This window comes from Propithecus coquereli, unplaced genomic scaffold, assembly GCF_000956105.1.
Source record: "Propithecus coquereli isolate 6110/MARCELLA unplaced genomic scaffold, Pcoq_1.0 Scaffold215, whole genome shotgun sequence".
Lineage (NCBI taxonomy): Eukaryota > Metazoa > Chordata > Mammalia > Primates > Indriidae > Propithecus > Propithecus coquereli.
The window spans coordinates 2,092,019-2,162,859 of NW_012146634.1; the positions used below are offsets into that span (position 1 = coordinate 2,092,019).

Consider the following 70,841-nt stretch of genomic DNA (forward strand, 5'->3'; position numbering starts at 1 on the left):
AAAAAAGAGAGAACATCCAAATGCAGGATTGCCTGACTAGGAAGGCCTGTCAATCACAAGAGGTTTGGGGAAGAAAGTGATCTTTATACATAAGTCCCTAGCCTGAGGCTCAGTATAGGGTGGAATTTAGGTTTACCCACATTTACTTTTCTAAGCTGAAAACTTCTTTTTCTACAATATCCTGTTAGCTCATGCCCAATCTGGTCATTTTTAGTGTTAAAAAACATCACTCCAAGTTATATCAGCAAAGAAACCTGATAACTTGGCTTAAAATGAGGGTTACTTTATTGTTGCTGCTTCTACAGCATGTGACAAATATAAAGAATAAGACACAGGTGTGTGAATAGTTTTTATGTTCTTGACCTTCTGTTGTTGAAAGATGGGGTTCTCTAGCAGACTTGCCTCTTGCAAGTCATACACACAGCTCCGGAAACCAGCATTGTAGTCACAAGCTGAAGTAGAAACTCCTCTCCATGTGCCTACCAGGGCCGTACAGACCAAGACTGAGCAAATCACCCTGTCTGAGGGGTTGGTGGGAAGGCCACTATTAACAGAAATGTGCTATTACAATACAGAATAGTTCAAATGTTTTCTTTCCCTAACTGAACTTGGCCTAAGGTAGAGATTTAAAGGAAACAAAAAACCCTCACGACCACTGAAACAAACAACACTGAAATACTTAGTAATTTATAGAACTGAAGTTTAAGATAAATATTGTCCCAGAGTCAATGGGGCTCAAATAGGCTTAAGCTGACTTGGTTTCAATCAAGAAGATACTCTTCATAGAAAGATGGACTCACACTGTTACTTGGATTTCAAAATTTCCCATTCAGAAAAGAACATTTTTATCTAGTTTTTTCTTTGATCTGTTTAGGAATTTTAAGAAGCTACTTGATATTTCATGGAATTACAAAGCTATGTATAACACAGAAATCATTCCAGAACATATGTGCCTCTCTTTCCTTACAATGAAGGTTATTTTTGAGAACAAACATTCTGTTTTCAAACAAATGTGATCATTAACTGTGGCACGTCAGAAAACATATGGCATGTTTAGTCTCAGCGGAACCATTCCTAAAGAAAGTGACTAAGTTCTCATGAGGAATCAGGACGTTTTCAATTCACGAAGAAAGCCAAGGGGAACCCTGCACACCAGCTGAAGGTTCACGAACACCTCAGAAGTCTTGTGATTTCAACACGGGACCAGAAGTCCCATCTTAGTTTATGTCCCACCAGCGAAGAGCTTCAAAGAATAACAATCAGCCTTGTAAAGGCTCGTGGATTGCTTTGTGTCGCTCTCTAGGGCACTGGAAACGCAGCCACAGCTCTACCCCACCTCCTCCTTCTCCAGGGTTGCAAAGCTTGGTGGAGACACAAAATTTCAGAAACTCAATCCACCTCTCCCGAAAATACTGCTATTTTACATCATATTTTATAGAACCAACTTTTGGGCTCTCGTCCTTTGTTTTTTCCTACTCTTTTTTTCCTTTCTTTTCTTGACAGCAGACCCAAAACAGTGAAAACCACAAAAACATCACCTTAGGAGACAGAAAAGACTAAGACAGATCTGACCACACGACAAGCGTCTCAGCCTTGACCTACACAGGAGCAGGTAAGATTCCGGAGTGACAGACGGCTACAGCTGCCGCTGCAACTGCACAACACTGTGTTTAGACGGTTGAACAAGTGTAAAAAGAACATTGCTGAGTCCCGTTTGTGTTGCTTGGCTGTGCAGCTCATGGTGTCGGAGGTGGTTTCGGAGACGGACAGGAGCTCTCACTGTCAAAGCTGGCAGCTCGGCCCTGCCACTGCGAGGAGGAGAAAAATCCGGTTATTGGTGGCCAAGGGAATTTACATTTCAACTTGCAAAACTTAACTGGCCCATGCACTGAATTCACTTTTCCCAGCTTCTCATAAGCTTTCTTGAATTTTGCTGTCAGCCATGCAAAACCAAAGAAAACAGCTTAGAGCCTCTAGTTTGGAATACCTGATTTTCAAAAAGACCTACTGCAGAGATAATTAAAGCTTTCTTTGTTGTGTGTATGTGTATGTGTGTGTGTGTGTGTGTGTGTGTGTGTGTTTTAATGAAGAGCTATGACTGGACCACTTCTGAGTGCTTTAGCCATTTTTCACACTGGAAATTGTATTATGTTAGCAGCAAAAGAGGCAGTCTGCAGAGTATGTCCTTACTGCCAAGAGCCCAAGATCATGAATTATTAGCAATTTGTCTGGGAGCTGTTAGTCCAGCTAAAACCCTGATATTGCTTTAGCTTCAGGCTTTCTTCTTTGGTCTTAATTCTTTCTATGGGCATTTGCACCCAACTTGTGAAGAGGTAGGAGGTGTGAGGAGACCCTTTGGGCTTCTCCAACCCCTTCTCCTCCCCAGCTCTCCACACAGATTGCCTCCTCTCAGCCTGACTCCAACCCTTCTGTGAAAGTGGGTGATGCAATGAGGAGCGATGGAGTGAAGGAGAGGGCCGAAGATGGACGCACTCGAGCCACTCAACTCTTATTTAAATGGAAAATCGGTCTTAGGTACAGCAATGTTTCCTGGGCAAGGATCTGAGCCCGTGAATGTTCTTGACCTGTCTGGAGCCTGCATAACTTCAAAGTGAGTCAGCGTCCACTGCTCACTCTAGCCTCGTGTGGCCTGAGGAGACCCAGTACTCTCCTAGGCGCCTGCAGGACAGGGCTCCAGAGAGAGAGGTTAGGCAGGTGGTCAAGATGACCTTCCTGAACCTGAATGCAGCCTATTCTGCTTCTCATGAGCACGGAGCGTCCCCACTGTGGAGAGATGGCGCTGAGTAGAAGCTGCAACTGTAGACTTGTGCATGTAAGGGGTGGGGCAGGGGAGTATGTGGTTCCCTTCTCAACACAGCTGTTTCTAGACAGGGCTGAGCCACCTAAGGAATAGACCATTTGTCATCCCTCATCACCTATGGATAGATGGAAAACCCATAATGCTGAGGAGCAACCCAGACCTACTGAACGACCTTAATGCTCCCAATTTTAAGGAAAGCTTCTCTTACGCTTCTCTGGGCCCAATTCTTCATGGGCTCTTTATAACCCCTGTGTAGGCCAACTAACCAAGGCCTGGACAATTGGGTATCGATGACCACCACTATGTGACCTAGACCCGAGCAATCTTAGCATGGCAGGCTTGGGAGACCATCCAGTCTAGCCTCCTGTTCTTACAAATAAGAAAACAGAGACACAGACAAGTCAATAGACGGCTAGTCAGGAGCAGAGCCAGGACCCGAAACCAGGTCTTCTAACTCCCAACGCGGCGATCTTTCCACTTCATCCTGCTGCTATCTTAGCATTTGGCCGCACTAGGAGAAGGAGACACAAAATGTAATAAGAAAACTATCCTCTTGGGGACCACACCAGGTACTTACTCCTAACTCCGGGTGGCAGTCTCTCTGCTTGCAGCATCCACGTGAATGAAATCACAACCGAGGGTTTCCCTGGTGAAATATTTTAGATAAATAAATGCCTGGTTGTTGAGCCCATTGTGGCTTCCGACTCCAGTGTTTCTTACCCAGAAGGTGACATGAGATGATTACTAATGCTTTCATTTAACAGACCTTCATTTTAGGAGTTCTACTTTTTCCATTACAACTTTTAATGTTGGTGGAAGGTACATTGTAATTACTGGCTTCCTCCCTGGGTAAGCATGCCACTTAAACAACCTGATTGATAGGCCAGGTCAGAGGAGAAAACATGAAATGGCTACACAGAGTACCTTTTTTCCTTTACACAACAGCCCAAAGAGCAGTCACAGGGAGCATAATTGTTTATCTGGAACAAATGAAGAAGGAACACTGGCTCCCCTGCTAGTTCTTGATTTTTCCTACGAAGATGAACAAAGGGACGAGATGGGGTTCATGAACAATGGGAAGGTAAATGATTCCGGGAGGGTTATGGTAGCTCTAAAATAGCAGAGAACCTGTCCCCAGCCTGCAGGAAGATTATTGTTCCAGGATGGCTGTGTTCCAGTAAGGTCTTTTATTGTTCTGAAATGGGTCATGTTCCAGCAGAGATCTAAAATCTCTGGCAGATGATCTGAACTTGGCCCTCTGTAATCGAATGCCTTAGAGAAGAGCGCTGGTCAACCTGGGCCCTGTGTGTGGTGCCAACAATGACACGCGGCCCTGGCAGGAGTGCTGAGAGCAAAGGGGGCTGGCACCGCAGCTGGGCAAGGGTGCTTGTGATGGCTCAATACATTTTTCTTCATGAAAAAAATCCCAGAAAGATACATTTTCAGTTAATTTGTTCTCCTGAACTTTATTTTAAACCCCAAGCAAGCAAGCAAGCAAGCATGATGCCCTCTGTTCTTATTAATAAAAAAGAAATGATCACAGCACTCGAAACTCCTGTAAGAAGGGTGCAAGATAAATACCGAGTCCTTTACAGAAGTGATGCCACGTATTTTCCTGGGAGCTGGAGAAGATTTCTTTGTGTATTATACAGATGGGAGATACAAGTTTCAGGAGCAAGGCTCTTATTCAATGTCCAGAACAGGAATGAAAAGAAGGCAGGAGGTGAGCTCCAAGTATGATTGGGAGGATGCATATTCAAGTACAATACATCGCACAACGTGTTTACTTAACATTAGCCTAGTGGGTCTTTAGATGCATTTTTATAAAGATATCTAAACCGTGGGTGCTAAAAGTGTCAGGAAAAATGTTAAGCAAATGGTTGAAATCCTAAGTTGCCAAGACGAATGGCATTTTCGGCTTCTTCATAGGGAGAAATGATCAGCTGAGCAGAAAAGGGGGGATAGTGAGTTGGGGAGGGGTGGTCTCAGGAGCTCAGTGTGCAAGGTCAAGAAAAAAGAAAACCTCAAGGACATCAATTTATTCTCTTTTCGTTTTCCATATACTGTTACTTTTCCTTTACTGTCTCATCAAATATTCATTTTCAAGGGCTCAATTCTACTTTATCTTTCTTTTGTAGTCTGGACTAGTGAGCCAGAATTCTCAAAGAAACAGGGACTTGGAATCAATTATTTGGCTTAATTAGGTTGTATTCACCATGAAGGAGAGGGATTCTGGGCCACGTCCTGGCCCCTCCATGGTACCTGCACCCCGCCCCCAGCTGCGGCCGCTGCTCTCTTGGTTACTTCCCATTTTCCACGGGCAGGCCCAGCCTGCCAACAGCGATGGGTTGCTGCAGGTTCAAGAGTAGAAAGGCAGTCACTGTGCAAGATGTGGGCTCGTGGGCCATCATGTAGGGTCAGAGTTTCCTAGAGAAGCAGAGGTGGGAGGGGCCGACCCCCTCATTCTTCCAACGAGAAAACCAAAGTCCAGAGTGGGGCAGTGAGTTGCCTGAGGCCCCACTGCCCTCTAGGGGCCCCTTAGCTCTCATTTCATGCCCTGCCCCTAAACCCTCCTAAACAGGTTAGCACACTTATTCTATTCTTAAATATCTCTAACGATTAAAAAAAAAAGGGGGGTGCTGTCATGATCCCTCCTTGGGGTCAACATAGCATTCAGTGCTGCCTTCAGGTTGTCCAGCGTTCTGCCCAATAGCAGCCTCCTGAATAGGTGGGGGGCGGTGCTGGTGGTGGGTGCCTCACCCACACTCTGCAGAAGGGGGGTCAGGGGCTCCCTGGGGGGAGCCGGAGAGCTGAGGGACTGGTCTCCCTCATTAAGGCTACACAACTGTGGTAAAATCAAGGCAACCACAGGACAAAAACATAAGGCCTCAACTGACAGGAACTTTGCATCTTTTTACTCCTTGATGCTGCTTCAGATGCCACAGGGAAGGAGCTTCACAAAGCACATGCCTCCCTGGGGTGGTAAATCAATCAGCCTGGCTCTAGGAGGTCTCTGTCCCCTCAGCCCTCCCTCTCCCTGGAGGCTCCTCACACTGCTGGAGACACGTGCAAATGGGCTTGTCCACCCTGAGAAGGAAAAGGACCTGGCGGGTGCTCCGGGTTTGCCGCCCTGACGTTGTTGCATCACGGAGTGGGGGAGGGGATTACTCTGTTTTCAAGGGGACTCTGATTTTAAGCTGGGGGGCCATGTGGTAGAAGGGATAAAGGCTTATTTTTGTATTAGTAGATATTCCAACTTTCTAGACTTGCTGGGTTTGAAGCCTATTAAGATGAGGGAATGATCACCTAGCTTTCTAGATTATGGACTGGGGTGTGAGATACTGAAAATGAGGTTTAAGTCCTTCCTGGTCACCCCACATCCCAACCCGTTGGAGCAAAAGCAGGGCTTGGGACCACGGAGGTGATAGATCACAGAATCTTAAATTGGTGGGGTTCAATGGAGGGTGGGCAGACTGTGAATATCCGTCTAAGAAGCACGTCTTTGCAGCTGAGAGAGAAGTGGCAGGGTCAAGATTACACAGCGAGTCAGGAGGGGCCAAGATTGTAGCCCAAGTCTCAGGACTCACAGCCCAGTGCTCTCTCCATCACGTTTCTGGTAGAACCCGGCCCCAATCCAGCCCCACACTGTTAGCCAGAAAGCATGGCACCCTGAGTCCACTCCCAACAATGGTGAGAACCAACATTCATAAGAGGAAGAATTTGCTCTTTGGCAATCTCTATCCAAGTGGTGAAAACTGCCAAGTGACGGCCCGGCTTGAGCCTCAGGGAACTTACTGTTCCAACAGGGGTAGAATTTCTTGCCAAGCTCTGATCTCACACCCCTTGGGGCTTTCTCCTAAAGGACTGACTTGGCCAGGACCTTTGTAAAAGCATTTCAGGCCTGGCACAGTGGTCTGCTGGGAAGGCTTCTTCAAAGTTCTTATTTTCCATTAAGAACTCAGTGTTGCTTTCAAAATGCCCAACTCAGGGGCTTTTTGTCAAGCAGCCTCCGCCTCCCTCCTCCATTTCCTTCTGGCCTGTTACACACCGGGTGAGAAGCATGTGGCCCATGCCCACCTTCCCACAAGGGGCCAAGGGTCTTTAGCAGCCGACTGCCATTCTCCAGCCCACACTGCCATGCAGCAAACATGCCAAGGGCCAGGCGACCTCACCCACCTCTTTGAAGGATTTCTTTACCTCCACCAGGGAGTGCCAGTGTGCAATGGGCTTCCGTGGGTATGCCAGCATCTCGTTCCAGTGGTCCCTGCCCAGGCCTTCGGCATTGATCCCCACACGACAGACTCCTATGATCTCATTGTGGCCCACTCTGAGGGAGAAAGAAAGGTCCCAGTGTTGACTACCAGACATGCTCTCAGAAAGGGAGGTCTCAGGGGCAAGACTCTGCCCAGTGGGTCTAACTCAGAACTCTGAGCTCGGAAAACAGTTGCTGGGCAGGGCCTTGATGTCAGTGGCAGGGAAGCTTTTCCCAGCCTCTTTGGTGGATACTGGACACAGACAGATGAGCAAAAGGTTATGAACTTCTTTGGAACCTCAGGAAATGGTGGGCAAATGGCCTAAGTTTGGGGACTGTGAGAGTTTAAGTCTCTTCACTTGTTTGACTCGGCCAGCGCATTACAACCTCACTTGAGACGTCAGCATTTGCAAATAAATCAACCTGCTCTGAGCACCATCTCTCCATACCCCTAGAGGCTGGCATGTGATTTATTCACTCAGCAAGACCATCAATCATCGCTCAATATGTTCTTCAAGCACCTACTATGCCCGAGAACTTGTGCTAAAAATCCTGCACTGAGGCTTTTTTGCATGGTTTCTTTTTCCTTTAGCTAAAGTGACAACTGGAGGATGGAGTCATGGGGGCTGGAGTAGTCGAAAAATGTTTCTGGGCCAGCCTTGATGGAAGAGCAGGATAAGTGGAAGAGCAAAAATATATCTGAGGAAGTAGCTTGGATGGATGTGCTGGGGCCGGATTACGGAATGCCTTGAGAGTCCAGGGGAAAACCCTGGACAACAGGAGCCATTGATGGTTCTTGAGAAAAGCAGGCCCAGGAAAAAAGGAGTCATTTAGGAAGGTGTGTCCTCAGGAAGTGATGGAGGCAGGGGTCAGCTAAGCGGCTGCACAGCCATCCCAGAGTAAGAGTGGGAGCAGCAGCAGCAATGGAGAGGACAGAGAGGCATTTCAAGGACAGATGACAGGACTCAGTGCCAGATGGAAGAATGGGAATACTTGGGGGTGAGTTCAGGAAAAGTGGTGGGGGGAGCTGCACCTGATGGATATAGGCCAGCTGGGAGGAGAAGCTTGAGCCCTTCGTGAAGGCGGGATCCATGCTCTTCCTCAAACACCTGTGCCCTCCTTGGGTGGAGCCAGACTGGAGGCCAGTGGGTGCCTGAGCCCTGAAGCACAAGGTCTGAGGCCACGGAGCCCTGCGCTGCACTGGAGTGGGGGTGAGGGGTGGGATCAGGACCCTCTGGGATGCGCACCTACCGATCATAATCCATAACCGAGATGAGCAGGCTGACTTGATCCATGTTTTCAGGGGGAATGTCGAAGATGATGGCCTCGTTGTAGACAGGATTGAGAGTGTTCTTCTTTATGGTTGTCTTCTTCTTCTTCAGCCTCCGCCCGTCACAGAGCAGGGACACTTTGACATACGGATCTGGGCCAATGGAGGCATGGGAGGGGAAGGAAATGTGTCAAGCAGATGTTCTCAAACAGCATTTTCATCAAGGGACCGAAGCCCTAGGCTGCCTGCTGCTCATCAGATGGTATCAGTGGTTGTTAAAATAATTAAACTACCTTGTATCTGTGTAGCACACCTGTCTCTGAGGACATTCTGTGCTTAGTAAACACAGTCTTTAGCTACCTCAGTATTCTTAGGAGAGCACTTAACAGACTTTCACTAATGGGGAAGCTGGCCCCAAATCTGACATGGCACCTGCCCATGGGTATGCCGTTCACAGCCCTAAATCTCAGCCTCACCATGGCCGGCTGGCTCCAAAGTGTGGTGAAGCTGAACAAAGACACTCTATTTCTTTCACCTACACAAAGTCCTTTTCTCTGGGTTTTTCGTTTTTTGTTTTTTTGCCAACATTATTAACCAAAGGATAAGGGGGGTAAAAATAGAACTCAATGATGCCCGGGGAGTGAGCAACGAACGTGTCAGAGTGAAATGAACAGTGACAATCACTGAACAATGCTGTTCATGTCCTCTCCACCTGACAACATGATTTTGGGTCCCATTGCCCCAATAATCTCATTTTCACTTGGCATCAAGGAGGGGTAAGTGGGTCTGCCCTCTGCTTCCCTGGAAGCCGTTTCTTGCCACTTGTGAGCAGTGGAGGAGGAGGGGCTGTGGCCAGGGGAGCGAGGGAGGCAATCTACGGAGACTCAGGGCAGCTGGCTGACATTTCCCTTCTCAGTGGGATCTTGGATTCTCTCCATCCTGCAAAGAGATGTCTTTGTATTGAACTTCCATCCTTGTCTCTTCTTTTGTTTTCTGAATGGGTATTTCGTGGCCATTTTTCTACCCTGAAATTTTCTACTCATCCAAGCGAAGTGACGCCTATTGTATCTTGTAGCACAGGTGTCTCGGTCACATCATAATTGTTATCTATGCTGCACGGCTCAAGAAACGGGAGGGCAACTCACAGGTAATAATAGCTTTTGAGACGCTGATGTGCTGCGACACCCTTTTGCCAAGAAGCCAGGAATCCTGTGAATCTGTCGGGAAGTGTGGGCCGAAGCGGCCGCTCCCCTGGCTCTGTGATTCACAGGCGTCTGGCTCTATCTCCTGGGCATCGAGCACACGCCAGGCCCTCGTACTCCCTGGCATCGTTCAGGTGGCAGATGAGGCACACACCTACGGTGGAAACTACAGAGAACTGCAACATCTGACCAGAAACTCCAAGCCTTAAAAGCCTTTCCGTAGACATCTAAATGAGCCGCTGACTAATCAATGTGACAGTGACAGCTATGCCTTAACCGCAGGGACACTTGGGTTTATAGGGAGACCATGAGGTGTTTAATCAACCTGCTACCTCAGACTACCCACTTGAAGGAGCTCTCCCTCGGGGGAAGTGCAGTGTAAAGGACAAGTTTCGAGAAGGCACGAGGCAGCTTTCCTCAGGCTCCATTTTCTAGCCCCAGACCCTTCACGGCGGCTTTGCACCACGTTAGGGTACACACGGCCTTGGGACTTGAGGTTGAGGTTGCTCAAATGCCAACTCATTCCCCTGCTCTACCTATTTCCATGTGCTCCCACTCAGAGCAAATTTCCACATCGCAAGGCTTGGAAAAATACAGGCAGAGCCACTTGTCCCATGTGCCACTGAGCAAATGCCTTAGCACCGTTCCCCAGCTCTGTTCACCCCTACGAGGCATATCCAATTTGTACAATTCGGTGGACATATTTCCCTCGCAGGAACCAACACTCTCACCAGCATTCCCGAGGGCGAGCAGATAGACTGTTCGCTAGGGTTCTCTGGGGCAAAAGAGAACTCTGTCTAGTGGTATGTTGGCCCCAGATGATCCTGGAAGTCCTTTCCTCTCAGCCTGTGATGCTCTGCGCAGCTGAGGGTGGGGACACAAAGACCAGCTGTGTATTTCAGCCTCATTGTCATGGGAGCCATCAAAATTCACCATTTAGGATGTGCCAGGCACTGTGTTAAGAGATTTGTATACATCATGTGATTTAAACTCCCTATCAGCCCTATAAAATATTTATCATCATCATCTCCATTTCATAGACAAAGGAATTGAGGGTTAGAGAGATTACGGAATGTGCCTAAGATTTGAACCCATGTTTGACTCCAAAGCTCACATTTTTGACCACTAGAGTCAGAGCAGGACAGAACAGACGTGGTAGAAATGAGTGGGTTTACTCAGCACCCCTTTGTAGCATACTGGTCCTTATTATTATTTCGTACTATTTTTATCATCATGGTTTCAGCAGATAGGCTTAGAGAGTTGATCCAGAGCTAGTTTAGATCAAGGAGACTAGGCAGATCCTTGGATTTAGCGGTCAATGCCATGTAAGTCAAGAACTGGCAATTAACGAGCTCTAGTCACTCCCCAGTTTACTACAACATCAAACCAGTCTGGGCTGAAGGCAACCTCAAACTTATCCTCAAGAACAGGAGATCTAGTTTGAGGGGCCCCTGGCATCTACGCCTGTACTGCACCACCCTCAGGTCAGGCTCCTCATGCTATAAGTAAATAATAAGTAAATAAATTCATTCATTCAATACATATTTTTTGAATGCTTATCATGTTCCATGCCCTGTTCCAGACACTTGCAGTGAACAAAATAGACAGAAACTCTGACAAACAGAGGACCCCTGACTTCAGAATCGAGCTGAGATTTACTACCAGCTTCCGGACCCAGGTAGAAAAGGGGGGACGTTGTGAGAGGGAGGTTGGAACTCAGCATGACAAAAACTCTCACCCCAAACCCTCTCATTTGGAACAGCCTTTGCGACGACCTCAGTGGCTTCACCATACACTCCGTCTCCAGCACATCAATTTAATTACACCAGAGAAGATAGTGTGGGGACTTAGGCAGCAAAATCCTATTTCCCTCAGCAGCCTCGAGAGTCCTCAGTGAATTTCTGTCCCCGGCACGCACTTATTTTGGTATTAAAATGAAATCTGCGTTGGCCGTATTTGTGGGGAGGCTGACTTGCTGCTGCCTAAGAGCTTTTCCCAGGTCAGCAGAGGTCTGTTAATCTCTCCCCAGCATCTTGACGTGTGCTGGAGGCTTCGGTGGGCTGTCTGGGGGTGCGGGCTTGGCTTGGAAGGCAGGAGCACTGCAGGGAGCTGGCTGGAGGCTGGAGCACAGGCTCTGAGGGGTTCAAAGCTTCCATGAATATATATGACTTCAGGTTTCCTGATAGCCTTTCCCTGAAACCTCCGTTTGCAAAGCTTGATGCCTCTTCTTCTTCCAACTGCACCAGGTCGCATCTGGGCCCAGATGTGTGTAGCTGAACCGTCACTTCTTTACAGCAACTGCGATCTACTAAGGAGTTTTCTAGGACATAAATAATTAATGAATAGAAAGGAAATATGAGGAAAAGTCTTCAATATGTTCCCAGCCAAGTTCAGAGGCACCTCCTGAGTGGTTCCGCATTGATAATCTGAGTCATCCGCACAGCCTTTTGGGCGGGGTGGGGAGGTGTCTGGGGAAACAAACCCAGCCTTTTCCTACATTTGCTATTCGACTGCATCCCAGACTTTTCTATGTGGGCTTTCTTTGGGCAACTTCAGCCCGTCTCATTCCTCAGAGACGTTTGAGCTGAAGGGGGAAGGAGGCTCCCAGGACTCAAGCTCCTTTTCTGTTATTTCCAAACTCAAACACTTTCTCCTACAACGACTTGCAGAATTATGGGAGAGGCTCAAAGCTCTGATACCATGTCCCTCCTGCAGGTCTCTGCAGCTGCCCCCAAGTAAGCATTTATCTCCTCGTTGCTGGAGAGCACCGTGTTTCTGTGCTCCTGCTATTCCCAGCGGCTCTCTTGGTGCTGAGGCTGAGGCTGAGGCTGAGGGTCCTGCAGGAGAAACTCAAACACAAATGCTCTTTGCTTTTCAGCGGATTGTCTTCTTCGACTCCGTACTCAGGGCTGCTGCCACAGGCCTGTGTGGACCTACAAACATTTACGCACTCGAACTTGACATAACCCTGCCGGAAGTCCTGAGGCCTCATATGAGCTAGAGAGGTTGTCCTTAATTTTTTTCTCCTATATTTTTACTTCTTATTCTCTCTCTCCCTCCTCTAAGACAAAGAATGATAGTAATAGATAATATCTACTGAGTGCTTATCATGTGTCAGCCACAATTCTAAACATTTACATGAATTAACTTGTTTATCCTGAAAGCACCCCATGTAAGGTGTTATTATTCCCATTTTGCAGATTAGAAAACCGAGGCACGTACACAGCAAGGGAGTGGCAGGACTGGAATCGAATCCAGTTTGCTTCCAGAGCTGGTGCTTCTAAGAATACCGACAATTCTTTTCCCTTCTCCTCGAACACCCTTCCAAATCCTACCGTCTGGGCTGCTGGCGGCCCCCTGGGTAAGAGAGGTACCTGAATAGCCTGTGATGTCCATCGCCTTGAGGTTCCGACATTTAATCACTGTGAGGGTGAGCCTGCCTGCTGTGGGCAGGTAGCAGAGGGAGAACATGATCTCTCCCAAGTCCACACTTTCCTGCAAACAAGCAGACAAGAGAGCGGGTGAGGGGCACACAGGCCGTGGGCCTCACTCCCTGTGCCGCATCTGTGGGCACACTCTGGGGCCCAGGGGAAGGCTCTTAGAGCCACAGTGCTGTGTCTTTCAGACCCAAGGGACAGGCCACTGGGAGTAACTGAGTACAAAAGGCAATGATAACAATATTGCCTCCTCCGAAGACTCTGTCCCCTTCAACATTCCCTCTCAGTTTTGACCAGATTCTGGTCCTAGTCCTTGCCCTTCCGCTTTGGCCTGCCCTGCCCTGTGTGCACCCCTCGGCTGCAGCCTCCGACCACCAGCCCCTTGTGGCCCATTCCTGTTCTCCTCCAGCTCACATGTCTCAGTCGCTGACCCCCTGACTTCCCACCCCGTCCAGGCATGCGGTCATGACAGTGTCCCAGACAAGATGTATGCTCTAGGGCCCCTATCCTGGCAGAGCTGCAATTCTTTTCTTCTTCTGCCCCTCAGCTCAGTCATTCTTTGTCAATCCCTCTGCCTTACTAGCTTCCTTGCCTCTCCCAAAACGTACCCAGCTCTCTAACTTCCGGTCTCAGACTGGAAGCACAAGGAACTGAAACCCAACTCAGGACATGCTGCCAACCAAGGAGACATACACTCGCCATCCCATGTTTGACGCCAGGCCTTGGATCACTTTGTCCTTTTTCCTTAAATAGAGTCATCTTTCAAAAATAAACCCAACACGGTGCACACTCTCTGCTGCCTCTCCTGTCCCCAGAATTGTCGTGGCCAGGATCCCGAGAAGTTTTTTGAGAAACTAGGAAAACTTCGAGATGATGAGCACGTCCTTCTGCTGCAGTAAGTAGTGCCTTGCCAGAGTGCTTCCTCCACTTGGTGAACGGGGGTGCTGTGATGGCGAAGCCTCCTCCTGCAGGTGTGAGGCTGGCTTGGGCTCCAAGACATGGAGATATTCCCTCCCTTAGGGGTCCCGGAGCCAGGTTTGAGGAGGTTTGAGTTTGAGGAGGTCAGGCTTTGGGCTGGCTCTGATTTCTGTTAGTTAGTCAGTCAACAAATATTTATTGAGCACCTGCTATGTGCTAGGCATGGATCTGAGTGCCCGGGATATAGAAGAGAACAAAATAGACAAAAATCCCTGCCTTACGGAGCGTACATTTTATTAGGGCAAAGGACAATAAAAAAGGTAAATAAATAAACTAGATAGTCAAAAGTATCAAGGAGAAAAAAGTAAGGCAGAAAAGGAGGATATAAAATATGACCATGGGGGAGACTATAATTGTTACAATTTTAGCCAGGGAAGGCCTCCCTGAAGAGGTGAGGACTTCTAGGAAAGAGAGGAGTCAAGGGTGACACCAAGGTTTTTGTCTATTCTCCTCACAAAGAACAACCGTCTACTGGAGACTGCTAGAGTCTTGGCCCCACCTGGAGAATAATCCAAGACTCCCTCCTCCCCCCAAGCCCCCACCTCCCATGGCATCCCAACATTCTCCTCTAGGTGGCCCCGACACCCACCCTTTCCCTGCCCCAGATTTGTCTTTTTGTCGACCCCTAACACCCCCAAATCAAATCCCAGGAGTAGCAGAAGGTGAATACCCTCCTCTTCCCAGGAGGGGTCTGGCTGAGGCCAGAGCTGGGCCCCCGGCAGAGACAGCCACCCCCTCCAGCACACAGAGCCTGTGGCCTCCACAGAGCCGGCCATCCGAGCCCAGCACCCATGGAGCACTTGCAGGGACAGCATGTCCACCTCTGAGGCCCACAGCGACTCTGTGAGGCCGGGATTGCTATCATCATCCCTCCAACTCACAGACGAGGAACTTGAGACTCAGTGTAAAAGCCTGAGGCAGCTGGGAGCATGCGTGCTGAGCCTGCAGTGTGGTGTGTGCCCCGCACACAGCAGCGAACTCCACTCTCCATCCCACCAGCCAGCCGGATGCCCGACTCTTGGGAGTGCGCCCCCTGCAGTCCATCTTGGAGCAGTGTCCCTTCCAGCTCACCTAGGAAGCAACTCATGGTGACCGGCACTCCTCTGGACCTTGGACCACACTTCAGCCAGTTCATTTGCTTGTCCGTTCATGTTTACCAGTGCCTGCCAGGGGCACTGTGCTTTGTGGAGAGTGTTCAGTCCCCACCCCCAACACGCAGATGGTCTAGTGGGCGTAGCTGGTTAAAAGAAGGATACCCATACCCAGCTAGGATACCCATCTCCCTCAGGTGCATCTCCTGTCCCCTAGTCCCTGGGTCAAGAGAGGGACACACAGCAACTGCCCTGGCATTGAGCCTGCGGCAGGGATCAGATCAGTGTGCATCTGGCTAAATGTTCCATCTCTGACAGAGGCACCGAGAGAAGTATAAGGAGAAGACCCAACTCCCTTTATTTCCCTTAATAACTCTCCAAGGTCCGATCCTGCTCAGAGTTACAGAGACCCTTTCAGATTCCGCAAGCACAGAAATAGGAACCAACTCCTACCACACGCTGACCGTGTGCCAGGCACTCTGCTAAGTACTGCGCTCAGTTACCCTGGTGAGTCCCGCACCAGCGCTACGAGGTAGGTGCTCTTACTGTTCCCATTGCACACAGGACAAAGACGGATGTTTTGTGAAGTTAAGTAACCTGCTCGAGGTTGCATGACTGGTGTGTGCTTTTGTGCCAGACTTTCACATGTCAATGCCAAGGCTCAAACCCTCAGCGGTTGCCCTTGTTTGGTTTCTGGAATCAAGGCTGATCTTCTCAGCTTGCATTTGGGGCTCTCAACAATTGGGTCCTGTCTTACTTCCTCAACTGATTCTCTCCCTTCTACTCCTCTACACCAACCCTCTGCTCCACGTGGCTTTGGTCCCTTTTGCCAGAATGCCTCCCCTCCTCCTCTTCGCATGGATGCTCCCGTGCCTGCATCGCATCCCGCCAGGGACCCTCGCCCAAGGCCCAGCCCACAGTGAGCGTCTCTCCCCCGCATCCCTGCAGTGCTTCCTGCCCCTGAGCTGCTCACAGGAGTCCCTGAGGCCCCTTTGGCCCTGCAGCTGTGCCCCCCTCGCGCCTGCCGAGAGGCCTTTTGGGGCATGTTGCCTTACACCTACGGGTGCCTCAGATGTCCGGCAGCACACGAGGGAGCTACGCAACTGCCTGCAGAGAGGGACAGTTACCTTTTAGCAAAAAAGGGGCCTGGGAAGAATTCTGGAAACTCCTAGGGCCCCTGAGAGGGGGTGAACAAAGGCTGCTGCCACCATTTCCCACCTGCTGTCCCAGAGATGCGGAGCTGTGCTTTCACGGCTGTCTCTTTCGGGGAGCCTGAGTTGATTCGTTTGTGGACTTGGGAGACTTGCCTGGGGACGTGAGGATCGCGCAGGGCTCTATGAACTGCTCTTAAGGATGGCTCCCTCCAGGGGAGCACCGAGCCGCAGGACCCCCTCCTTTCTGCAGGACCCCTGCCCTGTTCGCAGCCCTGTGGCAGCCGGGAGCATGCGTGCTGAGCCTGCAGTGCGGTGTGGCCCCCGCACACAGCAGTGAATCCACTCTCCATGCACGGGCCCCGACAGGCTGGCCCAAGATCCCACCATGAACTGGAGGCAGAGAGGAAACAGGGGCCGGGGGTGCGAAGCCCAGTTCCGGGGCTTCTGCTGTGGGTGATCGGGTCTGACGGTAAGTTGGCAGCTCTTGGCTCAGTGGATTGAGGGGGATACTGTTTCCCTGCACATGCGAGCAGCAGAGGACTGGCTTATTTGATAAAGAAAAATAAATAGGTTAATTTTGAGTAAATAGAGAGATGGAAGCTAAGCAAACACAGAGAGTCAGCTTCTCTTGGTAGCCGCTCTTCCTCTCTGGAAAGCCGGGCCCCAGCTTGGCCCTGTGGCCGCCTTTACCACGTCCTCTCTCTGCACTGCCCTTTTTCAGGAGGTTTCAGCCTCAGATTCCACACATCTTACCCGCCTTTTATCCTCATTAGGGATGTTGGAGACTTTGGACTTTAATAAAACCAGGGGCGAGCAGGGGCTGCAGAGCAGCCAGCATGTTATTGCTTTCATCTTCACCTGCTGCCAGGAGAGGCTGCCTTAGGGCCCCTGACTGGTAATGAGCTCCCCGGTGCAGGAGAGGTCACTGCTGTCCAGAAAGCAGCAGAAACCAGCATGGCCCTCTCGACTTGTAACCTAGGGGCTGAGAGGGTGGATCCGAGCTCAGTAGCATTGGCTAAAAGACTTAGCTAGTGCTTGGAGCAGGGGTACCTGCTGCCAGGGGAGGGGAAGTCAGGATGTTGACTCCTGGAGAAATCTGTCCTTAAGTGCCACCTGTCCACTTGCCTCGCTGCCCATAATAGCAGCATTCCCCCTAGCTGCGGTGCCCAGGGCACCTGGGCAGGAAGATTCCTAAGGGCCACCCACTGCGCGGCATTGCTCTCGCTGGCTCTCCGGTGGCCCATCAGCAGCAACTTGTTAAAGAACTTCTCTCTTCTTGATGCACTCGCATAGCCCCAGGCATAGAAAAAAAAAATCCTGTCTGTGGGCTGCCCCAGAAAGAGGAGTGAATCACAAGTCAGGAGATAGGGGGCTTAATCCCTCTGCCCCCAACTAGCTGTGAGACCTTGAGCAAGTCATTTTACATCTCTGGGCCTCAGGCTGTAAAATGAAGGGCTGTACTAGATGAGATGATCTATCTGTAATGTCCCTGGCCAGTCATGAGAAATGAGGATTCAAACTGGAAAATCAGCCATCGCCCAGAGAGACGGCCCTGGGATGCTTAGTTTGTGTCTACCGCCTGCCTCAAGGAATCTAGCAATCTGGTTTGAAATCCAAATGCTCGCATTTCTTCAGTCCTCACTGCCCCCAGATATTTTGTTCTTCTCCAGAGCCAGTCACGCTTCCCCCTAAAGAGGCAATGAGTGGCATCGATGCCTCTGAGTCTGTCTTGGGAATCCAGGCTGAGCAAAGCAAGAAAATGCTTCCCCATTTCTTAGAGAACACTTCTGGTCTCTTAATCATTAAGTGGCTTCTCTGACTCTCTCATCATCAGCAGAGAAGCATCCGCTACACTTTCAGGAAAGCCACAGGAGACCTCAAAAGGATCTCAGCAACACTGGGCAGGAAGTACTGTTAAGTTACCCTGGGGCAGGGGGCCTGCAAGAGAGATGGGATGGAAGCCAATTTGGCTCCGATGGTTAAAGAAACATCCAGTGAGCAACCCCTCGGTGTAGGCCTGGGGCTCCACATTGGAGGTACAGAGAAGCATTAGACGTGGAAGGCAGACACTTGGAGCTGGGCTGACTCCCCTGGTATCTGCCCCCATAGCAACACAGACCTCCTCTTCACAGCACAGGTTACAACTGTAACTTTCACGTTGATTTGGGAATTATATGGTGGATGTCTGTGTCTCTCATCAGATGGTAGGCTCTTTGAGGGCATTTATTTATCATTATACCTCCTACATTTAGCCCAGTGCCTGATATATAGTAAGTGCTCAGTAAATCCTGGCTGATGAATGAATAGTTGAGAATATGGATTTGGGGTCAGGCAGCCCTGGATCCAAGTTCCAGCTCTGACTCTTAGGAGTAGTATGACTTTCTTAACCTTTCATAGTCTCGATTTCCTAACCTGTAAAATGGGGCAAATATAGGACCTACCTCTTAGGGTTGTCACAAAGATCAAAGGAGATAATTTGTGTGAAGTGCTCAGCATAGTACCTGGCACAGAGTAGGAGCTCAGGATTAGCTGCTGTTACGATTATTGCTACTATTATAAAGAGCTCACGGTCCTAGGGCAGGTGCGGGGGCGAGAAAGGCATGTAAGTGAGTTACACTGTTTGTTTTGACTGGTGCAATAACGGAGGTGTGGATAAGAGGACGGAACAGTTGAGGAGGGAACAATGAACTCTGTCATGGACTTAAGGTGAGTAAAAGGAGTTAGCTGGCAGAGAGAAACAAGCAAGCGCATTCTAGGGAGAGGGATCTACCATTCATCTAGACATGAAGGGGGCCAGGAGTGACAGGGAGCATGGGAGCTTCCATGTGGCTGGAGGGCGCGGTGGGGAATGCGGGGGCAGAGAGCAGCCCGGATGAGGCTGGAAACAGGCCCAGGGCCCAGCCTTGCCTGCCTCGTGGCCCATACTTGGGAATTTGCCCTTGATTCTGCAGGTGATCGCAGACTGTCTCCACACCCGCTCTTTGTTCTCTATTTCCTACCCAGCCCGCCGTGTCACCTTCCACCCAGACACCCACGCCAGAGACCATTTTCATGTGTGCCATTCATTTGTCACGCACCTACTCAGTGTTCGAGAATCTGGAGAGACAGTAACGATAAGACAAAGTCCCAGCTCTCCAGGAGCTTGTATTTTAGGGGAGGGAGACAAAAATAAACTAAGCAAGATAGTATCTGAGGGCGGTGAGGGAGCCAGTGACATGACAGAGGGCAATGGCGGGGTGAGGGGCGGCTGTAGACAGAATGGGCCTGAGAGGTGGGGAGGAGCCAGCCAGCTGGGCAGGGGCCAACTCTGGGGACGTGGACGTGGTGGCGGCTGGGGCCCCGGAGTGAGCAGGAGTGAGGATGGGGGTGCGGCGCAAGAGGAGTCAGGGAAGGCCTCGAAGGTGCTTCGATTTTGCTGCCTGGGAAGAGCAGAGCCCTCAGGGGACCTGCCCCCGGCAGCTTGCAGAGGAGGGCGGTGAGAGGGAGCGCGGATGCCTCGCCCTCCTGCAGCCTCTGTCCATCGGCCCCCTTCCCAGTGTCCTCAGACTCGGAGGCCCCTTCTCGCCTCCCCCTCGCCTTGCTCAGCTCTGGCCGGCACCGTCTCTGCCCGACCTCTGCAGCTGTCTAATTCTCCCCGCCACCCGCCACCCACCCTCCTTGCTGTAACCAGGAGGTTGCTCTCCTGCTCAAAATTCTTCAATGGCTCCCCATTTCACACTGGTTTTGTAGTTGGAAAATCTCTTCTTCAAGTGAAATATTGTCCAAAAGCCCAGATAGATACAACAGATAAAAACAATGGCTCAGAGATAGCTCCTTCCTTCAACCCCTCAGGCTACCTCCTTAGAGCTTCTAGGAGACAGCATGAAAAATCACTTATCCGCAGAATCAAACGGCATTCAAGCTTCTTCAGGACTCGGCCCTTGCTTTCTAGCTGGCTTCATCTGCCACGGTTCTGCCCCAGGTAACCTACGCTGCAGCCGTAATAACTAGTGACTTTTACTGATGGTTAACCATGTGCCATCCTGTCCTAAGTGCTTATAAGTATTAAGCCATATAATCAAACGAAAGCCTTAGGAGATGGGTACTATTATTATCATCCCCACTTTTTACCTGGAGACACTGAAGTGCAGAGAGGTTATGAAACTGGCCCAAGGACACACAGCTACCAAATGGCACAGCCAGGATGTGAACCGAGGCTTGAGAGCCCACGCGTTTAGCCACTACACCTGCGACTCCTCCTCCCCAAACTGCCCGAGATCTTCCCACCTCCATGCCTTTGTCCTCTGCCTTCCACCACCCGAAGTAACCTCTCGGTACCTCTGACTATCCTGGACAACTTTCGGCTTTCCAGGCCAGCTGTCCTGTCACCTCCTCTTGGTCACCTCCCCTGACTCCCTTGGTCAGACTTGGGGGTGTGCTCCCACTGCCCCTGGGTGCTGAAGGCCGAGGGACAAATGTTACAAATGCCCTAAAGCAAAGGCAGGACATATCTGAGACAGAACGGCCGGGTGTGGTGTCCTGCTGCGGGAGAGGAGGGTGCATCCCCGGCTGGCTCTGCTCCCTGCTGGGAGAGAGGAGCTCCCTGCGGGGCGGGTGTTCCCTCCTGGGGTGCCGAGAGGGACACCTGCTGTGAGCACCTGCCGGGTGACATGAGTTGGCCCTCTGCTCCTCCACAGGCTTGGGCTCCCAGGGCTCTGGCAAGAATGCCGGGGAGGCCGAGGTGGAAGGGTGGGATGTGTCTGCTGTGCCACTCCGGGCTTCCTGCTGGGTGCCGGGGCAGGTTCTTTCTGTTCTGTGTTCCATGCTGCTTTTTCTCGCAAGTGCTCCTCTGCCCCAAGGGCCATGCAGTGATATGAATAAATGAGGCTCCTTGAACGAACTCAATAGAGTCCAGCCTCAGCCTGTGATGCGGACACAGAGCTCGGACCGGCCCGCGGAGGAGGACGAGCCCCTGCAGCTGGCGTGGAGCGCCGTGTGTGGAGGGAGCGGCTGAGACCCTCTGGCTGGGCTGGCTTAGGGACCCGCTGAGACTGAAGCCCATCAGCGGGAGGCCAATGCTGCTGTATCTGAGCATCTTTAGGGAAGCGGAGGGTTTTATTTAGCAAACTTTTTCTCAGCCTCTCCTTCGCGAACCTGCCCTTGAGCAGAGGTTTAGTGTTTCACACGCACCGTTACTTTTGGGCAGATATCCATGAGTCAGAATCACCCTGGGAGGTGCAGATCTCTTCCTAATGACTTTTAGAAAGGTGGGCGGAGAAGGAGAGGGGCACGAGAGGGCGGAAAGGAGCTGGAGGGGAGCAGAGTTTGGGGAAGTTCTAGAGGAGACGGAGGCAATGCCTGGTCAAGCCAGAAAGTCTGCACCATGGGGTGCTTGTCCATGAGAGCCAGCGCCCAGGACCTCACCTCAGAGCTGGGCTCTCCGCTGTCATCTTCATTAACGACAGGGGCAGGGGGTGGGGGTGGGGTGGTAAATGGCACATTAATGAAGTTAGTGATGAGACTCCATCTTCATTTCTTGCCGCAAGCTGTCCTGCTGTGTGGCTGTCCAACAGCTGTCGGTTTCCCCTGGGGAGAGGGCAGGCATTGTAGCTCGTAGCTCGCTGCCCGCTGCCCCTCATGGGTCTGTGGTGGCAGGGGCTCTCCACGGGAGGGAGGACGCCCTGGTCCCAGTGGGGTGGTCTCCCGGGGCAGCTGAGGAATGTTTCTTGCAAACAGGTGCTGGAGGGGGGGCGTTGCAAAACAGGCAGGGCTTCGGCCTCAGCCTAAGGTACACACCCGAATTGACAATGACACTGGCTTTAGTTCCATCATCTCTTTGGGGCAGGCACCCTAATGGTTGAGGTCTCAACCCACCTCCTGCTGCCCACACTCCAGAATCTCTCGGTCTTGCCATGGCAGGCTGCTCTGTGAAGGGGCTCTTTCCAGCCCTGCATGGAGTTGACCACCCTGCTCCTGAGATGTCCACTTCCTTTGGATTCTCTTCCCGCCTCTCCAGCTGCCCCTTCCCGGCCTTCTCTGCTGGTCCCTCCTCATGTCCCTGTCTCTAAACAGCAGAGTTCGTCAGGACTCAGGTTTGGGCCCTCTTCTCTCCTTGTTTAACCACCTGTCCATGCTCACAACTGCTGGATGTATGGCCCCTCCACAGACCTCCCATCTAGGTGCCAGACTCACATATCCACCGTGTGACTTTTTCATCTTCCATTTTCATTCTCCTCTCATTTTCCCCAATTCGATAAGGAGCGCTTCCATCCACCCAGTCGCTCAAGCCAGAAACGAGACGTCATCATGGACACCTGCACCCTCTCTCTTTTGCAGCCCCACTAATTCTTTCTCCAAATTCCATCTTGAGTCCACCCACCTCTCTCCATCTCCAGTGTGACACAGAGGCCGAATCCTGCCTACCTGCCCGCATACGGCTGCCTCCTAGCTGGCCCCACGCCCCCCTTTGCCCTCCTGCCCCATCCCACGTGGCAGCCAGAGTGTTCTTCCGGAAATGTAAGCCGCATCACCTCACGCCTGTGTTTAAAACCCTCCAATGGCTTCCCCTTGCACCAGGAACAAAACCCAAAGCCTTACCAAGACCTGCAGGGCCTTCCCCGAGTGGCGCTAACTCTTCGGCGCCGCCCACGCCAAGCTCTCCTCACTATGCTTCAGCCTCACAGGCTTTCTTAAACGTCACACGTTCCTCTGCACTCCCCGACTTTGCACATTCTGTCCCTCTGATGGATCATTCTTTCCCCAACTCTTCATGTGGCAGATGCCCACTCATCCTTCCGGCTGCTTCCTCCGACAGCCCCACCCAACTGTGGGTTCCCAAAGGGGACTGGGCCTGTTTCACCAGGGCCGGGGCAAAGCCATGCCAAGTCCGAAGGGAAGGAGGCACTCCCTCTCCGGGCCATGCATGCCCCCAAGAGCCCTGAGGTTCCTCACTTGCCTCCCCCTATTCCCTACCCTGTATTTAACTCACCATTTTATTCCCAGCACTGAGCACAACGTCTGGTCTATAACACAGGCTGGCAAACTCTTCGTTTAATTAATGAGCAGCTCAGCTTTGTGGGGCTTGCCTGGTCAAGAAGGTGGTAAAAAGAATTGGTGGCAGGAGTGGGCTCTCGCTTAACCTTGGCCTCTGGTCTCCCCAGGAATGGCGCCATGGGTAACAAGATGGTTTTAGGGTGGAGCCTCGACAATGTTCCTCACGGCTGGTCTGAAGATCTCTTGCATTAGTGTCACTTTGGGAGGTGGGGATTTGATTCCTGAGCTGCATCTAAGATCTACTGAATCAGAATCTCTGCAGGTGGGCCCAGATGTTTGCTAGTGACAAGCTCCTCAGGTGAGTCTTACGCATCCTCAATCTGTAACATAAGGCAAGAGAGGAGATTCTGAGGCTGCCCTTGGGTCAGACCCTATTAGAATCTCTGTCCTAGACAGGAACACGTCCTGGTACAACAGAAGTCATTAAATATCAGGGATGTAAAGCAAAAGTTAGGATCATGAAAGGGCCTCTTCGCTTCTGTTAGGCAACATCAAGGGTTCCAAGGATGGAAGCCACGTGTGATCCTGGGCCGGTCCTGGCCCTGGCGGAGTGCCTCGCTCACTACCACCCTTTGCCTTTTTCCTGTGCACCACAAGGTACACTGGATGGCTAAATTTTAGCAAGAAGGTGCCTCACCCAAATTTAGAGGGTTTAAGAGAACTAGATACCTTCAAAGATATCTGACAGCGTTCTGTAACTATTCCTCATTGCATTAGCTCTCCAAGTGTGGTTTCTTGACCAACAGCATCGGCATCACTTAGAACTTAACAGAAACACAAATTATTGGGCCCTACCCTCACCAGGGGACAGGGCCCGATAATCTGTGTTTTAACCAGCTCTGGGGAAGTCTCAGGAACTGACAACCATTGTTTTTATCTAGTAAGAAGAACCAACGGAACACACACACTCTGGCCAAAATTGTGAAGTTTCTTCCACTTCTTTCAACCCACTGATTTTGGTGACCAAAGCCAAAGTCAAGACAGGAGAAAGAGACTAACAGTCACGGAGCATCTACCGGTTTGTAGGGACTATGCTGGGTACTTAACATATGTTGAATTCATTTCACTCATACTACATTCCTCAGAGGAACCAGTAATTATTGCCACGCTGTACTGAAATCCACAGAGGTTAAGTGGCTCGCCTGCGGTCTCGGGGGCTCAGTGCGCTGACTCTGGAGGCATTGCTCTTCTCCTCCCTCCCGCCCGGCCTCCTCTGGGCTTGTCCCTGCTCCACTCCTCTCCATCCCACCTTCTGCCCCTGCTTATTAAGGATCAGGGGTGCCGAGGACCTGTGTAAGTTTTTTTTTTTTTTTTTTTTTGAGACAGAGTCTTACTCTGTTGCCCTGGCTAGAGTGAGTGCCGTGGCGTCAGCCTAGCTCACAGCAACCTCAAACGCCTGGGCTCAAGCAATCCTTCTGTCTCAGCCTCCCGAGTAGCTGGAACTACAGGCATGTGCCACCATGCCTGGCTAATTTTTTCTATATATTTTTAGTTGTCCGATTAATTTCTTTCTATTTTTAGTAGAGACGGGGTCTCGCTCTTGCTCAGGCTGGTTTTAAACTCCTGAGCTCAAACAATCCGCCCGCCTCGGCCTCCCAGAGAGCTAGGATTACGGGCGTGAGCCCTGCGTAAGTTTTGAAAGCAAAATTTCTTGGTATTCTGGAAGTGAGGAGCGCAAGAGGGGAAGCTCTGAGACCTAAGAGGTTCTGCCTGACCCTGCCTGCCTCTACCAGAAAGGAGACAAATGGTTGGTGTTGCCATGCATTGGAGATCGCGAGAGGATCCATCTCCTGCTCACTTGAACCAGCTAGTGCAGTGCTCTGGCCCCGGCCTGTCATTTCTCACGAAAAGCACCTGTTATGTTATTGTCTGACTAAGAGCTAAACTGCTCCAGCAGACACTGGCTCGTGGGGGCTGGGGGGGAGAGGAGGAAGCAGGACCGGCAGGGGGCAGAACCCCTGGGCTGGAGCTCTTGTCCCCGAGCAGCAGGTCAGTAGAACCCTGGTCCCCCTCTGCACAGATCTTTCCACCCGAGGTCTCCAGGTGCAGCCGGTGGGGCTGGGAGGAGGAAACCCGTAGACGAAGAAGTTTTGAGCAAGTGAAGTGTTTCCCTGTCTCCTGCGGAGTTGCAGTTATTTTTCTCACTTTTATTTTCTTGCTTTTTTTTTGGTCTTGAGGAGGAGTGAGGAGATTATCTGTGGTCTCTATAAGCTTCTTGGGAGAGTTGAAAATGTCAAATTTCAAAATTCATTCCCTTGGAGTGGGATCTTTAAGAATCAGAGCAAGGCAACGCTAATCATGTGTAATGAGGCAGCACAAGGCCACGGGTGATTGGTCAACTCGTCCGTCTCAGCTTCCAATGAGGACCACACTAACCTTAACAAGCAATGCCTCTTTCCCGGTGTTTGCCATCCTGGAGCTCAGGAAGTTCTCCTTGACGTCTGACCAGAGCCTCCGAGCACTCGGCCCTTCCCTGCTGGTCCCCACCTACTGTTCCATCATAACTTAGACATTATGCCTTCAAAGGCTCTATCTCCAAGATCATGAAACTCAGTTTCCTGGGCCTTCCAAATTTTTTAGGCATTTTAGTGGCCTTCATCTTCATCAACAAAGAACTCCTGATTGGGGGTCTGGCAGGAATTTGGGGTCTTGGCTCTTCATCTGACCAGAGGGAGGGATCAAGAGTGTGCTACAAGAGGAGTTAGCACAAATAGCCCCAATGGGGGATGCGTGGGGTTTGGGGTAGAACCTGGGGTTCTAATCCCTGCCCTACTGCTTTCCTGCTGTGTAACTGTAAAAGTCACTGATCTCTGACCCTCTCTGACAATGCGCAGTATTGTCACGCTTGTACTCCCTATGGGGTTGGTGCTTTAAATCCCTGATTGGAGGCATATGAGGAAACCACAGGGAGGGTGTGGCCAATTGCTAGTAGAAGAACCAAGACTCATAGGTAGCAAGCATACGATCCGTTTGTAAACCTCTCATTCTCCCGCCATGTTGGGACACACCGGGTGTGCTGTCCCATCTGCTTGCCTGGAGGGCCGAGGGGTCAGGCATACCGTGTGGATGTCTGAGTTAGCAAGAGGAGGACAAAGGGGCAGCTGCCTTGGGGTTGGCCCTAGATGGAGGGTGGGAATGAGAATATCTTCTAGCCTGGGTTTCAGAGGCCACAACTCCTGGCGCCAGGGCCCAGTGGAAATTGTGCTGATTTGCAGACTGCCTCTTTCTCCCCTCCCAGCCCTGGGCTTCCCTACCCGTCAGCACCTTTAACAAGGGGACTAGGGAGGGCATCTTGCGGGTCTTCTCAGGCTCCAGTTCAGGTGTTCCCAGCAAGAGAATGAACTTAGGGGAAACATTAGACTGAGAGCCAGGGGCCTGGGTTCAAATCCCGGTTCTGTTGCTAACCAGCAGAGTGATGTAGGGCAGGTCACTGTGCCTCCCTGGGCTGCAGTTTCCTCAGCTGCAAATTGGAAGCATCGTGCCAAATGACCTCACCTCCTCATCAATAAAACAGTTAGCCATGAGGATAAATGAATGTATGCACTTAAGACAACCTGCATGGTGTCTATACAGAGCAGACTTCATACATTCCATCTGATTTTCAGGCCCTCCCTGCTCTGTCCTGCTGTGGAGCCACATCTGGGGGCTGACTGAGTTAGCCTCAGCCATCTCCGAGCTCCACAATGCGTCACGGCGAGGAGAAGCAGGGTGTGGAGCACAGGACAAGGGAGGAGGGAGCATGGGGCCAGGAGGCCAAAGATGCCAGAGGAGGTTCCAAGCTCTTTGTGGGAGGTTGTTCTGAACCAGGCCCCAGGCTCCCTTCCCCCTCTGCTCACCCAGGAGCGTGATGACGAAATGCCAAACTAGCTCCATTATTGTAACTCCTCCAAAAATCATAGGCCACATGTCCTGGCAGAGCCAGCTAATGTCTCCCATTGGTGAGCAGGTGACACTAATGGTTATTTCCTCCCTTCCAGGCACCAAGAGCAGAGCGGCAGAAACAGAGAGTGAAGCTCAGGCTGGGAGGCAGCCCTGGAGTGGGGAGGAGGGGGACCCGTGGAGAAGCAGAGGCTCTGGCTTGCCCTGGTCCCAGAGCCATGGCTCGCGGGGTGTCTGAGCGCCATAGCAGGAGTTTCCAGATCCTTCCTTCCCTGCCTTAGAGAAACTGCCTCTTGTACTGAACGAGCCTGGAGAAGCTCCCTGCTCAGGAACAGCCCACCCGGTGTCAAGGGGAGGCCATACCCCACAGGTCATAGCCCTGGCCCTCAGGCTGGGCGTCTCTGGGGCTCCTGCTGCTGCTGCTGCTGCTGAGGGGCCTATGCCCCTGGCTGTCCCCACGGCTCAGGTTCCTTCTCCAAGGATGCTCAGCTTTCCCTGCCCTCCCACACGGCAGCCAGCATTTCCTCTCTCACCTCTTCCATCCTCCCCCGCCCCCATCTGCCTCTCCCCTCACACCAGACAGAGCTATCTCCTGTCCGTGTCGGCTGAGGCAGCTCTTCCGCAACGAAACAGGGCCCCGAACAGGAGTAGAAATAGCCCATTCCCAGGCAGACTTAGCCCCTTCCTGCCGGGCCTAGCAATGGGAAACGACAGATTCCTGGACCCTGGCCTGCTCCTGCAGACCTGTGATCACCGCCTTCCACGCTCTGCGGTCGGCAAAGCACCCAGAAACTCCGCTCCAGCCCATCCTCGAGACGAGGGTGGGAACCGAGTCTGCCTGATGCCTCTCTTTAAAGAATTCCCAATCAAGCCCCTTCTGCAGGTAGTAGTTGCAGAGAAAAGACCTCTCTGTGATAATCGGTGTGAGAGCTTAAGGGGCCTCAGAGATCACAAAGATCCCTTCTCATTCTACAAATCAGAAAACTGAAGCTTCGAAGGGCTGTGTGGCCCGGTTGATTCTAGATGGAGTTTTCCAACTCCCAGACTAGGCTGGAATCCCTTTCTCTTACTTTCCAATTCCATCCTTCATGTGTAAATTGAGCAACTACGAGATGCAAGGCCTGGGGTCACGGCCGGCCGTAGGGGACGTACAACTAAACAAGACTGATGGGTGGGCAGTGCAAAGCGAGAACCCTGGATTCCAGGGACTGCCCACCTCTAACACAGTATGGATGAAGAGAAACAAGAACCCTAAAGACACTACTCACAGCTAGCATTCATTGAGCACTTGCTGTGTACTGGGGAACTTGGCCAAGGGTTGTGTGTGGATTCTCTCGTTTAATCCTCACAATGACTTTATGGAATAGGGACTATTCTTACCCACAATTTACAGATGAGCAAATAAGCACAGAGAAATTAAGTTAACCAGCCTGCTTAGCTAGAGAGGAGGGAGATGAGGCCCGAACCCAGGCAGCCAGACCCCAGGGCCTACTCTCTTAGCCATCATGCCAAGCCAGCTTGGTTCTCTGAAAGGTCGTCACTGAGAATCATACTCACCACACTCATACCCTAATGCTTTGATGTCCCCTGGTGCTTCTGCAGCCCTGGCTGAGCAGGGTGTGACGGAGCTTTACACATTCTCTCAATAACTTGATTTTCAAAATCTCTTTATAAGAGTCTTATTTATTTGTCACAACAAATTTATGTGCTAGGTTTTATGACTACCCCCACTTTACTGATGAAGAAGCTGAGGCTTGGAGGTGTTAATAAGGTCTCAGAATTCAAACACCATGCTCTGAACCGGCCCACAATGTTGTCCATTATGTGACGCTTTTTCTCTACACAGCTCTCAGTAGAAAATTCCTCTTGTCCTGGAACCAGGAATAGCTTTGCTTTTCCTAAGCATCTGGTTGGTTATTACTTAATGGACACTGAATTCTGTGACCCTATTTCCCTTTTTGTGTTAGCGCTGGAACGATTCAAGTCAAATGTGTGGCCTGCCTGTTGGCAGCGTTTGGACAGCAAGGCTTGCATGTTACGTAGCGGCCTCCCTGGACTTTCTTTTATATTCTCGCACTTATCCTTTTGCTACTTTTGTATGATGTCTTAAACTTATTTTTAATCTTGTTATATATCTTGTGAACTAGTTAATTCCTTTCTGGAACAATACAAGGTGATGGACAAAATCAATGAAAGTTTTTTTTGTTTTTTTTTTTGAGACAGAGTCTCACTCTCTTGCCTGGGGCGAGTGTCGTGGCCTCAGCCTAGCTCACAGCAACCTCAAACTCCTGGGCTCAAGCAATCCTACTGTTCTCAGCCTCCCAAGTAGCTAGGACTACAGGCATGCGCCACCATGCCCGGCTAATATTTTTTCTGTATATATTTTTAGCTGTCCAATTAATTTCTTTCTATTTTTGGTAGAGACGGGGTCTCGCTCTTGCTCAGGCTGGTCTCGAACTCCTGAGCTCAGAACGATCCGCCCGCCTCGGCCTCCCAGAGAGCTAGGATTACAGGCGTGAGCCACCGCGCCTGGCCCAATGAAAGTTTTTATTACTTGCTGTGCAACCTCAGACAATTCACTTAGTCTCTCTTAGCTTAATTTCTCACAGAGAAATTGTAGGCTAATTCCTCCTACAAAGATCTGTTGAGGATTAAATAAGACAATGTGTGCAAAAAGGCTCTGTAAATTCAATAGCGCTATACAAAGGCAAGGTGGACTTGTTATTGATATTGTTATTATTAATATTAGTAGAACGATGGAGTCCCCGCACCTGCACCATGAGTGGCCTGGACCCAGGGATTGGTGAAGAGGGCCTGGCTGGCTGGGACCCACTCCTATGTGACGGGGAAGACACTCACAGCTGCGTGGCCTACAGGAACAGCTGCTGCTGCCCCGGTCGGGGGAAGAGAGCTGTGTCAGATCTCACACTGCCCGTGCCTGGAGGCAGCGCCTTAGTTGAAGCCGTACCTGCTGCTCTGCCCAGTGGGGAGCCGACTGGCCACAGAGGGACAGGTGATGTTTCCAGGGCCTCCATGGCCCCCACGGGAAGGTATGCAGTTCCCCGTGAGGTTGTGGGGCTCTCCAGAGTCTTCCAAGATGTCTCAACCTCATCACCTGTGGCCACTCCTAACATCTCAGAGAACTCGGGGACTTGCTGATGACAGAGGAGCAATGGCCTTGGTCCATGGCAGGAGGCTGGCCTGGGGCCTGCCAGATTCATGAGACCGTCCTCGCCGTGCCACCTCGGCCCTGCACACATGACAATCTTCTTCCTCCTGTTCTCCATACCACATCCTTGCCTTCTTTCCAGCATTCTTCCACAATCACTTAATCCCGGAAGCTCCCGGGCCCGGCCCAGCCCCACACCAGCCCCCCACAGTGTCAGCGCGCTCCTGGCCCTTGCTGCGTTCACGGGGCTTTCTGAGCAACAGGAGGATCCCGGGCTTCGTCCAAATGTTAATTCTCTCTCTTGAGAGAATGGGCTTATGGTGAATTGTATTTTTTGTGGCTTTCTGTGTTTTTCGAAGTATCGAAAACAAGAATGTAATACTTTGGCTTGAGGCAAAGAAGGGTAAAACGTATTATAGTTAGACAGAGTATGAAGAAAATGGTCTCCATTTTTGGTTCTCTCCCTATGACTTTAAACTCTATGACTTCAGGGAATTTCCTCATCTACGAAATGGAGATACTGATTTCTTCCTGTATCGAAGAGGTTAAATGAGATAATGTCCTTGGAAATGTCTTTATAAGCATATTAGGTGTTATTGGTGTTAGATTCAGGAGCAAGAACTGTGGCAAGAACCTAGGAAGGCCCTTTGTCTCAGTGAAGTTTTATTGCATCCTAATCCCAACACCGTGATGGAGATTATTTTCCACACCTCACTAAGGAGGAAATACAGAGGCGACGCGGTCCGCACACAGCAGAGGCGGGCTGCCAGCCGTGGTCCCCGGCTCCCTGCCCTGCTCACCCGCAGGTTAAGGACTGGCGCCACATCTGCCCTTGGACCCACATCCCTTGCAGAAGTCTTGGGACCCTGAGTGACAGCCCCAAACTGAGTGTGTGGCCTTGAACAGTTCTACCCCCTTATCGGTGCCTCGGCTTCCCTATGAGGAAAGGAAGAGACAAGTGTTCATCCTCCTTTCTCAATGCCTGAGAGAAACCACCCAAACCGAAGGAACTTGGTTTAAAAACAACCACGTGGGTATTGATAAGCTGTGTAACCGTCAGGACACGAAATCTCCTCAAAATCTTTTCCAAGTGCAGTTTGTTAGGGTGGCCAAAGAGTGTCCCTCTCTGGGTGGGGGTGGGGTGGGGAGGTGGAGTCCTCTGGGGGGAAGGAGGAGTGACAAAAAGCCAATCAAGTAAGACTGAATGGGAACAAGCCCCACACTGCCTCCCCAGTGTGCAGTGGAGCCAACGCGTGGGTGTGTGTGTGCACGCGCGTGTGTGTGCGTGTGTGCATGTGTGTGCATGCACACACACGCTCAGGCCTGCCTGGGGTCTGGCCCAGGGACGCCCGGGCTGGCTCCAGCTGGCCAGACTCGAGGTGGGCAGCAGGGGCCTCTGCTGAGAGTCTCCCTTCCTATCTCACGCAAGAGAAAAGAGGAGTTCAGCCAGAGTTTCTCTGGTAGAAATTCCCCAAATGGGGTTGGGGGAATATTTTTCCTTAGGGAACACACTCCCTAAAGAGAGCTGGGCGACTGCCCAGTCTTGGATAGGATTTACTAAAAAAAAAAAAAGCCCTGTCAGCAGGACTCGGGATCACAGAGGCGTTCACTGCCTGCCTTTTCCCCTGGCCCCTTCTTCTCCCCAAGCCTATCAAAAAGGCCCAGAAGCAACAAGAAAGGTTGGTCCTCATGACTTCCCCCGTAAAAGTCACCTCGGAGCCCGAATCCCTCACTGTCAAAATGCCCACCCAGGGCCTGCCCTCCCGGAACAGTCAGCCAGCTCCAGAGCCCCCCCGAGCAGCGCCCCCCTTCCTCCTGGGCACTCTGGGCACGCTCGGCTTGGCCGTCCTGGGGACCCTCCAGCCCACTCCCGGCCACCTCTCAGCTGATTCATCTGGGGTGCTGGCTCTGGGGAGGTGCCGGGCAGGCCCCCTAACAGAGTCACTCTGACGGGGCCCACAGGAGTGACTCAGCTGAGACGGTGCTGACAGTGTGGGGGAGGCATTTTCAAGCAGGTGCCTCAAGTCACAAAGCCAGCTCTGTCCCCAGCTTCTCGAGGGAAGTGCTTATCATGCTGTCATGACACACCACCAGAGCTGTTTTTCTCTCTGGAAGTTGGACCGTTCCTAGCACATGGTCCAATGTGTCACTACAGAGATATGAGTCAGCCAAAGGCTTGCGGAGGGATGGACTCACTCAGCCCCGCGGGGAAGGAGCCCCAAGCCAGCGCCGTTCTAGAGAGTAAGCAGGGGTGGGATGGGGACAGTCTCAGACTCTACTCCTCACGAAGAGGTGACCTCCCTTATTCAAACAAATACACAGGCTTTCTGGGGGCGGCACAGAGGGGCTCTGAGAAGGCTGGCCAGTGGGGGAGGGTAGCTGAAGCTTAGCCCCCCGTCTCTCTCTGAAGTCTCCCCTTTTTTCTTTTTGGGTTTTCTTTTTGGTTCTAGCTGCCCCTTCATGTTCTGTCTCCATACTCTCTTTAAAACTCCAACCCAAGTATAAACCTGAACCCTACTCCTAGCTCCCATGGCATCCGTGAACTAGCCTGACAATGTGAAAAAGGACTTCTCTAAATGCTAGCGGTGAACAAAAGGAAATAACCGCAGACAATGCAAATGACAATGCCTTCTGAGTCTTCAGCAACTGGGCTCCAGCCCCAAAGTGCTGCGACGCTTGCATAGGCCCCTGCCTGGGTTCTTCCCTGGCAGCTCCCTGCCCGTTTCCGTGGAGCAGCAACCTCTCTTTTCTTGACATTTGTCTGTGGTCTCTTCACAGCCTGTCTCCTTCCTGGCTGGGGCCTCCCTGTCTCTTCCTCCCAACCAACCCTCCTACCTGGCTGGGGCCTCCCTCCAGGCCTCATGTCGGTGGGAAGGACTGGCTTGTTCTCAGCCGACTGGCAGAACTGGGGGCCTGAGACGGAGAGTGGCTTCCCCTTCTCTGTCTCAGTTGGCAACTCCACCAGCCCCCGAGGAGGGGCCTCTCTGCCCCACAGAATGCCTATGGCCAGTCTTAGGTAACGGGAGAAAACAAATGTCATTTAAAACCACAATTGCCTTCGATGGAGGGTGGAGCCTCGCAGAGGCAACATAGCAATCCAAGGGTGCCCGCTTCTCCTGGAGAAGGTGGCCAGTTATCCAACTGAAAACCTTTGGAATGTGGGAAGATTGGGCTGGAACTCAGCTGGCTGGGGCTGGAGAGAACTAAATTGCCCAAGAGCAACTTAAAGAGTGGCATTGTGTGTGTGTGCGTGTGCATGTGCGTATGCGTGTGTGTGTGTGTGTGTGTGTGTGTGTGTGTGTGTGTGTGTTTGGTTTTGAGCCTGGAATTTGGGAGCAGGTGGAGAGGAGCCAACAGGATGAAGGGGGCAGGGAGGAGCGGAGCAGGTGCCCCCTGCAGTCTGCTGCACCCCAGGCAGTGGGCATGGGAACAGCACCTCCCATCAGAGCAGCCCTTCAGTTAAGTGCTGCTACTCACTCTGTGTTGCTTGGGGTGTGGTGAGCGAGGCTTGTGTCCTGAGACTGGGTCATGAAGAAAAAGCCATCAGAGGCCAAGAGGGGGACAGCATTTCAGAAGAGGCAGAAAGCTGGTGCCAGAAGGGACTGTGAGCACATACGCCTTCCCTGTCCCAGGAGGAGGCAGGAGTGCTGGGAGCCTTGCTAACCAGCTCTTGAGAAGCAGGGTGGAGAAGGGCTGGGTGTGACTCCTGCCACTCACAGGCCTTGTGACCATGAGCAGGCTTCCCGAGTTGCCGCATGTGGAAGTGGGATAATGCCAGTCCCTAACTGCAGGGTTGGGGTGACACACTTAGAGCCTGGCACACAGGAGGCCGACAGGCCCCAGCAGATGCCCTGCTTAACCTGCAATCAGAATTCTGCACACAAGCAGTCCTCTGAGTCTTGTTCTCACCCCTTCCTGATCTCACTCCCACTCCCTCCCACCCCAAATACCTTCAGACACATGGTTTGTGAAGAAAATACAAAATAGCTCCTAGAGAAACCAGTCTCATGTCAAGGATATTGGTTAAGTCCAAGCTGTGTCAAGGCCAGACCATCAGCAGGGTAGAACTCTAAAACGACAGTCTTCCAAAGCAATCATTGGTGTTTCTCAGGCTATCAAGATTGCAGGCAAGGCCAGCCTGTGCTGGCCAGAGATGGGTGAACGTTTGAACATCTTGCCCTATCCCCTTCCATCCCAGGGGCTGTCTCCCTACCCTAATTGCCTCATCCCAAGGCCACGTGGACTCCATGGAAAGCTCTCCGTCTCAGGTTTCAACGCAGCCCTAGAGAGATCCTCAAGGTCTCAGAGATTTTGTCCAGAAAGGAAGATATTAAATATTCACAGAGAATGAGTAGGTGTCAATTCAGACATGAGAGGAAAATGTGGCTACAGGGGACAACTGATGAGGATGAATGAGAACCAGATGGCCATAGGGTTGGCAGAGGAGAAGGGTTAGGGGGAGGGGAGGCTGGCTGCTATAGAGACTGTATTTTTCTATATTGTGGCTGACACTGAAACACCATAAAACTATGCTAGCAACTGGACAAGGTTGACTAGACTCTACAGCCTGCCTTCTCTCCATTCTCCTCTAAGATATAAATATTGATGTACAATGGGGAGGTTTAGGGTGAGGAATTAGTTGGCTGAGCGTTGAGGCACTTTGATAAATGGCCTCTTTCCACCTTGGTTTTCCTGCTGATGTTGCCTGTTGGTTTGCCTATTTCCAGTCTCAGTGGAGCTTCCTCACAGGGAAGAGACTAACTTTTGGCAGAGGGGGTGTAGTCTTTGCTCTGGACCCTTTGATACTTCAAGCCTTGGACTCCAAGTTTTCCTTTTCCCCTCTGCCCTGCAGGACAGAGAGGCTCCCGGGCACAGAGTGAAGGCAGTGAGTGGGCAGGGGCCTGGGAAGGAAAGGCGGGAGGAGTGAGTGAAAAACACGGCCAGAGAATCCCCTAGAAAAAGCTGGAGACAAGGAAGTCTGCAGGAAGGGCACACACTGGCTCTCATGAGACCTGGCTTTGGGGTCCAGATTTGCATTGACTCACTGAACCACCCTGAGCAAGCTGTGTGACTTCTCTGGTCTCAACTTGCTCATCTGTGGCAGGGAGAGGTTGGGCCAGATCAACTCAGAGACTCTTTCCAGCCCTGACCTTCCCCAAGTCCATGAACACATGGAGGCACAACACTGTGGTCCGCAGGAAACTGAGAAACCCCTCAAGGACTGCTCCAGTCCTCTGGAGTCGGCGCTATTCTGATCATAGTTACACCCCATGACCCTAGTCTCCCTGCATTGCTGCTGACCCAGGGAACTCGGTGCCGTCCCTTCCTCCTGAATGAGTCCTGGAGTTCAAACATCCGTGACAATGCCCAGAGGGGATGTCTGGCTGTTGCTTCTCTTGTGACCAAATAATCTCTCTCCAGGAGAAAATGTCACTGTGTGTTATTAGGTGATGGAAGCAACAAGACAAGTGCATATGCTTTTTGCTGCAAGGTTGGGGGAAGCACAGGAAGCGCACTGGTGTTGGAGGAGCAGATTTTTGTTGATGCACAAGCTTGCTGCCTAACGATTTCCCATTCATTCTCTTGTAAGAGAATCACCGAGAGACACAGCATACTAATGAGGGGCATGTCGAGCCAGGGGCAGGTCAGGGTCGGCTTGCCCACCATCTCTGTGCTGTAGCGAGCTCCAAGCAGAGGAGGGAGGGAAGACAGGGCCTGCAGGAAGCTAGCCTGAGTGGGCAGTGGGGCTGTCTGGAAGCTAGGAAGCTTGTCAAGGTTGAGAGTGGAACTGTCTCCACTGTCTGGGCCTCCAGCAGCTTTCCCCTGAAGCTGCAGGGAAAGACCTATTGTGAAAGGCCAAGTTTAGAAGAGACTTAAATAAGAACACCCGAGGCCAGTAGAGCTGAGCAACTCTGCTTACAGCCAGGTCAGAGCCCTGTCTGGACCAATTAGCTTTGTTTTCCAGCACCACATGGGAAACCTTTAACCCCATGGCCCCAAGAACAGCTACTGGTCCCAAATGGCCCGAGCGAAAGGGTGTGGAAGGGTTGGTGCACATCCGTCACCGCTGCAGAATGACAAGCTGTGGCCTTGGAGTCCTTACCTATGGTCGAGGGGACCAGCTGTCGCTCAAGTCTAGGAGTGTGCGGCCCGACTCCTGGACCGACCATGGAGGGTCCCGGCGAAGGCTGCCCGTGGGACAGAGCTCGGACCGCACACCTCTCCCCTTTCTGGGTTGTCGATGGATTTTCAGCAGTCCTTTTCTAGAGGAGCTTTGGCCCATTGGGCAGTCCCAGAAAAGTCAAAAGTCCTGTGGGTTTTAGAACTTGGGGCCAGACACAGTGAGCCACATTCTCAGAATCTGAGCTTTGAGCACGGAGGGACCTCTCAGTGCCTGCCCCCCCAATTTCCTCCTGGTCACTATAGGGTATGAGCTCTGAGGGCAGGAGCAGAAGAACCTACTCCCAGCTTGATGTTCCCATCTGACCAGGACGTCCTCCCAGGGAGGCAACCAGCCTTTTCCCCTGCTTCCCTCTGCAGCAAGGGAGCAAAGGGAAGGTCCCACCCAGGTGCCCTCTGCATTGGCAAAGGTGGGAGGTATAAACTGGGGGGAGGCGGGGAGAATGGACATTTCCACCTACTGGCCTGAGGGAGGGGGTGCTAGAGTAGGACAAGGCAATGCAGAGAATAGTGGGCATAATGAGCCCGGGCCTGAGGGAACGGCAGCAAATGAATTTCCAGCAAAGACAATCAGGCAGCTCTGCAGCTGCTGCTGGGCAGCCGGTTAACAGGGAGCCTTGTAGCCCTGCTGGCGACCCAGGTGGCTTCTGACTCTGGTGGGTGGGGGTCAGGCAGCCGGGAGGGCCACAGCCAGGGCTCACTTGGGCTGCTCAAAGAGGGTGGCAGGGCAGGCCGCCGTCATGCATTATATATGAAGGGAGTGCTTGGGCTGCAGGGCTCGGCCTGGGGAGCAGTCTTTCGGGTTCCGAATGGAATGTGTGGTCTTGGCCCGAGTTTCTCTCTGCTGGGGCTGCTCACTCCACCCCCCGTCCCCACCCCAGCTTTTCCCTAAGGCACAGCCCATAGCTGGCACACGGCCAAACCCATCTTCCTAGGCCTTTAAATCTCATTTCAAGAGCTACCCCGCCAGAAAGCTTCCCTAAAATATCACAACCCACGCCCCAATCTTCCACAACTGATCTTCCCTAATCAGGCTCCGCCAAAGTGGCTCTTGTCAAGGCCAATGATGATCTCCCTGATTCGGAACAAAATAGTCAGTTCTCAGTCCTCATTTTACTTGATTTGTCACAGTATCCAACACAGTAGATCCTTCCCTCTGTCTTCCTGCAAACACTTTCTTTGTTTCCTGAGACACGTGCCCTTCTGGCTTTCTTCCTATTTCACTGTTGCTAGTTCTCAGTCTCCTTTGCTGGTTTTCCCTCAAGGCCAACACATCAAATATTAGAGTAGCCCAGGGCTCGTTCCTGTGTCCTCTTCTCTTTTCTATCTCAACTTATTCCCGTTGGGATCGCACTTGGGCTCGTGGCTTTTAACACCATTTACATGCTGACATCTCCTACGTTTGTTTTTTTAGCCAAGGCCTCTCTCTTGGACTCTAGACTCTATGTCCAACTTCCCACTCAACATCTCCACTTGGATGTCCGGAAGATATCTCAAATACGACTGTCCAAATCTGAGCTCCTGATCTTCCTCCCCAAATGGGTTCTTCCTCTAAGGTTCCCCAGCTCAATGAATGGTTGGTGATTCCATCTTGAGTTGCTCAGGCTGAAGATCTTGATTCTTCTTCTCTTTCTCTACACCTTATGCCCTCCGCCTAATCTGTCAGCAAATACCGCTGGTTCTACTCTCAAAATATATTTAGAAATTAGCCACATCTTACATCACCACCACCATCCTTGTTCAAGCCACTGTGGTCTCTTTTTTATGACAAAGGCCTTCCACGGACTCCCCTGCCTTTGCTCTGGTTGGATACAGGAGTCTAATCCTGGCCTGTTTGTCAGCTAGAGGAATCTTTTTCAACTTTTGGTTGTAGAGCCTTATTAACCTCTCCCAACCCTTTGCCTCTCTCCCTTCATCTTCTACCCTCTCCCCTCCCCTGCCCCATTTGTTTTTCTTCAGCCACACTGGTCCCCTGCTGTTCTTTGACCAAGCCAGGTGCCCTCCCACCTCAGGCTCTTTGCATTTGTCCTTCTCTCTGCCTGGACCTCTCTTTCTCCAGATACCCACATGGTTCTCTCCTTCCTACCTTTCAAGCCTACTCAAATGGTGCCTCTCAGGGAGATCTCTCTGAGAGACTATTTTACGCTGTAGTCTCCTTCAACCCACCCTCCCCACCCCCAACACACCTATCACACCTCCCTGCCTTATTCTCTCCCTGCCATTTATCACTCTCAGACCTACTGTTTATCTTAGTTAGTCACCTGCCTTCCTCCACTAAAGCATAAGCTCCACGAAAGCAGGGACTGTGTTTACTTCCACATCCCCAGTGCCTAGGACTGTGCTTGGCACCTAGCCCATGCTCAAACAGATAACTACTCACAAAATATTCCTCCTTTAACTTCCTCTGTCCCCTTTCTCTTGGATCTCCTCCTGAGTGGTATTCTCCATTGGCCGCCCCCTTCTTCCTTCATCCCGGCTATGGGTGCTCCCCAAAGCTCAGTTCTGGTTCCTGAATTCTCCTTCCACCACCTGTATCCTTCAACCCACTCACTCACTCTCCCAGCTTCAATAATCACTTCCATCTCCCCCTTTTCCTCTTAATGAAATTTAAATAATTGTGTTCCTTTCATTACATTTTTACTTGCTCTGAAACCTCAGTTCAACTGTAAGTCCCTGGAAAGTGAGGACTGTGTTTGTCTCTTCAATATACAGTTGTTCTAGGACCCAAGTATGTTCTTGGCAGGCTCACTGGAGACATGTTTAGTAGATGAAGATTCAATACACTTCCCTCTTGCTCCTGCCTCCTGGGTCTCCCAGGATACACCTAGGAGCCTGACATCCAAGGTGGACGCTTACAAGGCATCATGTCAACTGCTGGTCAATGTGCTTTTGGGAGGCTTCAGCCCAGGGTGATTTAATGAGTCACAGTGGATCAATAAGCTGATTCTTTGGCTCTACTTGAAAAAGCCTTTTGTGGCCACTCTTAGATCTCATTTAACTTAAGTATGTGGGTGTGAGAAGAGGATGCAACTGAAATTTTTTCTGGCAAGGAAGGCAGTTTCACCCAGGAGCCCTGGCTTCCCTCGACATGCTGGGCCAGTGAGGACCTGTGTGTCCCCAGGACAACAGAGCTGCTTTTCTGCCTCCCTCATCAGACTCTGTGGCCTTGAAGACTGGACTGGAGTTGAAGTCGTTGTACTCCAGCCTGGTGCCTAGTGCGTAGTAACCATAGTGCAAGTAGTTATTACACATAAAAAAGAGAAGTTCTTTCTACATCCTTACCCCAATCCAAAGAAGATAGAGAAACATACTCCCCTACTTCTGAGTCACTCTTCCTGTCATCAAAGCCTAGCCTAAAACTTTCCTTTTCTAGAAAGTTTTCCAAGGCAATCTCATCTGACTCTGATTTCTTTTCTTCATTTTTCCTTAACACTTCTGCACATGGCTCCATCGTACAGCAGCTTGCACGATTGTATTGTAAGCACCTGAGCCAGTCTGTCCCTGAGTGTGTGCCCTCTGTATGAGGGCTTGGGGGCGTGGGGACTTGTGCACTCCGTGGGGGGCTCTTTCATTGCCATCTTTTCCACAGCCCAGCCCAAGGCTCTATATTCAACAAGTGCTCAATGATGCACTGACTAGGACGTAGTTGGCACTCAACAAATATCTGTTAAATGAAAGAGGAATGAATGTCAAACCCAATGTTCACAGAAAGGATATTGAATAAAAGGTAAAGCAATCCAAGTGTCAGCACAAAACCTGCTCCCTGAAATGATCAGCTTTTGAGAAGAACGAGAGAATGTAAACAGCCCACAAAGAAAAACAAAACAAAACACTCTTCTGAATCCCTTGAAGAGCTGCACATTTCAGGACCTATTTTCTGTCCCAAAGAGCAATGCAACTATGTCCTCTGGCCGTGCAAGAATCATGCGTTCTGTTGAAGACTGGGGTTTGAATCTTGGCTCTACTACTTTCTCTCTGGGTGACATTCCCCAGGGACTTGAAGAGAGGACTGAGTCTTACTGGCATTTAAGGGAGGAGAGAGCATGTCTAGACATTCTGCCCAGTGGCCTGTCATCCTGGGGTTCAGGCCTCTGCTATGGTGACCCCAGGGACCAGGTAGCTCTGTTCTGTGAAAGCAAGAGGGCCAAGAACTTCTCCATGGGAGAAGCTGAGAAGATGAGACTCTCAGAATTTTGGAGATGGTTTAACACTGAGGAAAATGCAGCCCAGGGAGGGGAAGTCACTTTTCTAAGGTCACCCAGAGAACACATGGCATAGCTAAGACAAGAAATAAAATAAGAATAATAATATCCAACAACTGGTCAGAGTAGGTGGCCTGGAGAGAAGGGGAAGGCCAGGCCTGGGAGTGGTACAAAGGTGACCCACAGGCTGAGCCAGCAGGGGAGGCACCAGGGGAACGGGGCTCAGCAGGCTGCTCTGTGGCAGTGCTGTCCTAGGCAGCTTGTGTGTTTCGTTTCATTTACTATATATGATACCACTAGGAGCTAGATACCATTATTCTGCCCATTTTGCTGATATTAAAACTGAGGCACAGTTAGGATAACCTCCCAAGATCTCAAAGCTAGAAAGTAGGGAAACTAGAATGCAAAGCAGGTTCGTTTGGCACCAACGCCTGAGCTCTTTCTGCACAGCTCTGCTCATTCCCAGGCTAGAGGCTATTTCGCCACATAAGTCCTCCCTTCTTCCCTGCAGACCCCAAGTCAGGCTCCCTGGAAGGACACAGTACACCCCATCACCCCCCCCAACACACACATGCACACATACACTCACACACAGGCACACACATAGACACACACACACACGCACACTCCAAGCCGGTGGGGACCCCGTGAGGCAGGAAGAGGGCCAAGTCCATTAGTGCACCAAACACAGCACATATTTATGGCCCCAATTACAGCCTTCACCTCCCGCCGCAGTGGAAGAGCGGGTATAGTGACAGGAATAGTTGTGTGCACTGGGGTCTGAGGCCTCTGTAGCAATAACTACAAGATTACAGAGATGTTAGCAAACCCCGGTGACGGCGGCTCTATTATAATGATAAATCTACAGCTTTATATAGAAATAATGAGACTGGGGGCAGAGGAGGGGGGAGGGAAGAGCAGGGTGATTTTAGCCAATTGAAGCTCTGGTCGCACACGGTGGCAAATCCCTAGGAATGCCTGGGACGTCACCAGGGCACCTTAGATAAACCAGGCAGCAGGAAGGGCAGCAGGAGCATGGGGCAGCCCTCCCCGGGGCTAGAATGGTTGCGATGAACTCGCAAGATTTCCTTCCTAGGCCTGTGTTTCTTGATTTGGTAGAATACCAGTGGCCACCGCCCTCCAGGCCTGGTGTGCCTGTCCCTGGCCCTCCAGTCGGTGGGGCATACTAGCTGCTGGGCGGCCAGCCTTCCCTACAGAACGACCTGGGGTCGGGAAGTCAGCGTCCCTTGTGGCTTAAGATTTGCAATTAACGAAGAGCTCGACTCCCGGGCGTGTACCTCCCCTTCGCTAGCCTTGACGCTCAGGGTTCAGTGGCTATGAGAAAACGACACAGATGCTTCAGGCTTTGCTCTTTCAAACCAACAGGGGCACCATTCAGGGCACTTGTGTGACCACGGAGCGGCCTCCGGAGGCCCCTTTCTCACGGTGCCTTTCCTTCTGCTCAGCAGGTGGGCCGCCGGCCCTCTGCTTTGGTCCAGACTACCTGATCCGACCGGTTAGCCCTTGCCACCCCAGACACAAACCGTCTACGTGAACCACACCCCTGAATGAATGCACAGGCTGGGCCTCTCCCCGCCAAGTCTGGCTCTACCCATTTTCAAAATATTACTTGAGCTTCTCCTCCAGGAAGCCTTCCCAGGTAACCTCCCCACCAACTGCTTCTTTATAATCCTTTCCTTGGGTACCAACATATAGTTTTAATTATTAAGTAAGCCGCTGGTCATTTAACACAAACGTGCTGGGTTCTCACACTCAGCCCTGAGGGCAAATGCAGGGGAAAGTCAAATGTGAGACACAGCCATTTCTGAGCCACTGGGGGGACTTTACAAGAATATGATTCCAGACGTAGCTGAAAGAGTATATCAGAGGGGCAGTTGCTGTGAGACCAGACGGCCGCCGGGAGGGCGGCTTCGGGCAGGCTCTGGACACTGGATTGGTCTGGGCCGGGCAGAGAGGTGGGGGCCCGGCCTGCCTGACAGAAGGAACCTCGTGGGCAAAGGCAGGAGGCAGGAAGGTCAGGCATTTCCCAGGGACCTGCCCGCCTGTGCCAAGGGAGCTACCAGGGGCCTTATCTTGGATTCAAAGGGCAACTCTGGGAATGGAACCAGGCACTTGGGAGAAACAGGAGCTGTCACTGCGCTCATCTGCACTGTCGTGTACACTGAGTGCTCTGTCATGCCCAGTGACTGTGACTTGGGCCTCCCTGGCCCCCACATAAAATTGTATAGTCAGCACCACAAAACAGGGAAAAGCACCAGCTTTCTTGCGTCTCTTCCCCCTCCTCTGCTCGAGTCCTTGGCTGCCGGGGTGACGAGCCCGCTCCTGAGAACCATGTCTGCTGGCGAGGCTGCGAGCTGGAGGGTCCCAGGAGACTCACTGGAGAGGAACACTCAGCTCAGACTGCGAGTAAGACAGGGTGTCTGAGCATGGTCCCAGCTCTGCACCTCTGGAAACTTCTGGGCCTGGACTCCCTCTGCTCCTGGCTAGAATGCTGCTTCTTCCTCTGCCTATCAGGTTCTTTATATAAGTCCTAGTTTAACTGTCCTCATCCGGGAGAACTTCCTAGCTGTCCTAACTCTCAGGGATCTTGTAACTGCAGACAGTGTGTAGTATTTGTTGCCTTGCATTGCCAGTGATTGCATGAACATTTCTTGTCTCTGTAATTAGATTATGTTTCTGTGGGTTGAAGAGGCTATTTCCTCTCCCAGCCCCACCCACCCTCACCTCCAAGTGCCTGGCTCCGTGTTCTCAAGAGGAGGAGATGGGGAGGATTACAGTGATATTGACTGAGGATGATGGGGATGATGGGGATTTGTCCGGTGTTCTTTGGTTGATCTGCTTGCTTTGGAAGCTGAGCTAGGGAAATGGGGATAGGACAGGGGCAGGGACAGCCACAGCAGTTCTAGGGTATGGGAAGTTCGTGATAGGAAGGTGGGGGTTCTGGCGGGGAGCAAAGAGGCCCCTAGGAGGGCTGAGCTGAGCTCTGCTTCCCGCAGCCGCTGGCCTCACCCACCTACCCTGGGCCGTGGCCTCACTGTGAGGATAACTGAGTGGCTCTTCTCTACCTGTAGAGTCACTGTAATGAAGCCGCTGCCTTGGGAGACCACAAGGGACAAGCTACACCAGATGTAAACTTCAGAGTGATTTATGGAGTGGAGCTCCCATGCCTGGGGCCGGTGCACAGCTGCTGTTCTGATCCACCCCGTCTGCCCGCCCTGTCCGTCTGCAGCCAGCTGCTCATGCTGTTCTTAGGGACAGCATTTCAGGAAAGCAAAGGCGGGGCTAGCACTGAGAAATAGGACTGGACCGGTCAAAGTCAGTACCAGCTGTGACAACGGGGTGTCCCAGACACCCTTCCTGGGGCAGAAGCAGAGCCCATCAAGCTTTTCTTCTTTGAACAAATTGAGATTTGTACCCTTTGCCCACCAGAGCAGGGCTAATTCCCCAGGCCTCTCTCCCTCAACAATTCAACACAGAGATATTGAGTACTAACTGTCCAAAGGGAGGTCTGCAGGCAGAGTGGGGTCACCACCTCCCCAAGATATGGCACAAAGTATATCCAGGAAGACACTCAACCAGTTAGCACTCAAGGCACCAGATGCAAGGCCACTGGAGCTTGAGGGAAACACCCCTGTGAGCTCCCAGCTGCCTAGGTGGGCTTGGAGAGAGGGACACCACTACAGTTGCAGATTGCAGTTACGCAGCTTCCTCAACCCGGTGGGCCGGAGGACGCCATCTATGCCAAACCCAGGGGCTCTGGATGTGTCCTCTCCAGTTGGTTCTCAGTGCCAAACCCTCCCTCCCTTCTCTTAGAAGCCAACCTGAGCCTCAGTTCCTTGAAGCCTTCCCTGGTTAATCCCAGTTGATTGTGAACAGCCCAGCATCCACCTCTCATGTGTGGATTAGCCACATCTCCTTTTGGGCCAGCCTCCCTCATCTTCTAGTCTGCACCAAGGAGACAAAATGCCTAAGAGAAGGGACTCTGCTGTGTGTCGTCATTAGTGCTGTTCATTAGGTCTTTGCAGATCTCCTCCTGGGCACATGGCAGCATTACTTTCCCCTGACCCCTTGATAGTAGGAGCTTCCCTGTGTCTGTCTTGCTTGGCTAACGAATGTGAGTGGAGGTGACATGAGTGGCTTCTGCATGGAAGCTCTAAGACATGGTGCACGATTTGCCACATCCTCTTCCTCCTGATGTTTAACTGTGGGAGCACATGTCGAGATGGAGCCTCTGTTGGCTTCGATCCCTGGGTAACAAGGAGGAGTAGTGCCCCCAGCCAAGCTGCAAAGCTCAGTAACATGAACAAAACATAAATCTCAGTTGTCTTAAACCACAAAATCCTACGACTATTTGTTGCCATAGCATAGCTTGGTTCATCCTGATCGACTTAGCCTGTTCTCGACTGCCTATTCTAAGCTTCTGATACACATCAATGCCCTCAGTAGATGCTGCTGTCTGATTCAGTCTATGGGCCTGGCCCAACCGTTACTCATGATCAAAGGGACATACAACATAATTTTATAGGTGGCAAACGTGAGGCTTAGCAAGCAGTAAGAACCACCTCAGAACATGCAATCAGAAGCAATAGATAAAATTCCCTTCCCTTCCCATCTACATGGAAACTCTGCTGTCCACCACCCCAACCTGGGGCAGAGTACAAGGACTTCACCAGGGCAGGCTGGGCCATCGGGCAGTTTCCAGAGTCCCCTTCACATCCGTAAGGGCAAAGGCCATTTGTCTCTAGGGGGTGAAGGGGTTGGGAACATGTCCCACCCAACTCAGAACTGCAAATTCTCAGGAAGCCAAGGGAACAGAGCTGTACTCACACTCGTGGCATACTGGATGTCCTTCCAGATGGAGGTTTCCCGGGACAGGTCAGAGGCCTCAAAGAGGTTATCCAGGATGACCTCGCCAATCATGTCGTGGCGGGAGAAGCGGTCAAAGTCGAAGACACTGAGATGCAGCTTGCGGTCAGCCAGCTCCTCGTAGGGCACAGGGAAGTGGAAGTTCTCATCGAAGGTGGGGTTCAGGGTCTTGCGGTGCACCCGGGTCTGCAGCTTGCATTTGCGGTCAGGCAGGAGGTAGATCTTGACATAAGGGTCAGAGCTTCCACAAAAGTCCTTGGCAGGGAGGTCAAAGGCCTTCAGGATGCGCACAATCAGGGTCTCGCTCTCGTAGTCGTAGCGCAGGCTGAAGTTGATCTTCCCGCAGCTCTTAGTGGCCTCGGACTTGGCATCGTCCCCATCCACTGACTTCTGCTTGTAGAGCTCGGGCTTGATGCGGCCAATGCTGGTGGGCTGCTCTGCTGCTGGCGGCAGCTCGTTGCCGTAGTCTACGCTGGAGACGTGCATCTGCCGTGGCAGGTGGCGCTTGAAGGACGTGTGCCTGGCGGAGGGCAGGAGGGGGCAGAGAGAGTGTGGTCAGGGCTCAGGGGGAGGGCAGTGCTGGCGGCGCTGGCTCATCCTATGCCTTACTGAGCCCACTTTTCCTCTGCGCAAACTTTGCGTGCAAGGTTGTGAGCATTATGTATCTCTATATATGTAAAGTAGTTGGAATGGTGCCTGGTATAGAGTAAGCTCAATAAATGTTAGCCATGGCTATCATCATTCTTCCTGCTTTTCTGTTGCTTGCTTTCTAGGTTTCTTTCCTGGTAGATGTGACTCTGATTCCCCCACTAAACAGTGAGATCCCTTAGGGAAAGGACCGTCCTTTCTTATCCTCAATGTGGCACTCCGGTTGTCACCATCATCACCACTACCACCATTTATGGAACACTGGCTATATGGCAGGCAATGGAGTGGTCAGGCTGTATAGGTTAATTTTGGCTCTGCCACTTGCTGGTTATATGATCTTGGACAAGTTATTTAACCTCCCTGTGCCATAAAAATAATAATCAAAGATAATAAAAGTAGCAATTGCATAGGATTGCTGTGATGTGAAGTGAATTAACACATATAAAGTACTTAGTATAGGGCCAGGTGTATAATATAATGAGTGATCTATGTGTCGGCTCTTGTTATCAAGTGGATTCTTTCATTGGCTCCTCACAACACATTATACAAGTCATTAGCCCTATTTTACAGTTGGGAAAACTGAGGCTCAGGGAAGGCGAGCCACTGGCCCAAGGCCAAACTCTATCAGTGTGACCCCAGTACTTTCACTTCAGGCTGAAGACCAGGCCTCCTTCCTGTTGGTTGGCTCCCTGGGAGCCTGGAGAGACATTGCAGGGACCCAGGAATCCATAAGAGCCCTAAGTTTTAGTTAATACAAAGCCTCATGTATGCATGCACCACATCTTTTAAAGTGTTTCTGAATTTAGTGGGTTTTTGTCATTATGTGCTTCTTGTTGCTGCTATTTTCAGTTAAAGGGTGCCGTATACACAACTGCTATCATGCAGGGAACTCTGAAAGGTTTTTAAAGAATCCTCATCCTCAAACTGTTACCCTTATCTCCCATGCACTGCAGATGCTACCTATGAGGCCTCACTGACATATCCCTAAACACACCATGAACTTTTATGCCTCTGGGCCTTTGAATATTCTCTTCACTTTGCCTGAAGTCTCCTTCCAAACACCCAACGCACCCCTACCCTACTCTCCCATTCCCCCCACACCCACACACCACCTGAGTACACATCACATGCATAGCCCCCTGCCTCAAAGTTCTCTTTTCGTGACGTCTTTCCTGGTGGCCACCTCCTAGTTGACTGCCCATCAAAGATCACACCATCTGACATATTTCCCAATCAAAGGATACGTGTTATTATTTTTGTCTCTGACCCTCACAGGCTGAAATCTCAGTAATGTATTAAATAAGGGCGTGTGGATGTGTGGGCGTTAGGGAAGAGAGGAGTCCATCCCTCACCTGGTGGATGACGCTGGCTCTGTGGTTTGTCGCTGCAGCTGTGTGTGACGCATGATGTGCTCCTTGACCGACATCTGCACCTCGGCCGGGATATCTGGGGACGTGTGGCTGATCTTCACGGCGGCCTCCAGGAAGCCCAAGGTGCTTGGGTCCTTCAGCTTGTCTGCCATGTTGCCTCTGAGGCTGGGGCTCTGGAGGGCCTCCAAGGTGGGGTTAGCAGAAGATGGACTGGAGGCCTCCTTGTTCCTCCAGGGCATCCAGCACAGCTTCCAAAAGAGAAAGAGAAAAACTGCCACCAGGGCCACGCCACACACAATAACTACCACTGCGAAGAGGCTGACAGAGGTGCCTGCCCTCGGCAAGAGCCAGGCAGGGAGGGACAGAGACAGACAGAAGCGGGGAGAAGCAGGTGAGGGTTTTGGAAGAGGGGACACACAGAAGGGACAAAGACGGAAGAAGAGAAAAGAATGGTCATGAGAAAGCTGCCAGGTCAGAGGAAGAGACGGTTTTAGGATTGACTCTCGGTTGTCCAATTTGAGAAATATCTGCAATCTTGTGTTCACCTCAAGCATCATCCCCTACCCTCTGGCCAGCTTGGAGAGCACCTGGGTTGCCTCCCCTACTGCCTACAAAGGAAGGCAATTTAGATATTTAATGGCAGCCTAAGCAAATGTGCAAATTCATGAAGCGTTCACATTTGGATGCTGTTTGAATTTCTATTAGAGCGGTTACTATGGCCAGACTTAGAGTCGTTTTTGTATACAGCTCTCTCTTCCTTAACAGGCTGTGATGCCCTGGGGGCAGAGGCTGGCCAATTGGTCTTCTCTTCCTTATCCCACCCCCAAGGAGCCCAAGAGAGGAGCTCAATAAACACTGAGCTGACTTCGAGTGAATGAGATTGAGCATAATCTCTTTAATTTCTTCTGAACTCCCAGAACTCTGAACATAGTAGGCTCAATAAATACTTCTATTAAGTTAGAATCCAATCCACACAGTATATTTCAAAGCTAAATACAGGCACACCTTGTTTTATTGTGCTTCACTTTATTGAGCCTTGCAGATATTGCGTTGATTACAAATCGAAGGTTTGTGGCAACCCTGCAGCAAGCAAGTCTATCAGCGCTGTTTTTCCAACAGCATGTGCTCACTTCATGCCTCTGTGTCACGATCTGGTAGTTCTCACAATATTTCAAACTTTATTATTATTATTATTATATGTCTTATGGCGATCTGTGATCAGCGATCTTTGATGTTACTATTGTCATTGTTTGGGGGTGCCATGAACTGCACCAGTGTAAGCTGGCAAACAGTCGATAAACGTTGTGTGTGTTTTGACTGTTCCACCGACTGGCTGTTCCCCTCCATGGGCCTCTGTTATTCCCTGAGACACACGATGTTGAAATTAGGCCAATTTATAACCCTACAATGTCTGGCCTCTAAGTGTTCAGGTGAAAGGAAGAGTTACATATCTTTCACTTTAAATCAGAAGTTAGAAATGATTAAACTTAGTGAGAAAGTCATGTCAAAGCCGAGACAGGCCTAAAGCTAGACCTCTTCGGTCAAACAGTTAACCAAGCTGTGAATGCAAAGGAAAAGTTCTTGAAGGAAATTAATGGTGCTACTCCAGTGAACATACAAATGATAAGAGAGCAAAACAGCCTTATTGCTGATATGGAGGAAGTTTTAGTGGTCTGGATAGAAGATCAAACCAGTCACAACATTCCCTTAAATCAGAGCCTCACCCAGAGCAAGGCCCTAGCTCTCTTCAATTCTATGAAGTCTGAGAGAAGAACCTGAAGAAGAAAAGTTCAAAGCTAGTGGAAGTTGGTTCATGAGGTTTAAGGAAAGAGGCCATTTCCATAACATAAAAGTACAAGGTGAAACAGCAAGTGCTGATGTAGAAGCTGCAGCAAGTTATCCAGAAGATCTAGCTAAGATAATGAAGGTAGATACACTAAACAGATTTTCAATGTAGAAGAAACAGCCTTCTGTTGGAAGACGATGACATCTAGGACTTTCCTAGCTAGAGAGGAGAAGTCAATGCCTGGCTTCAAAGCTTCAAAGGACAGGCTGACACTCTTGATAGAGGCTAATGTAGCTGGTGACTTTAAGTTAAAGCCAATGCTCACTTACCATTCTGAAAATCCTATGGCCCTTAAGAATTATGCTAAATCTACTCTGCCTGTGTCTATAAATGGAACAACAAAGCCTAGATGACAGTCCATCTGTTTACAGCATGGTTTACTGAATCTTTTAAGCCTGCTGTTGAGACCTACTGCTCAGAAAAATAGATTCCTTTCAAAATATTACTGCTCATTGGCAATGCACCTGGTCATCCAAAAGCTCTGATAGAGCATACAACGAGACGGATATTGCATTCATGCCGACTAACACAACATCCATTCTGCAGCCTGGGGATCAAAGAGTCATTTCAACTTTCAAGTCTTATTATTTAAAGAAACACATTTTCATAAGGCTATGGCTGCCATAGATAATGATTCCTCTGATGTATCAGGGCAAAGTAAATTAAAAATCTTTTGGAAAGGATTCACCATTCTAGATGCCATTGAGAACATTTATGATTCATGGGAGGAGGTCAAAATAGCAACATTAACAGGAGTTTGGAAGGAGTTGATTCCAACCCTCATGGATGATTTTGAGGGGTTCAAGCCTTCAGTGGAGGAAGTAATTGCAGATGTGATGGAAATAGCAAGAGACTAAAATTATAAGTGGAGCCTGAAGGTGTGACTGAATTGCCGCAATCTCATGATAAAACTTGACTGGATGAGGAGTTGCTTCTTATGCATGAGCAAAGAAAGTGGTTTCTTGAGGTGGAATCTACATTGTTGAAATGACAACAAAGGACTTAGAATATTACATATACTTAGTCGATAAAGCAGTGGCAGGGTTTGAGAGGATTGACTCCAATTTGGAAAGAAGTTCCACTGTGGGTAAAATGCTATCAACCAGCATCACGTACGGCAGAAAAATCTCTTGTGAAAGGAAAAGTCAATTGGTGCAGCAAACTTCATTATTGTCATGTTTTAAAAAATTGCCACAACGACCCCAACCTTCAGCAACCACCACCCTGATCAGTCAGCAGCCGTCACCATTGAGGCAAGACCCTCCACCAGCAAAAAGATTATGACTTCCTGAAGGCTTAGATGATCATTAGCATTTTTTTAGCAATAAAGTATTTTTAAATAAGAGTATGTACATTTTGAGACATAATTCTATTGCACATAATAGACTACAGAACATAACTTTTATATGCACTGAGAAACCAAAAAATTTGTGTAAATTACTTTATTTTGATATTTGCTTTATCATGGTAGTCTGTAACCAAATCTGCAATATCTCTGATGTATTCCTGTACAAATGATTTCTATAGCTGTCCTTTTCCATTCTTGTGGCTATTCAAGAACTTTGCTGTAAAACTGGTATTTTTGAGCGTTGTGATGAGTTTGGAGGTGGGCACTCGCTGCCCAACCCCCAGCCCTCCATGACTCCAGTGGAATGGCCATTATTCCAGGAGAGCTGGGAGGGATACCTCCCTTCACAGGAAATGATTAAGCAGACCTCTCATCTCACTTCCCTCCCCAAATCTTGGAATGAACCTTTGAGCCCAAGGCCTCTTCTTGCTCTGAGTAGAGAAACCAGAAAGCTCTGAACCAATGGCACACCTGGTAAGGCTTGCAAAAAGGTCCCTTGTGGATAAGCCGGCAGAAAAGTTTCATTCGGCTTGCATAATAATGGAAAAGTTAAGAAATTCCATCATCATTAGCGCCCCAGATATCTGGCTTCTCTGGAAAAGACCAATGACTTGGTGACTGCACCTGTGCTCCTGCATGGTGGAACCCTTTGTAGGGGTGTGTCCTCACCAACTCAACCCTCAACTCCCTGTTCCCTGCCTGGTCCTGCAGCCTTGTGGGTTTGCAGCCCTTGGATCAGCCTGTCCCAGTGCCTTAAAAATCTTACCATTTTTGAAACACGGACTTGCGGGGGGGCGGAGGGAACCAAGGGCAACACACGTAACCTAAACATCTGTACCCCCATAATATGCTGAAATAAATAAAAAAAAATTAAAAAAAAAAAGAAAAGAAAAGAAAAGAAAAAAATCTTACCATTTAAGGTGAGAATTGACCCCACAAGTACTGAGGCCATGCTGCGCTTTTCCAGATGGGAGCAGTGGTCCAGAGAAGGGACTCGCCCGGTGTCACGGGTTGGTCAGACACAGAGCCCGGACCAGAGTCCAGATGCCTATTTGTCTCTGATTAAATTGTAGGCTACTGTAGGTTACTATGACCTGTGTTTTTCCTGTTTGTCTGACCCAGGGCCTGGCATAGAAACTGGCACATGGGAATGAATGAGTGGCACATAAAAGGGCTGTGATTATCTCATTTCAATTAAGTTCAACGAACATTTCCTGGGTACTTGCCATGTGCCAAGTTCTAAGCTAGGCTTGGGGTGCATAGATGCCCAGGTCCCTTCTGGGGGGATCCAGGGTACTATCGCAGCACACAGGCCAGGGAAAGCTGTCCCACATCCACAGGGATCTCAGAACGAGGTGAGAGCATCGGCCACTCTCTCTGGGAAGCCAGCGCTGCCTTCTGAGTCCCTTGCAGCAGTTATTTGCCTGGATCGGACGCCTCCTCCATGTATAGGGAAGGACAGCAGAGAATCCTCGAGTCCTGAGCCACCTACGACCCCCCATCCCTCCCCTCCACCCAGCTCCCTGCACGGAGACATTGGAGCCTTTTCCCGGCCAAAGGAGCTGGAGTTAGTCCTTCACCTAGACACTGCCAGGGACCAAGAAAGCTGATTCCAAGTTAACTTCTAGACCAAAGGTCTCCAGTGAGGTATGCATGCACCTCAGGGGGCACAGGGGAAAAAATCAGGTCATTTTAATACTTATTTATTATCTTAAAATAAAAGAAATCCAAACTTTGATATATAGGTTGAAAACAATAATGGCATTTTATTATCGGATTTAGTTCATTTATTCAACGTTACTATGTCCAAAGTTCAAAGTATTCTTTATATATTTACTCATTTAATCCTCTCCAATGAAGCAGATATGATTATTACCCTCATTTTGCAGGTGTGGAAACTGAGACACAGAGGGTTAAGTAAATTGCACTGGTCACACAACTAGAAAGTGGTGGAACTGGGCTGCAGCCCAGCCAGTCTGGCTCTGCAGTGTCACCTTTGTAGAACATGTATATACGTTGGGAAGAAATAAACATATATTGGTGGTGCTAAGTCAATTTTTTTTTTTTTTTTTTTTTGCTGAATAATTTGGAAACTATTCTTCAGGCCCTTATCCCAGTGGGTTCACCAGGAAAGCCACCACAGATACACGCGTCCCTATTCTACATTATCTGGCCATCTCTAGACCCTTCACATCTGTTCTCTGCTACATCTGTTCTGGATGCATTCTCAGCAATATGAGTCACCTAAAACAAAAGGTATTTCTAGAGCTTTGCTTTCCTTTGATCATACATCTTACTTGTTCTGGTAATAATTAGAATTTTAATGAGAAGGGGGTGTAGGGGGAATCCAGAGAGCATAGAGTGCATTTAAATGTTCGGCCTGACAAAAAAACTGAATTCATAAATGAATAGAGAGGTGGGGGAGGGGGTGGGCCAGGAGAATCAGTTTTTCCTCAGCGTGGTTGCTATTTAGATTGCTTCTCCACGTGACCCCCAGCTGTTGTTCCCTTGGAGCTGTGATCAGGGAAGGCAGAGGGTAAGGATTACTGGGAATCATCACCTGGCACTCAAAACTGGTTACAGAAAACCAGGAGACCCTTCCCATGCCTGGAGAATCTTCTTCCAAGGCTAGGAAAGCCTGGACTTTTGACCTCTCACTGTCATGCAATGAAAGGGGAATTAAGTCCTGAACACTGAGTGGGTTCATCTTCAGCGGATGCAAGGTGGTGAGCAAGGCTGGCAAGAGCAGAATCAGGCTGGGGGGAGGAGGCGAATATAGAGGATTTAGCCTCTTTATTTATTTATTTATTTTTTTGAGACAGTCTCCCTCTGTTGCCTGGGCGAGTGCTGTGGTGTCAGCCTAGCTCACAGCAACCTCAAACTCTTGGGCTCAAGCGATCCTCCTGCCTCAGCCTCCTGAGCAGCTGTGACTACAGGCACGCACCACTACGCCTAGCTAATTTTTTCTATTTTTTCAGTAGAGAGGAATCTCGCTCTTGCTCAGGCTGGACACGAACTCCTGAGCTCAAGCGATTACAGTCATGAGCCACCACACCTGGCCATTATCCCCTTCAGAATCACTATATGCGGCCTTGAATCCAGACAACCCTCATCCCCTGGTTAAAGGTACATTAAAGTTAGGAAGGGCTGTAGGCTCCTGTAATAGCCGAAGGGGTGTGCAAAGGCCCAGATGACCTAAGACGTGCGACTACTCTGGGCTGGCTGAGGCCAACTCGCTGGCACACGTTACTTCCTAGGGAATCACAAGGGCGCAAACAGCCTGCAGAACCCACCTCCCACTCACGTCATGTTTGAACCTTGACCCTCTGAGGCGCAACTCTGCCACCTTTCTGAGCACCGATCCAGTGTTCTTCCCAGGTATATCTTGCATTAGCTTCAGGACATGAGAGAGGGAAGCCTCTAGCAAGGGCGAAAGTGCTTGGCACAACACTGAGAAAGGGGAAGTACCTCCTCAATATCTGCATTCTTCTTCCCTCTTTTCTTCCTTCTTTGTTTCCCCTTTGTCCTAGAGAGAAAGAAGCACTGCTCTGGAGTCAGACTGGGCTCACGCAATGTCCACCTCCACTGGTTTTAAACTGTGTGACTTCGGCAAACTACATAACATTTCTCAGCCTCAGTTTCCTCCTCTATAAAATGGGAGTAATAATGGTATCTATTTCATAAGGTCATTGTGAGGTTTAAAGGAGATCAAAAGTGTATCAAAAGTGCTGAGAACAGGGCCTAGAATGTAGTAAGAAATATAATAAATATTACCTATTTTTATTAGCTATGCCCAGTCTAGTTTTCAATATCCCTTAGTTTTGAAATGTGTTTGATGGGCAGAATACCTGCAACCCGTGAACACTAATAAGTAGAGATAGATTTAACCTTATCATCATAAACCAAGAAACAATATTACTAGGAGAAATAATAACTACTTCATACATAATACAACTCTCTTTATCTCTAGACATAATACATACTATATTAAAGATCAAACATCTCCAAGTTTTTCTATTAATATTCATTTACTTGCTACTTTCCCAGTTGTTTTGTTGTTACTATCAGCTGGTGAATAGTAACGAATTCCAAAGGAGTAAGAAGATCATGGAAGAAAAATCAATTGAGAATATTCCATGCTCCTGCAAAGTTTTCTTGGAAATTGGAGAATTACTCAATATTCATTATTAAATTCACTATCCATTACTCAATATTCATTATTAAACATCTTCATGCAGGTATCAGAGGAGCTCCAGTAGTCCATGGGCACCTGGTCTGGGACGCATGGCCGCCCAATTGTCCAACAGGCTCTGGCAGAGAAAAGAGCTGTGGAACGAGGCTTTGGAAACATATGCAGTGACGTGGCCTTGTGCCGGGGCACATGGCTACTAGGTAGGCCTGGCTGGGAAACTGGACTTTACCAGGTGCTCAGACACAGGGTGGGCAACTCAGGTGGGCACCAGTACCAGAATGACCACAGAGCACGTACCATCCACACTGCTTTCTAATTGTGTGACCTTGAGCAAGTTATCTGACCTCTCCAAATCTTGGTTTCCTCTTTTATTTAGTGAGGATTCTAGTTACCCTACCTCACAGAAAATCATTGCGAATATTAAATAAGCTAAGACTTTGGGCACAGTCCTTGGTACATGGTGAATGCCCTCCAAATGTAAGCTGCTAGTATTCTTCATGTTTTGATTTTTGGAGGAGGGTAACAGTTCACTGTGTACGAAAAAAAGGTAGGTCTCCAAGGCAGGGAAGGGAGACAGCCGATGACAGGGCAAAGCATCTGTGGGAACTCGTTCCCCTCTCCTCTCCTGGGAGATTAAGAGCCCCTGAAGGCCATCAGGGCAGGACCTGCTTGTCCCCTTAAATGAGACTTAAATGGTCCAGGTAATGACCCATGCTCTCCCTTCTCTTCCAGAAAGTGCTGGGTTATTAATTAGCAGCCCAGGGCTTTCTTATCTTCCCACTGACACTTCTCTCTCCACAGACAGCCCTGGTGCCCCCTCCCCTGTCTCCACCCATCGTGTTAGGATTCATCAGCAGTTCTCATCGCTTGCTATTGTTCCCATTTTTCTAATGGGCTCCCACGTCAGGAAAATCCATTTTGTAACAGTAACAGGCGTTCTCGCTAACAGATTGTAATTGAAAAGATAAACTAGGGAGATGAAGCAAAAAGAAAGGACCATTTTCCCTGCACATCCCAAAGCCAGAGAAGGCTGGCTCCAGGGCCGGGGGTTGCTGGTGGACCCTCAGAAACATCCAGGGCTCAGGCTGTGGACAGCAGGAGCTGCCTCGGCCGCGGACACAGACACTGACGGAGACATAGACAAAGCACGGCCCGGAGACCGGAGAGCAAGTGACGCAGAGGCTCAAGAGCCTGGAAGAACAGCGTTTAGTCTGGGAAGGGAAGAGACTCTGGGCAGAACCATTAATATTACTACTAATAATATCACTTGCTATTTACTTCTACATGGTAAGCACTATGTCCTTTACATGATCTAATTTAACTTTTACAGGCTTCCTAAGACATTGGGATTCACCTCTCAAAGATAAATAAACTAATGTAGAGATGTTAACTGAGTAAGTTGTTGGAAGGCAGTGCATTAAGTGGAAGAGCTGAGATTTGAACCTAGGACTTTGCGATGCCAAACACTGGGCTCTTGAACCAGGCGTCTAAGGAGACTGAAGGTCGAGGTGTAGAGTCCCAGGCTGGACAGAGAAGCTGGGGAGGCATTTCTTAGTCGTCCTCAGGAGAGGATGGGGGCATCCTCCACTCTTTGGCCTGACTGGGATTATGAGCGGCCTCCTCATGACGCCCACATCCCCATCTCTCTCCTTCCCTAGAAAGTAGACATCGCGGGCTCCCCACCAGCCACCAGGCAAGCAACCAGTGGCCTCTGGAAAAGTCGCATACAGAGAGGTACTTGAGGAATACCTGAGTGTGTGCATGTGTGTCGGGAGAACGGGGCTATTGTGTACTGAGGCTCACAGACAAGGTCCATTAATAATAAGCCCTGCTGAGGCTTGTAAGTTTATTAGGAGAACCTGGTGTAATTAAAATTCAGGGTTGGGGGAGGGGGAGCAGAGGGCCTTTGCTTCCTTTCCTTGTTTCAGAGATCCAGGCTGAGCTACCGATGGGGATAATTAGCAGAGTCCAAACAGAGAAGGAATTAATGCTCCTGAAAAAGCTATGATGAGGAGAGACAATGCTGAGCTAATTAGGGCCGCACCAAGCTTTGTGATTGGGTGCCCGCTTCCACCATTATTAGGGGATTCAGAGATAAACCGGAGACTAATGTGGAGTGTTACAGCTAACAGAGCATTGGCAATAATTTAGCAATTATTAATATTATTATTTGGGCAGATGGCAACTGTACCTTTCTGCCTGATGGGTCAGGGTGTGTGGTCCCTCTGAATGTGGGATCAAGGCTGGAGTGATGGAGGGGAGGGACAGAGAGAAAGCCAAAAATTCTCTTCCCTCTCTGCTCCTCTCCCTGTTTATACCTGCGATTAGTGAGAGGAGAGGTCCGGGTGGATCCTTGGGGAGCAAGAAAAAGACTTCAGCACCCCTAAAAGAGAGGAGGGAGGGATGAGGTCGTGTCATCATCATACTTCCCTGTTTGCTTCTCCTTTCAAAGGCCCCTCTGATTTCAATTCTTGAGTGTGGCCCAGTCCTTAGAGGCTTCTTTTCCTAAGCAAGGCTAGCACGGTGCTACCTAGCCGAGTCAGGACTCGTTCTTACCATGCTTTCCCCCCCTGTAGACAACCCTACACAGACCCTAAAGAAATCTGGCTTGATCCAGATGCCTCAGTGCCCGTCCTAATTATTTGCAGTCACATGTTATACCCCCAACTCTGTGGACAGGGAAGACAAAGTCAAGTCAGAACAATTAGAAGAGAACGAACACACCTTTAGTACGAAGCTTGGAGCGATGGTGCATACTGAAACTACCATCCCCACTCGAAATTCCCACAGTCAGAGAGAACTTCTAGAACTATAAATCTAGAGAACTTCTAGAACTATAAAACTAAGGGCTCTACAACTCCTCGATACTAAACTCTACTTCTAGAATTCTAAAGTTCAAACACACTAGACTCCTTTCCATGGGTTCTAAAGGATCATGCACGGCACCTTTCCTCAAAAAAGGCAAAATCTGCAGAATTCCTACCTTCCAGTGAGAAGGAGTAAGGGAGTGGCTGATTATGAAATTATAGGAACAAGACTTTGTGTTTTAATGAAATGCTGTGCATTTCATTTGTCATCACAAGCAAGAAAAAAAAATTCTGTGTTGCAAAAGGCCACTTCAAAGCCAGGTGGCTGAATCACAGAGTATCTCCAGGGTCAGTAGCAAAGTGAACAAACATCAAATACATCTCATGGCCACAGGTGAGCTGGAGAACAACCACTCCTGGCTGCCAGCCTGGGAGCGGGAGGGCCGCTCAGGATCTTTTGTCAGGTCTGCATTTTCTGGAACACTCCTGGACCTCTGCTTACTACCTTAAGTCCACAACCCATGTTAACCATACCTAATCCTCTGGAATTTGGCCTATGGAAAAAGTTCATTCACCTCCACAAGGCAAATGACATAAGGAGAACTGCCTGTTAGGGTACACTTGGGGTGTATTAAGGAGGAAAGCAGACCCCGTGCCTTTAGAGTTTTTAAAGAAAAAGGGGAACTTGCTTGCAGTTGGGACAGTTTGTGTACAGGTGTTTCCGAGTCAGGGTCTGATTAACTGAGATTTCCATGCAGTTCCTAGCACAGACCCTGGCATATGGCAGGCTCTCCGTGTATGACAGTGGAGCCAGAATCTCATTTGTGGAATCTCAGGATGTTACTAGAAATCTGTAACAGGAGGAAGGGAGGGAAAACATAACATGGTAAAGGGAGCTGGGAATGCTCTAGCAGCCACTTGCATTTTTCATGAAACTGCAAATGAAAAGCTTCAGCATAACTCTGGCTGAAGAATCTGGACTCAGGCAGTAGCTCTGGGATGCAGGGAGCAGGCTGGAAGATGGGACACCTAGGAGCCTTGTCCTGAGCTCCACGGCATCTCCCCAGACCCCATGGTCACCTAAATCCTCAAGATCCCAAAACCGCTCTTTCTCTTTCTATGATCAAGGGCCTCCTTCTGCCTCCCTTATCTCTTTTAGCCTCCCAGTGTGGCCCCTGGGCTTCCTGGGGCTTGTGACTCAGCAGCCAAAGTTAAAGTTTTCCAGGGCTGACAGCTCAGACTGCCTTCTGAGGCAGCCTGCAGGGAAGGCACACTGATTCATCCGAGCCTGCTGACTCTCAGCCCTCAAGCCTCTGTCACCCTCAACCTGGCCATCTAGGCACCTGTCATTCCAAACTACAGGGCATCCCTCTGGGGCCAGAACACCAGTGCCTCCTCCTATCAGGATGTGCTACACACATGCACCCCCACTCCCCAGCAACCCTCACCCCGACCCCCAGCATTTCTGCCCTGGACAGACAGGAGGGGCAGCTTCCACCCCAGGTGGAGCTCGACAGGTGTGTTCTCACCATCTGGCTCTGAGGGGTCAGGACCTGCTTAAAGGCCCCAGTGGGGATGGATCATTGGTGGAAAAGATGGAAAAGAGCTGAGGAGAGGCAGGAAAAGACTCCCCGACTTGGGGGAAATTCTGTGTCTGGTGGTGTGGGAGGCATGGCACCAGAGAACTGGAGGCTAATAATACTTGCTGGGCCTAATCTGTTCTGAGAATCTCCAAGAGAGAGAATCAGCCTCCCCAATCTCCTTCACTGTACCACCATCTAAAAGTTCTTTATGTCTAACCTTACTGCCTTTTGCTGCAGTAATCAACCCATTGATTAAACATTTCCAGGGCCAGAGAGAGAGCAGCACCCCCCTACGACCCTTACAGGGCTGAGGTGGGGGCTTCACTGACCCCGAGGCTGAATACAGCCCTCTCCTCATACACACAGCCTCCCCTTGGCCCACTACCCCCTCCCCCAAACAGCTCTGGGGGAGCTCACCCCTAGTCTACCTCGATGTGACCCTTAACCTCAAGTGAAAACAAAGCCCTGGAACCTGAGGCCGCTGGGGGCCTTGCCCCACCTGTACCTGCTCCCGGAATCCCTGCTCCTGTCCCTGGCTTCTTGTCCCTGGAGAAGCGTGTGGGGACCAAATTTCTGCCTCTCGCGGCCCCTCCTCCCTTGCCCGCGCCAGCGGTGCGGGAGACACCAGGCGAGTCCCGCGTACCCCTAGGCCCAGCACTACTGGGGTTGGGGGGACAAGGACGGGTGGAGTCTGCTGAGCCTCAAGGAACCCCGGCGCCTTGGTCCCTGCAGGATCTCCCCACCCCCATTCCGCATTTTCTCCAGGCCTCCAACTCCCCCAGCTGCTGCCCCAAGGAGAGAACGCGACCCGGTACTCCCTCCCGCCTAGGACCCTCCAGACGTTTGGGACAAAGGAGCCCCGCGGCAGCCGGCAAGCGTGGCCGCAGGGCACTGGTGCAGCAGGTAAATACCCGGTGGCTGGCCACCACGCTGCCGACCCTCCTGCAGCTCCCGCCGCCAGGGCGCGACACGCCATTCCCGCTGTCGCGACTCTCGGGAGGCGCCGCAGCTGCGCGCCGGGCTCGGGACTCACCCCCTCTGGCGAGCTCGACTCGGCTCGGCGGCCGCCCCGGGCTGCGCCCGACGCAGGGTCCGCGCGGCTGGGGCGGGAGGCGCCCTCTTGGCAAAGTCGGCGAGAGGCACCGGCTCAGCCGCGCACCGGGCGCGAGTCCGAGTCGGAGAGACACCGAGGCGAGTTATAGGGGCGCGGGAGGCTGTGGCGGGAGGACGCAGCGACACCCTCCCCCACCCCGCCCCCTGTCTCCCGCCCCCCAGCGGAGACGCAGAAAGCCGCTCGCAGCCTGAGAGACACCCGGACACAAAGACCTCGTGCCAGCTGCAGAACCAAGTTTCTTCCTGAGAGACCCAGGGAGCTCGGCCCGCTTTCACCGAGAGAACGGACCGGCGGACAGACAGACCGACTGATGGACCCTGGGACCTAGGCGCTCCCTAGGAGACCAGCTTTCTTCCTCGGCCGGATGTCCCTCGTCTCCCGCTTTATACACGGACCCCTCTCCTGGCGGATCGCCCGCAGGGCGAGCCGGAGACTCGAGAGAAAATGAAGCTCGGAGGGTGCCGCGTCCGGGAGCCAGGCTTTCCGCCGGGGCCCCCCGCGTAGTCCCACGGGAGGGGACGGGGGGTCTTTCCACCCCCTGTCCCCTGCGGACCTCTCCTTGCTCTGCGGGCGAAGGGCCAGGGGACCGGCTGAGGCTGGATCGCAATCCAGAATCCCGAGCCGGAGTTCTCTCTGTAGGTGCCGGGGCTCCTGGGACCGGTGCTCTGGGGAGGGGGCACCGCTAGGACAGGAATCCAGGAACGGGGGGGGGGCCCTGGGTCTCCCGTTACCTGCTTCGGCCGCGCTCGGACTCCGCTCTGGGGGCTGCTGCTCGAAGCTCCGACAAGTCTCCACGTCCAGCCCGAGAGGGGGCGGCCGGCCCCGGCACAGCGAGGCAAGGGCCGCGAGCGCCGCCTGGCACCGAGGCCCCCCGTCCCCCCACACCCGGCTCATGCCCCAGACGCCCAGGTCTGCGGAGCAGCCGCTCGAACCCGCACCGCGGCGGGGCTGGGGCGGGGCAAGGCGGCCCCAAGAAGACCCTCCCCGCAGCGGCCCCCTGCGGCTCCGCTCGGCTTTTAATCGCTTCCCCGCAGGGTCCCCGCCCCTCACGTGGCATCCCGCGGCAGCTGGCAAGTCTGGCGCCTCACGCCGCCCCCTCTACACTCAGGGACTGGCCTGGGTCCGGGCGGGTCCGAGGCGGGAGCCGGGCTGTCCTGAATCTTGGAGGGTGCAGGGCCGGTTCCTGCTCTGCACGCACTGCCTGGCGTGTGCGTGACCTTGGGCCTCTCTGAGCCTCAGTTTTCCTCTCAGTAAAAGAAGTACAGTGATTTCGAGAGCTTCACGGGTTCCCTGGGGATATAAAGGTAGTGTTTGTGAAAACATTGGGTAAACTGCCACATGCCGCACAAGTGGCAGCGAGATAGATAACCCCGTAACAGAAAGAGGGATGACTAGGCTGGGGGTGGGAGGACCTTCGCCGAGATCCCTGATGGGAAAAGTTAGTCACACTTGCCCTAAGTCCCGTCTTCGGAGGTAGAAGACCCCAAGATAGCGGGGCGACGCGAACTGCAAGAAGACTTTCTGAGCCCCGCAATCCTGCGCTCCGCGGGCCCGCACGTTGCTATGGCGACGGGAGGCAGCGGCCGTCTCTCTCCATGGCAACGGGAGGGGAAAGTTTCTGGCGAATAGGAATGGGGGGCATTTCAAGAGGGCTCTCAGTTGCCGCCGACCCACCTCCCCGCTTCGGTGCGGTACCACTAGACGTGATGTATCTTTCTATTAAGCATAACAAGGGCCAGAAAGGCAGGAAACTAAACGGGAGGATTGAGGCTAGACTTAAAGTACGGCTCCCTCAGAAAATGTGGAGTGAGGCCCAGGAGCAGATTGGATGAGGAATGTCGAGGTGCCTCACTCGGGCCTGGAAATCTGTGGGCTATCCTCGGGAAGGCCAGGGAACCTGGGCCCTGCGGGGACCCAGGAATCTCCTGTCCTCCACCTGCCGGCGGTGGGGCCCCTTCTGTGTGTGTATGTAGAGGGGTCACCCGAGCTACAGGCTCCGCTTCCTTTGCTTTCCTGGACCTGGGAAGGGAATTTTAGCTGGAGCCTCCGGAAACCGCGGGACTGGTGTGTGCCCGGGGAGGTTGGTGGGGGAGGAGGGTCTTTCCTCCTAATTAACACGTTAATTAGAAGCGGCTCGAGCAGTGACTCACTTTCCGGAGGGAGGAGATTCGGAGCCCCATCTCCTGGCGGTCTCCCCTGCGTGCCATCTGCTCCAGCCGCACCAGCCGGGCCCCTGGACTGGAGATCTCCGGGCAGCCAGTGCCCTGGGCACCAAGGGCCAAGCCGAGGCCTGCAAGAATTCTGGTCTAGCCAGGCGGGTTTTCCGCCCGGACACGCGCCTTGGCTCTGTCCACGGTGCTGAAGGTCCAGTTGGTGCTACAATCTAGTGGGCACAGGGGTGCGAGGCGGGGAGGGGACAATTGAGGGAGGGTCGCAGGAGGTTCGCAGCTTCCACCCTGACCCATGGCGCCTGCAATTGGAGCAGGCTAAGAACACAGGCGGGAGGGACGGAGCAGGTATGACCCCAGCAACACTGTACAATCCAGGCTGCCTTCCTGTGGGAGGCGTTGCTGTTCCAAGAACAGGTGAGGCTCTGGCGTCCCCATTCGCCCTCTTGGTGCTTCTGAAAACCCACCTGAGGAGCCCAGAGGCCCCATCACCTCCTCCACTACCGATGCAGACCTCAGCACCCGGGAGAGACAGGAGCTTGGAGGCTCCCGACTAGATGCTCATTAACGGTTTCCAAAGCCGCGGGTTTGTGTTTATGTAAAATACAAACGGAGAAGGACTGCTCTCTGCCCGTGTTTATGACAACTCTGTCAACTCCGCGGCGATCTCTCCCTCCCCTTCTCGAGTTCCTGGGGAAATTCGCAGAACAAAGCGCTTTGTTTTGCATTTGCAGCGAGTGAAAAAACACAAGACTGTTCCAAGGGCCCAGCCTGTGATGCAGGGAAATCAATATTTTGCTTACATCGAGTAGGGGAATTTGCATCTAAACTGAAGGCAAAGGAGCCTGTTCCGAGCAAAGCAGGTGGCAGAAGCCGAGAATTAACAGATAATTTCTCATTGTTCCCAGATTCAGCCTCCACACTCGGCAGGCGGTTCTGCGGTTCTGCAGCCTCTCTGAGCCCCGGCAGCAACTCAGGACCTGGCATTTCTCATCCTGACTGTGCGAGGGAGGTTTTCCCCTCACAGGGTGCAGGAAGGGGCGAGGGCTCCCGAGTCAGCCAGTAACTGCTGAATTTGGAATGTGGGAGTGAGGATGTGTGAGAGAGACAGAGAGAAAGAAACAGAGACAGAGATAGAGACAAGAGACAAAGATAGATACAGACACGGAGGCACAGGATGAGGCAGAGATACATAAAGAGAGTTACAGGGGATACAGGGAACAGAGACACAGAGACAGACGCACATATAAAGAGACACACATTCAGAAAAAGACATCTGAAAAGTATTTTTTTAACGCTAAGATTAAGCCTCACCCTAGTTGTTCTCTGCATCCCCCCCTATAGCATTGTGGTCACATAACTAGCCACAAAGTAGAAAAAAAAATATGGAAACTTTTCCTCTCCAAACCCCCTTTCCTTCACAAGCCCAACCCCCAAACACACCTATGCTTCTTCCCATATGAAGAGACCAAATCCAGTCCCCCACGGTCCCACCCAGACCTGGGAGGAAGGAGCCGTGATTCCACTCAAACCCAGGGAGAGAAGGAGATGGAAAGAAGTGGAATTGTTGCCCCTCAACTCTGTCTTTCAGAGAAAGACCATTCTGAGTTTGGGTTTAGGGGTGGGGAGGAGTGAAGGAGGAGAACAGACAGCATGTCATGGTGGCAGACAAGGACATTGGGCAAGGCCCCAGGAGTCTGGGTTCCAGAACTGTGCGCCAAACCGGCCCCTATCTGGTGCTCAATGTTGGATTAGGAGCTCGCTGAGACTCCTTCCAGCAACAACCCTCCAGGATTTTACATGAAAGGAAAGGAGGACCCTGGAGGTGAGGAGGAGGGAGGCAACTAAAGAGCAGCCCTTCCTGGCTGTGATGAAGGGGATGGTTTTACAGATGTCCAACTCACTTTGGGCTTCCGCTCCCCCATTGCTCTCATCTCGTCCACAGCCATGGCTGGAGCATCCTGAGTCTGCACACCCCGGGCCGCTCCCCTACACCCCCACCCCCAGCCAGACTGCTCGGAAGCAGGGAGAGGGGCTGGGGGTGGGTGGGAGGCAGAATAAGAGGAGGTTTGAGGCAGAAACCAGAGGCCTCCCACTCCCATGCCCTCCTTTCCTCAGAAATAACCAAAGTGCCCGTGCCCTGCCCCCACCCCAAATCTCTGCCCTTGGGCAGACTCCCACCCTGCTCTGAACAGCAATGTCCTGTTGAGTTATGCTACAGATAGCATGCATTAAAACCAAACAATAATTTTTAAAAAAATTGAACCTTGCTAGGAAATTGTTAATGCTGTAGGCGGGAAGAATGAGTTCCTTTGACATAAGCCGATGTGTCATATTGTCTTTCCATCTCAATGCAATTTCTAAATAGGGAGCCCTTTCCCCATTCCCTCCTCCCTGCCAAGCCCCCAGCAGAAATGTAAAGGGAGCAGTCTGACAATCATAGCCGGATTGTCTGACATGCAGGGAGAGACACAGAGAAATAGACACAAGCGGATCCACTGCTTTACCGAGTGGACAGAAGCCAAGGGGACTCTGACCCAACCTTGAGAGCCCCTGATCTTCTCTTTCCACCTCCTCTGCTTACTGAGGCATGTGGCCACTTTCTGCAAAAGTGTTAAATTTACTCTAAGAAAGAGACATCAGTGGAACCTGGTCTGCTATTGGTGGAAAATTAAGTTGATGTCCTACATTTGGGGACTGAAAGTAACTTTCTATCATGATTTGGAACAAACTTTGCTACGGATTCCCTATGGGGTTTCAGCCAGAACAGCTTTATCAGTGTTTCCAGCAGATTTCACCCTCTACCCTCAACCCCTCATACCAACTCTAGCCAAAGCCAAGTGACTTCTACAAATCGTGCCATTCCAAGCCATCATCAGAGTTTTCAGGGATTCCTCCTTGTCTGAGAAGATGCAGAAGACACTTCAGAGGCCCAAGTCAATGCCCAGATGATTTTGCAAAGAGTCTAGTCTTGCTTTTATTCAAGGAAAGATGCTTAGCAGTTCAAACATCCTGAATAAAGGGTATATTTGTCTCTCTGCCATTCCTCCCCCATTTCAGAGTTCTCATCTCTGTTCTATGCTCTCTGCTCAAGCACACAATGTTCCAGATCAGACTGGGGAAGATTGGGCAAGGTTTGCTGCTTCCAGCCTGGCTTTGTGGGCAAAATCGGGCTGGGGTCTGGGTCAGAAGGCAACATCACCCCTGAAACAGTTTTAGAGCCAGATCTAACCATGGTGGGTCCAGGGCTTTCTCTGCACTACTGAGGAGTGAAAATGATGTTGGAGGGGAAGGGGTAGAAAGGAAGCCAAGTACTCCTGTTCTCACTGACCTCGTGTAGAAGAAAGAACACAGGTATTGGAGTCCAAACTCTGTTCAAATCCTGGGTCTGTCATTTACAGCATGTATTGCTTTAGGTGCTGCACTGTAGCTCTTGGAAAATGGGACATATAAGTCCTGCTTCACAGCATGCAAGGCAAAGATTACATGAGTTGGGTTAAATGCTGAATATACTGTGACTGATCCATGGCAGGTGACAAATGACACTTCCTACCCTCTTTCATCCTTTTCTCAGACCATAGAGGGACATTCAGCAGGTGCACTGTCCAGAGGTTAACCCATACTCTTCCATGGGGCAAGGCCCTGAAAATTGCCAAGAAGGAATTTAACTCTTATAACAACACTGAGAGGCAGAATGAGTGGATGCTAATAGTCCATCTGGCAGACGAGGAAATTAAGTGACCGGTCCCTGGTCACACAAGCTAGGAGGTAGCAAAGAAGTGGAATTCGGGCCTCCTGACACCAGATCAGTGTACCTTCCTTCTTCACCATGCTGGGGGAAGATGGTGGGGGTATGAATAATTTTTCTTCTTTTCTTAAAAAAGTTTACAATATTTTAAAACTGGCTTTATAATAAATAAAAAATGTTTGGAAGTACATTATAAAGCAGTGAAGGATTTATTCCTGGGCCTCTTTGCAGAGTGCTTGGCTTTCCGACCTTAGCCATTCCAATTGCCTCTCAGACCCAGTTGCTGGTCTAGAGGAAAGATGGTCTCATTGATAAAATACAGGGCTGGGCCACACAGCTTCACCGCTCAGGATGTGCTTGCTTGTTTCACTCTTATTTAAAAAATTTATTTTTTAATTTCAGGATATTACAGGGGTACAGACACTTTGGTTACATACATTGCCTTTGCACTGCCTGAGTCAGAGCTACAATTGTGCCCATCCCCTAGACAGTGCACACCACTCTTCAGAGGGCAGCTTGGGGAGTCTCTGTTGCATCTGGATTGTGTCCTGTGGTCAGAGCTCTGCTTCCAGGAAAGAGTCAAGCCAATATTCTTGCAAGACCAGGACCCCAAAGACTGGAATTCTCCCCAAGGAGCCAGGAGAGGGTTTGCAATCTCAGGACTCTGGCTGTTCCACTAATGAAAAGAAACCAGATAAAATGTCAAAACTAATTAAAGTGACAAATCCGAAAAGGCCCTATCAAAACTAGGAAGTCTTAATCCTTGATTTCTACAGAATTTAGGCAGGAAGAATCAACAGAGCATGCATGGGGTCAGGAGCCTGACGTCCCCTGTGGAACTGAGGGGTGGATCGCCTGGAGAGATCAAATCTGTTCACCAAATTCTGGTTTCTTTCCATTTGCTACAATAAAAATCCTTTTCTATCCCAGCCTCCAAGCCTTATCTACATTTCTGCCGTTTGTTAGAGGCACAGTAAATGGTTCTAGTGAGTCAGCCCCCCAACCTTTGTTAATACTCCCGTACATTTGTAAAGCATAGTACAGTCCATACGACACTCTCACATGTGTCGTCTCGTTTCATACAACAACCCTGAGGGGTGGATGTTACTTATTCTCATTTCACTGGTGAGGTTCCAGAGAGGCTAGAAATAACTGGCTTGGGTTCACAGCTAGCAAGTGGCAGAGCCAGAACTTGAGCCTGTCTTTTCACATCATTCATTCACTCATTCACTTATTCAACATTTACTGAGGACTAACTAAGACTCAGTGTGTACCACACACATGGGACACAGTCCCGTGTCATTCTGTACACACTGGCCTTCAATCACACAGCGTGTAGAGCTCTAAGCACATGAGATCTGTCCTGAGGGAGTGTACGCCATCAGTTGAGGAGAGAGGTCACAAGTGAAATTGATTTAAAATGAGTTCTTTAACCTCTTTGCTGCATAGTTGCCCATGTCTACACGGACTGTGAAATTCTCTTCCGACATGATACTCTCTGGATTTCTCTCCCTTCCTGACTCTTCCACTCTCTCCTCTGCATCCTCCAACACTTCCATTTTCTCCAGGGTTCAGCTCTCAGCCCCTTTTTCTTGTGCCTCTGCACATTCTCTCCGAGTGGTCTCACCCACGCCTGGGGCTTCAGATACTAAATAATACCAATATTAACAGTAGTTGCACTAAACATTTACTGAGCACTGACTCTGTTCCAGGCTTCATGCTGCTTGTTTAATATGGATTATATCATTTAAACCCCCCAATAACCCTATTGCTGTCTGCAGGTACCGAGTGATAGAGCCAGAATTTGAACCCATGCAGTTTCACTCCAGAGCCGCATGCTAAGGATTTCCAGTTCTGTATCTCTGACTCGTCACTCTCTTTGCTTCTCTATGTGAATTTTAAAATTTCTTTTCTTAACAACTTGACCCCAGACCTGAATCCAATATGTACAAGACAGAAATCACATTTTCCTTTGCAAACCTGTTCCACCTCCTTAAAGAAGGACATAACTAAATCAAACTAGTTGCTTAAACCAAAAATTTCAGATCCCTCCTTGACACGTTCTTCTCCCTCGTCCACCTGCATTCAGTCCATGACCGACTCCTTGTTTCTATCCCTAAAATGTTTTGAACCTCTTCCCCCTCATCCCTGTATCCACTGTCGCTGCCCTAGCTCGGGCTCCTTACATCCCTCTTCTGATCGTGGCAGTTGCCTTGTGGGGCAATACGATTATGTCACCCTCTCTCTTCAAATCCTTCATAGACTTCTTGGGGCCTTCAGGATGAAGGCGACACTCTCCAGCGTGGGTACAAAGGCCTTACAGACCTGGCCTCTGTCCACCTATGTAGCCTTCCCTCCAGAGACTCCTGGGTGTGCTGTGGTCACAGAGTGATAATTCCTGTCCCATCTCCTCACTCTCCACCCCACTTCCCATGCTTTTGTTCAGGTTGTTCCTATAGTTCCTCTTACCTATCTGTACCCACTGTAGATTCTGCAACTTTGCAGCTATTTGTCCCTCTGCCCTGAACACCTTTCCTCTTTTCCTCATCACCCAGCGAGTTCCTATCAGATGTAGTAACGCATACAAGGTAAGAGTGTAGACTTTGGAGCCAGGCTGCCTGGTTTAAATTTTGGATCTGCCACCCCATCGAATGAACGGCATAGTAGCTATATGACCTCAGGCAAGTTACTAAACCTCTCTGTGCCTGGGTTTTCTCGTCCATAAAATGAAGATGATAATAGTAGTACCTCTCTCTCTCTCTCTCTCTTTTTCTTCTTTTAGTAGCAAGTACAAAGAGCAATGTAGTACCTCTATCATTTGTTTACTGGGAGGTTCAAAGGAGTTGATAAGCATGAAGCACTCAGAACAGTCCCTTCCCTGACTCCCAGAGCTGACTCAGATGTCCCCTTTCTTGTCAGCCCATTGCACTCAGTTATTTCCTTTGTCACAGAGTTTAGCAAACCATACTGGTGACTGTTACTAGACTACGAGCTCCTTGAGCTGAGATCTGTCTCTCTTTCTCTTTATACCCTCAGTGCCTCAGTACCTGCCCCACGTTCATGAGCGTCGACCACTTTGAACAGAGACGAATGTGTGAGTGTAATATGGTGAAAGGCAGCGTGTGAGCGCCGGAGGAGAGTTAAATGGGCCAAATCAGGGACGGCTTCTCGGAAGAGTAGAGCTTTGAGGGTTTTTTGTGTTTTGTTTTGTCAGGAGAAGCTTGAACTGGAAGGAATGGGGGAACACATTCATCCTAGACCGCAGTGACAGTCTGCGACACAGGGATTTCAGTTTCAGGCAAAAATAAGCACTTCACATGGAGGAGGCGTGAGCAGATTTCCTGGACTGGAGCAGAGTGCAGGACAAGGAGAGAGGACCTGCAGCCCACGTCCCCTGCTCTGACGCTCAGTCTTACTTAGCTGGCTTTTTATCAAGAGCTGGGCTTGTTCCCGCCACTCAGAAGACAAGCCAGGGGGAGACCCAAACCCTGCTCTCGAGGAGATTGCCACGAAGCCACAGGAAGCTGGGAGGCACCGGCTCAAAAATCCTCCGCACACATACCGGAGTTCAGGTCGTGGACAGTTTCGTTTTGAGAAGACAGTGCTCATTTTTCTCCCGTGTCAAGCCATCGCTGTGAAGCAAGTGTGTGTCTGCTGGGGCAGCTGACTGTTTTCCAGGATAAATTTCTGATAATAACACACAGTCATTACTGTGCAATTAGTGCTGCTAATGAGGAATTCAGAGTTTCCTTCCCACTCCTTCCCTCCCTCCCTTTCTACCTCTCTCTGCTCTTTTCTCTCTCTTCACACACATTCTTCTCAGGTCCCTCCCTCCCAACGGCAGAGCTGGTGGTAGAATAGGGGGCTCGGGGTGCGGCTGTCAGAAATTGGATTTTGACTCTCAAGCCCCCCAGATCGTAGCTAGGAGAGGGGCAGAGAACAAAGCGGTGTGGACACAGAGGAGGGAGAGGCTGGCCTTGGATGAGAGCATCAGCAAAGTTAGAGAGGGAGGCAGCCAGGAGCCTGTGGGGGCAACTTGCCCTGCAGGGTATGTAGCAGTGACCTGCCACTCGGACACCTTGGCTAAGGCTCTGGGACTAGGGGGATTTGCTCCAGCAGTGGGGAGACAGCCCAGTGCCAAGGCCAGGTAACAGGGCTGTGGGTGGGTGATGCTGTATTTGTTTAGGCTGCTGGTAGGATCAGCGGCCAAGCTTGATGGAAACATATTTTGTTTCATTGTGAGTAAATATTTTCCCTACAAACATGTGCACATGCACACGAGCATGTAGACACACGTGCAGAGGCCCCATTCAGGCACAGCCCCCCGGGGGATTTTTCAGCCACTGCCCTGAAAACACCTGACAGATTCTCTGACATGCTACTCCCGGGTGGCTACTGAGCTTGTAGGAAACCTCAGCAGCCTTTGTAGGATGGGGAGTTTAAAAACTGCTGAGAAAATTACC

General features: G+C 50.7%; 1 protein-coding gene across 1 annotated transcript; it reads right to left on the bottom strand.

Moving 5' to 3' along the window:
- Positions 1 to 1,511: 1,511 nt before the first annotated feature.
- Positions 1,512 to 60,067, bottom strand: SYT6 (synaptotagmin VI). The gene is made up of 7 exons (XM_012644604.1): positions 59,854 to 60,067; positions 47,555 to 47,820; positions 45,516 to 46,074; positions 12,920 to 13,040; positions 8,325 to 8,496; positions 6,998 to 7,148; positions 1,512 to 1,808 (listed from the first exon to the last, which is right to left on the bottom strand). Exons 2-7 carry the CDS (start codon positions 47,809 to 47,811, stop codon positions 1,737 to 1,739), a joined length of 1,332 nt encoding a protein of 443 aa, XP_012500058.1. The 5' UTR covers positions 47,812 to 47,820; positions 59,854 to 60,067; the 3' UTR covers positions 1,512 to 1,736.
- Positions 60,068 to 70,841: the final 10,774 nt, after the last annotated feature.

What these genes read in the sequence shown, in the direction of transcription:
- SYT6 (XM_012644604.1), bottom strand. Translation starts at nt 47,811, where the DNA reads ATGCCCTGGAGGAACAAGGAGGCCTCCAGTCCATCTTCTGCTAACCCC. An exon ending in GAGCCAGCGTCATCCACCAG is followed by an intron (nt 46,075 to 47,554) that starts GTGAGGGATGGA and finishes GCCCTCCGCCAG; the next exon opens with GCACACGTCCTTCAAGCGCC. An exon ending in TCGGTTATGGATTATGATCG is followed by an intron (nt 7,149 to 8,324) that starts GTAGGTGCGCAT and finishes TTTCTCCCTCAG; the next exon opens with AGTGGGCCACAATGAGATCA.